Source organism: Heteronotia binoei, chromosome 8 (assembly GCF_032191835.1).
Source record: "Heteronotia binoei isolate CCM8104 ecotype False Entrance Well chromosome 8, APGP_CSIRO_Hbin_v1, whole genome shotgun sequence".
Classification (NCBI taxonomy): domain Eukaryota; kingdom Metazoa; phylum Chordata; class Lepidosauria; order Squamata; family Gekkonidae; genus Heteronotia; species Heteronotia binoei.
The window spans coordinates 17,753,137-17,825,225 of record NC_083230.1 but is presented as its reverse complement, the minus strand read 5'-3'; positions in this window follow the sequence as shown (position 1 = coordinate 17,825,225).

The following is a 72,089-nucleotide window of genomic DNA, read 5'->3' as shown; positions in this document are numbered from 1 at the left end:
TATACTGTAGATATGTCACTCTTAAGACCTAAATGTGCAACTAAGCAAACTAAGAGTCTAGTTATTTCTCTCACCTATGATAAATGGTCTAAATGGTGAGGAAGACTATTTACAAATATTGGAACCTTTCTTCCGATATCCCAAGTGTAATCAAATCCTCTGTTATGTTTTAAATGTTGAGGAAAAATTAAGGGATACACAAATATACAGTAGGTGTAATCAAATCCCAGGTGTAATCAAATCCTCTGTTATGTTTTAAATGTTGAGGAAAAATTAAGGGATACACAAATATACAGTAGGTTCAGAACTTCACCTTCAGAATCACTTCCAGCTTTAGGAGAAGAAACAATGAAGGGTTACTTTCTATGTGGACACTGTAGTGTTTGCCAGTGTAATCCCAGTTCCTCCCAGCAAGAGGGTTGCCAAGTCCAGTTCAAGAAATATCTGGGAACTTTGGGGGTGGATCCAGGAGAGTTTGGGGGTGGAGCCAGGAGACATTGGGGTGGAGCCAGGAGCAAGGTTGTGGCAAGCATAGCTGAAATCCAAAGGGAGTTCTGGCCATCACATTTAAAGGGACTGCACACCTTTTGAATGCCTTCCCTCCATTGGAAATAATGAAGGATACGGGCACCTTCATGCTGGGCTCATAGAATTGGACCCCCGGTCCAATCTTTTTGAAGGAGGGTGTTTTGAGGAGAGGCACTGGATGCTAAGCTGCAAATTTGATGCCTCTACCTCAAAGAAAAACTCCCCAAGAGCCCCAGATACCCACAGATCAATTCTCCGTTATACCCTATGGGAATCGGTCTCCATAGGAAATAATGGAGTGCCAAGCAGACATTTCCCCCCCCTCGCTTTCTGATGACCCTGAAGCAGGGGGAGGGCCTCCAAAACAGGGGATCCCCTGCCCCCCACCTGGGGATTGGCAACCCTTCCCCCAACCCAAGTTGAGGAAATAAATTATGGGACATAAATTTTAATGGGGGTGGGGGGGGTAGTTGACAACAAGGAAAGTTGTAGTACCTCCATCCCGCCTTCACTTCCTAACAGGAGGGATGCCTAGTAAACCAACAAAGAAAAAGAACATTAAAACACTCAAACATGATTCCCAGGTCCGCCAATCACCTATAACCAAACACAAGTAGAACTTAAACTAGAAGTAAGGTTTAATTTAATGAAGAGGGATGTGGAAACAAAGTGGGACGCACATATACAAACGCAAGTTTAGACAATATGGCTTAAAGCTGGAACCAAATACATGATTAGAGTCTTCTACTGTTTCTCAGAGGCCTTCTGAAAGTCTTTCATACGGTGGCTGTTCTTCAAGGTTTTTATTTTTTAAAAAAAGTTGCTGCAGATTTCTTGAGGCTTCTGCTCTCTTGAGGCTCTTTCTCAGGTCACTCGGTTCTCTGCCCTTGGCCCCAAATGGCTTCTGTCTCCTTTCTTTCTCCTCAGAACTCTTTTTTCCCAATTCTCCTACTTGTCAGGACTGTCCTTTACCTCAATACATGATTCTGTGGTTATCTACAGCAATCAAAATTGTTCCTATGAGGTGATTATGAGCACTTTATCAACACGCAGTTGTGTTAGCATTTTTGTTAACCTCGAGGTTTTTGGAAAGAAATGTGGTTGCATATGGAGCCAAGACTAGTCTGCACATATTTTTACACATCTCTTCATGTATAAACATTAATTATTACTAATGTATATACTTTATTTTTATTGAATTATGCATTAATTCAATTACAGGATATATAGAGAAGTTTGGAAGTCTTTTTTTTCCTGTTGAGGCAACTTGTTTCACAATATATAAGCTTCTAGGATCAGATTAATAACTGATTTAGTTTTTATTTTGAGTTAATCCATTAATAATAATCTATATGCATAACATATTTTATATTTTTTAAAAGTCTATTTTTTTTAGGTTTTAACATTTGGTACAGACTAGTCATGGCCTTTTGTTTATTATGCATTCTGGCTTTTTTTGGTGATGTTTTATCCCTGCGTATTTGTCATTTATTCCATGACCACTGAGGAAGACTATTTGGTCTTTTATTAATGCATTGTAAATAAAGGGGAATTGTATTTATATACCATATACACATTTTTTAAAAAAACTATTTCTTCATTTGAACTGTACATAAGTACTTCTGGATGTACATTGTTGTTGTTTTGTAATTCTGTCTCTGTGTGTGTGTGTGTAATCTATCAATGCCATTGGATTATAACTTGGCTTGTGAGCCCACAATAAATAAATTTCTGGATCCAGGCAATCCATATTTGGTACCTATATAAAACATGCCAAATGAGCAGCTTTATATAATTGCATTTATTTTGACAGGGCGGTCTGCTTCCCCCTTACCTGAGGTAGGGGGTGGGGAAGGCTAACCCTAGCAACAGGGAGCCAGGCAGACAGGAAGACTGTCTGCTGAGTGAGGGAAGTGACTTAGGGAGCAGCTGAAGCAAGTAGCCCAACACCAAACTTGCCCCACCCAGGGTGCGGTCACACTTACCATTAAATCCATCTTTAACGCGTCTTTAACATGTCTCTCTTATAATCCATTGCATCAATTCCCCGACTAGATAGCAGTCGGGTTCCCATGCTATCCCATGTTGATCCCATCAGAGCACTCCTCTTTTCAATAGACAGCAATCCGCATTAGCGCAGGTGCAGTGATGCGCGCTGTCGCTGTTTGGTTTCGGTAACAGGAAGTTGATTCAGCATTGCGGCGCAAGCGCGTTTGCACATCAGACGATTCACGAACGATGGCGCAGAAAATCCGCTCAGGAACCATTGTAAGTGTTCTGAGCTGGATTTAAAGCCGTATCAAAGTAATCCGCGATCAAGACGCATCAGCACGGGACTTGCACGAGCTAAACACCGTTTGCAGATGCTGACGTATGGACGGCCAGTGAAAATCCGACATGATTCCGGACTCCGCTAATGCCGGTAGTGGGATATAATGAATGTCTGACCTCACCCCCAGTGGTTTTCCAGGGCCAGAGGAGAGACATGCTGTGACAGGAATCCAGCCAGACACTGAAGGATATGCAGAGGCAGGCATTCCAAAGGATTCTGACCCCACTCTGTTCAGAGGTGAGCACAGGAAAGGCGGGGAGGTGTGGGGCAGCTGAAGGAAGAACACACACCACCCCAGCTGAATCAGGATGGCAGGAACACCCCCGTGGAGAGAGAAGTGGGATGGGACAGGCTTGGCTGGGGCAGAAGAGGGAAAGATAGGATTCCTCAGTCACTGGGAGGCATCGGAGAAGGGGGGAGGTGTGGGAAGAAGAAAGTGAAGAATAAAGGGTCCTTATTGCATGGGAAGCAAAGGAGGTGGAGCAATCTCCCTTTAAATGAAGGAGCTTCCCAGAGAGGAAGAAGGCTGAAGGGTTCCGAGTTGCAGGAGATGGCCAACCGGGGCAACAAAGCTGGTGAAAGCTTGAATACCTTCTAAATCCATTCTGAGGCTAAGGAAGACTCCCAGGAGGAGCTGAAAGCATGGCAGAGGAGAGGCCTCACGGGATTCATTTTTATTTTACTGTCTTGCAGGTTCATTTCACTTCATTTCTATTCAGTTAATTCTTATTCAAACAGGGAGGGGGGGACTCGGTTTCCTCACTTTGGATAGATGCTAATGTCCCAACAGGACACACCCTCCACAGAAGTTAATTTATTCAGCGGTGCCTTTGTATGGCCACTGCATTGCCCTGCTGAACCCACTTAATATGCCTCAGACTGCATGTCTCTTAATTGGGTTTTATGTTTATCCTAATCTGCCTGTCTACAATTAGGAGTGGCTCTCACCTACTGTGAACAGGTTGATTTACACTTACCTTTCCATGCAAGTTCTCTACTTTGAATTTCGTGTATGCATTGAGCGGCTTTGGATGAACACTCCTGCACATCTGATGATGTGAGCCCTGACTTACAAAAGCTTAGGCTGGAACAAATGCTATTAGTTTGGAAGATGCTGCTGGACTCTTCTTTCGTTTAATTGTTACCTGTATGGCTTGAAACTAATTTCCAAGTCAGCCTAAGGAATGGTAAAGTAACAGGCTGGAGAGGTCTCTGAGGTGGGTTTTGTGCACTCAGAGGCATGGATGACACCACTTTGTTACAACCGTAGGCAAATGATGATTGGATAGCCAGTTTTTGTCACTTTATGGACGCCCCAGTGGTAGTTACCTGCATCTTTTATGCATACATTCATAGGGAATACTACAATTCACTGCCACAAACTTTCAATGGAAAGCTCATCTGGATGTTCATAATGTTGATAATACACTTTGGGGTTAAATGCACTGAGCACTGTTGGGAGAACCCTAACTTTTCATTCAGATGTGTATTCACTGAAATATTCTGGGGATCTTCCTCACCATAAGCATATAAAAAGAAGAAGAAGATGAAGATATTGGATTTATATCCCGCCCTCCACTCCGAAGAGTCTCAGAGTGGCTCACAATCTCCTTTCCCTTCCTCCCCCACAACAGACACTCTGTGAGGTAGATGAAGATATTGGATTTATATCCCACCCTCCACTCAGAAGAGTCTCAGAGCGGCTCACAATCTCCTTTCCCTTCCTCCCCCACAAAAGACACCCTGTGAGGTAGATGAAGATATTGGATTTATATCCTGCCCTCCACTCAGAAGAGTCTCAGAGCGGCTCACAATCTCCTTTACCTTCCTCCCCCACAACAGACATCCTGTGAGGTGGGTGGGGCTGCAGAGGGCTCTCGCAGCTACTGCCCTTTCAAGCACAACCTCTGCCAGAGCTATGGCTGACCCAAGGCCATGCCAGCAGGTGCAAGTGGAGGAGTGGGGAATCAAACCCGGTTCTCCCAGATAAGAGTCGACACACTTAAACCATATAAAAAGCAAAATATACTCAAAATATTTATGGAGATCAAAAGCCAAACATAATAAAATAGCATTAGACCTAGAGCTAGCATTCCCAGATTTTGTCTTGAGCTCCTTTTTACACCTGATTTATGACTCTGAACAAAGATATTTATAGAGAAAATTTTGACAGACCTTTCACTCCAGTCTTTGCTAATAGACTCTGATGTATTACAATTAATAATGCATGCAGAGCTTTTTGGTGTTGTCATTTTTCCTTCCCCGTTAAGATACTGCTTTCAACTTTGCCTTCAATTTTTCTGATTAATTAAGCTTTCTTTGTCCCCTTATATCTACTACCCGATTCATTGTAACAGATGTTTCACTTTGGGGGTAATTAAACATATTTCTAACAAGGAAAACGATGAATTCCATTAGTCACATTCATATTTTACTGATCATTATGCTGAGTATTTGTATAATCTTCTAAAATCCCTTATATTTCTAAAGTAGAATGTTCGCCAAATTTATTGGGTTGTGGAATTTTCAGGCCATGTCCGACTAGAAAGGAATCTTTGGAATACTATGGGAAGCAAATAGTGAATGAAGTAAGAGTACTATAACCTTCATCTTGTCTGATAATATTAATAGAAATACATTTGAGATCAACAATTGACAGAGTAATTACAACAGATGACAGTAATTCATACATACTGTCAAGTGCTACCAGATTATTTCTAACCCAGGAAGGGGACTCTCAAGGCCAGTTAAGAAGCATAGGTGGTTTGCCATTGACTTCCTCTCCAGAGCCTTCCTTGGTAGTCTCCCCCCCACCCCTGCAAGTACCAACCCTACTTTCACAAGATCGGGTCATAACATGCTGCCTTTCCTCCCCAGAAATGTTTATAGGAATACACATTTAAATAGTTTTTCAAAACTTTTGAATGAACTTATTTTATTTATTCTGCTAGATTTATTTATATCACACTTTCCTTCCCATCATGGATCTGAAGCAGCTTACAATATTGTTCTCCCTCCTCCATTTTATCCTCACATCAGCCTTATGAGTAGAATAGGCTGAGTTTGATTGGCCCATGGTCATTCAGTAAGCTTTCATGGCAGAGTTGGGATTTAAACCTGCATCCCCCAGATCCAAGTCCAACCTTCCAACTACCACACCAAGCTGGCTTTCATCTTAACTATATTGGAAACTTTTAATTCCCCTAAAAAGATAACCACCATATATTTCTGGAGTGTTCAGAGTTTAGGAAAGCCATCCCAGTGGCATAGCTAGTTCTGTGAAGAATTGAAGAAGAATTGCAGATTTAGACCCTGCCTTTCTCTCTGAATCAGAGACTCAGAGCGGCTTACAATCTCCTTTAGGAAGATCAATGATTATTATGTGGTCCTTGCATAGGAGATTGCCAGGCCATGCTTGCCAATCAGCAGGAGGCTCAGGAGCAAGAACAAGAGAAGAAGAAGAAGATATTGGATTTATATCCTGCCCTCCACTCCGAAGAGTCTCAAAGCGGCTCAAAATCTCATTTCCCTTCCTCCCCCACAACAGACACCCTGTGAGGTGGGTGGGGCTGGAGAGGGCTCTCACAGCAGCTGCCCTTTCAAGGACAACCTCTGCGATAGCTATGGCTAACCCAAGGCCATTCCAGCAGGTGCAAGTGGAGGAGGGGGGAATCAAACTCGGTTCTCCCAGATAAGAGTCCACGCATTTAACCACTACACCAAACTGGTTCTAAATACTGATATAATTACACCTCAGATTTCATTTCATTTCATTTTATTAGATTTATATTCAGCCCTACCCCACCGAGGCGGGCTCAGGGTGGCTCACAACATAATAATTCTAGCAATAAGGTTTAAAAATTAAAATACAATAATAATTTACATAATTAAAAACAACCAGTATATCAATGTATCAATCAATATCAGTATGCTATCTTATTGTCTTCCTTCAGAATATTTCAATGCCGGTCAGTTATAAGCCAACCGGAAGAGGACTGTCTTACAGGCCCTGCGGAACTGTCCAAAGTCCCGCAGGGCCCTAACCTCTTCCGGTAGCTGGTTCCACCAGCAAGGGGCTGTGATTGAGAAGGCCCTGTCCCTAGTTGACTTCAGCCGGGCCTCCTTTGGCCCGGGGATTACAAGCAGATTTTGAGAGCCGGATCGCAGCACTCTCTGGGTAGCATATGGGAAGAGACGGTCCCTAAGGTTGGCAGGTCCTAGGCCATATAGGGCTTTAAAGGTAATAACCAGCACCTTGTACCGCACTCGGTAAATTATTGGCAGCCAGTGCAGTCCCCGGAGTCCCAGCTGAATGTGCTCCTGTTTTGCAACCCAGAACAATGAAACCGATAGACAATACAAAGCCTGAAGATGGACATTATTTAGTTAACAGCAAAACACCTATGTGCAGCTCTTCCTGTTCTAGCCCTGTATTTTAGAAACTGGAGAGCACACATGTAGGGAAATAAGTGATAAATAGGATTGCCAATCCCAAGTAGGGCATAAAGGTTACCACAAACCTCCACACAAACCAGCCTCGAAATTAATACACCTTAAATATCACTCATACCATTCAGTAATTATATAAATTATCAAAATTTAATTGGATCAATCACAAGGTTATAGAAGATATTAAGGAACAAGAGTCCACATCCACAGTCTTTTAAAAAAACAAATCAATGTCCAAGTAGTATAGATTACGTGGTACAGACAGAAATTCATAAGGTAGAGTCTTCAAACACGGAGCACTGCTTCTAACGTATTCCAATTGAACTTCAAAAAATCTTCCATGGAGAACCGTGCTTCATAAATTTTATCCTCTGTACAGCCAGGCACAGGAGATAAACGCAACGCGGCAGTACTCAGTCCATGTTTCGCTGATGCTTCTACGAGCTGTACAAAAATTAAAATATATAAACCCATACATAATTCACTATGCAAAGCACCATAAGGCTGCCTACCAAGCGGAAAAAAAATCACACCTTTCTAGGAGAAATATTAATCCAATTTCAGTGCTATCGCTTACAACAATGTCCATTCGGTATGGTCAATTTCCTAATCCGCAGAGTGAGGCATTACTTTTAAAGCCAGGTGCATGCAATTTAAAGTTCCTTAAAGAGATAGCAAATAGTACAACAGTGTTTCCTCCCAAAATACAACATTGATTCTCATTTTTAAGTTTTAGGTACCTCCACAGTTACTCATTCAATACAGAAACCAACAAAAACAAGTTACAAAGAGCTCACAGGATAGTTCCAAAAAAAGTTACAACAAGCAAGATGGTTACAAATAGCAAGAAAGATCACAGTCATTATTTAAACCTTTAGGTGTTAAGCTCTGTAGTAAAAATATCCACTTCATCTCACGTTTAAGTAGCCATTTAGTGACATCGACTCTACCCTGCAGTTTTAAAGGAAATTTCTCTATTACCAAAAATCTAAGAGAATTGGGGTCATGTTGAAGGTCCCTAAAATGATCCACGAGGGGAGCATCTGTCACTAAGTTTAATTCTAGATTTATGTTCTAAGACACGTGTCCGAATTGCACGCGTTGTGCTTCCTACGTAGATTTTGAGACATGGACACAATAAGATATAAGTACACTATTTAATTGAACAGGTAGTAGTATCCCGAAGAGATATTCTAAAACCTTTATCCGGATGTACAAATTCTCTCTGTTCTAAGACTAGAGAGCAAGCAGAACAAGTCCTGCATTTAAAGTGACCCCCGTTTTTCTGTTGTCTCCTGTATCGTGGTGGGAGAAATCAGATCTTACCAGGATGTCTCCCAAGTTGTTCATCCTTCTATAGCCAATTGTAGGGAATCTCTGACACCAAGGCAAGTCTTGAACCAAAATCCAAAATTTCTTAATGATATTCTGGATGGGGAAATGCGCACGCTCTGAAGAGAAACAGCCTCGGCTCGCCCCTCTTCGGACAAGAAAAGAGATTAGGACCGAAAGATAAGTAAATATTGAAGTTTTGGGGTCATAATATTTGGCAGTGAAGCTAGAGAGTCAAAGAAGTTAAAGGCGTGCTCAGAAGACAGCTAGCACTGAGAAAAAGGGAGTATTTTGGAAAACAGATAAGAACCGGAGGCAGTGATTAGCACCGTTAAAATGGCTGCCACTACAGTGAAACAGCTTTCCGAACAGATAGCACAGTTTCAAGCTTTAATGATGCAGTCTCAGAACAAAATAGAGGAGACTGTTGCTAAAATTAATAATGAAGTTAGCCAGATAAACAAGGATCTGCAAGATATTAGGCAGCTGGCCAACAAGGCTGATAAGGCAGCGTCAACAAATCGGAAGGAGATAGTTTATTTAAAGGAGCAGATTAAAAGCCTCTCTGACAGAGCAAGAAGGGCAAACCTTATCATTCATGGTATTTCAGAAGACATTGACTCACGACACTTGGAAGATGGGATAATAAATTGGCTCTCAGAACAGCAAACAGGTGTTATGATTAATGCTGACCAGGTCGAGAGAGTCCATAGGCTTAGGTCTAGAAGGTCAGGAGGATCTCCGAGACCAGTGATAGTCAAATTTACAAGAGAAAAAGTGCAGCAGCAAGTCTTTTTGGCTTTGAAGAAGAAGAGGGTGCTAGAATTTAAAGGGAAAAGGGTATATGTGAGACAAGACTTTTGCAGTGAAACACTGGAAGAAAAAAGACAAATGAAGCCATTTGCAGATAAACTCTTTCAGAACAAGATATTGTTTACATGGGCTTACCCAGCCACTATTGTGATCTACAAAGAAGGCAAAAGACTCACAGCAAGGAACCCAGCTGAAGCAAGGAAACTCTTGGAGAAGATGGGTCTGGACCCAGGAGAAACAGGAACTCAACCAGAGGAAGAGCTTAATGTCGATGAACCAGAGGAGGGGCCTTCTACACGTCAGGAGAAACGACAGAGGACGAGACTATAAGATGTTCAAGGAAAAGGAGGAACTCCAAAAAAAAAAAAGGGAAGTACCCCACAAATAAGAGGGAGGGAATATCACGGTCTTAAGTGAAGGAAGGAAATAATAAAAGATCCAGGAGGGGGGGGAGGTGTGCCCACCCGAAGGTATAGGGAGGGTGGAGAGATCAACCCAAAAGCGAGCCCTATACCAGAAGAGGGGAGGGGGGATGATGTGGAAGAGTGGGAGGAAAGGGTGTGGGAGGGGGGAAGGGAGAAAGGGGAGAGGCAGAATAGACTTTGTTATCCAGCCAGGGAAGGGAAGGGAGGTGAATGATTATGGCTAAAACTTTGAAAATGCTCTCACTGAATGTCAACGGACTAAGTTCAGACCTGAAAAGATATAGATTAACAAGAATGGCAAAACAACACAATATAGATATCGTGTATTTACAGGAAACACATAAGGCAAAGGATGATATTAAACCGTTGATTAAACACCCAGGATGGAAAGTATTGGCTGAAGCAAGAAGCAGAACTAAGACGAGAGGAGTTGCAATTTTAGTCCACACAAGGATCGATATTAGGATACTAGATCTCATTAGTGATAGGGAAGGGAGATATTTGTTTATCAAAGGTAGGTTTCAAAATAGAGTAATAACGCTTATAAATATATATGCCCCAAATACAGGACAGAGGAGATTTTTGAATAAAGTTATGCAAAAGGTTCAGAAATTCTCAGAGGGAGAAGTTATTATAGCAGGAGACTTTAACATAGATATGACCAAGGAGAAGGAGGCCAGGTGGAAAAGGAATTTGGTAGAAGCACATGAGGCCTTAGGCTTGGTTCCAAAGCCGACACATTTATCAAGTAGACACAAGACTGCTTCTTGTATAGATTATATATTTCTTAAAAAATCAAATAATTGGGAGTTGAGGAAAGTAACAACCCATCCAATATGGATCTCAGATCATGCTCCACTAAATATAGAACTGGTGATAAAAAACGAACAAATTAGAAGGACTTGGAGATTTAACAGTATGGTCTTATTAAAAAAAGAAAATAGACAATATATGGAAAATCAAGTAAAACAATATTTTAGAGAAAATAAGGAAACAGTGGCCACAAATATCTTGTGGGAAGCAGCAAAAGCAGTGTTAAGAGGTCATTGTATGATGAAGGAGAAAGAAATAAAAAAAGAATGGTATGCTAACAAGACACAGAAACTTCAGGAATTAGGCGCACTGCAGAGCAGTCAAGGTATTAGATTCTGCCCTGATAGGAAAAAAAAGATCGATGAAATTAGGAAACAATTGGACTTTATGGATTCGAGGGCATTATGGAAAAAACAAACCATGGTAAGAAATGAGTTTCAAAGAGATTCAATAAACTCCGTTAGGAGATTGGCTAATTATCTCAAGACTAGGAAAGAAAAGCAAAAGGTGGAAAGTATTAAGAGACAAGGAAAGGTCACGCAGAACCCGAGAGAAATTAGGCAAGTGTTTCAAGAATTCTACAAAGAGTTATACGCTAGGAGGGATATAACAGAACATATTGAAGAAAGTGGAGAAGTGTTGGGAGATACAGATAGAGAGAGTTTGGAGAAGGAAATAACAGTTCAAGAAATAGAGGAAGTTGTGAACAATTTAAAAGTGGGTAAATCCCCAGGGCCTGACGGCTTCACTGTGGATTTTTATAAGGAGATGAAGGAGTTACTGATCCCCGAACTACAACAAGTGTTTAATGCTATATTGAAGGGAGGGAAAGCTCCCGACTCTTGGAGAATGGCTGAAATAACCGTAATATTAAAACCCCAGAAGGATCCTCGGGAAGTGGGTTCATATAGACCAATAAGTTTACTTAACCAGGACTACAAACTTTTCGCTAAAGTTTTAGCAAATAGGTTAAGGAACATATTACCTCATATAATAAAAGAGGATCAATATGGCTTTGTAAAGAATAGGAGTATTGCACATCCTATAAGGAATATATTTAATGTGTTGTACCATAAACGTTCTGGGCAACTTGCTTTACTTAAATTAGATGTATACAAGGCATTTGACACGCTGTCCCATGAATTCTTATGGTCGATAATGAAGAAGTGTGGGATTGGCCCACTATTCTTAAAAGCCATTCAAGAGGTCTATAGGGAGGGGTCAGCAGTGGTAAGAGTAAACAATGAACATATGGATCAGCTCCCAATTGAGAGAGGTGTGAGGCAGGGGTGTCCACTTTCCCCATCCCTGTTTATAATGGCGATAGAGCAACTAGCAGAAAGGATTAGGAATTCAGGGAGAATAGAAGGCTGTAGAATAGGAAAGGAGGAAATAAAAATCAATTTATTTGCAGATGACATAATCATGACAATATCTAACCCGAAAGAAGCCATTAGGGAAACGAAAATTATTTTAGAAGATTTTGAAGCAGTATCAGGCTTAAGGATAAATATGGGAAAGTCTGAAATAATGTACTTTAATGTTGGTTTGGAAGAAAGGAAAGAGATTAATAGGATAACTAATATGGGGATGGGAGTTAAGAAATTTAAATATCTAGGGATAGAAATTTATAAAAATATTAACAGGATAGTGGAGGGAAATTATAATAAAATCTGGGAGAAAATAGAGAGGGATATGCAGCAGTGGGGGAAAAGGACGATGAGCCTGACCACTAGAATAAAGAGTGTATCGATGTTTTGGATGCCAAGGTTGTCGTACCTTTTTCAAACGATACCACTGGAGTTAGATAAGCAAAAAATGACTAACTGGAACACTAAAATAAGGGAATGGATATTTGGTAGTAGGAAACTTAGATTTCAAAAAAAAAATTGGCATACAATCATAAATCAGAACTTGGATGGGGAGTCCCAGATATAGTCAATTATTATGAAGCATTTCAGCTTAAAGCATTATTAGAAATAGAGAAGGAAGGGGACCAGAAATGGATAAGGTTTGAGAATGAAGCTAATAATGGGGTAGGAAAACATGGCATCTTTACGAACATGGGGGCGAAGGAACTTAATTTAAACATGGGACCAAGGAAAAATGGGCTAAATGTTTGGAAGAAATGGCAACCAAAATGGCTGAATCGGGTATCTAGATGGACGCCATTAGAAGTGTTGATGGAAGGAGACAAGGAGCATAGGTGGAGCGAACTACTTAAGGCTAAAGGATTTAGAAGGGTAGAAGATTTGTTAATACTAGATAAGTTAAAACCATTACATGAATTTCAAGAAGTCGTAGGAATACAATACTGGCTTAAGGCCACAGGATTGTATACTAAAGTTAAAAAGGAAGTGGAAAAGAGTAACTTAAATGAAGAAGAACCTATGGAAAAGTTTTATAAATTAATGGGTAAAACAAAAAAAGGATTAGCAGGCATCCTATACAGGAGCATGAATTTAGGTAACGAAGGAGCAATAAGCTACCTTCAACGGTCATGGAGTTTAGAAGGCCAAATAACGAAACGAACAGGGGAGAAGATAATGGAAGGTTTAAAAAAAGTTAAGATACATAAGGTTAGAGAAATGGAATTGAAATTTTTCACCAAATGGTATAGAACTCCGGCTACTTTAGCCAATATGTTTCCTGGGTTGAGTCCTAAGTGTTGGCCATGTAAGAAAGAAAAGGGATGGTATTCCCACATGTGGTGGGAGTGTCCTGAGGCCAAGAAACTATGGGATATGGTAGTGGGAATGATAAAGAAATTCTTTCAGGTAGAGCCGAGAATTAACTTTGAACTAATGCAGATGAGTTTATTAGGGAATGAAAAAACAGGGAAAAACAACCAACATTTACTAAAAGCAATGATATCAGCGGGTAAAGCAGTAATAGCGGCAGGATGGAAGGACAAAAGTAAATGGAAGGAAAGTACTAGGCATAACTACCTCTTTGATTTTGTCCAGTCAGATATAGCCGCTATAATGGTGCAAGAAGAATCATGGGAAGAAAGAAGATCAAGAATTAAAGAAAAGTGGCTGACGTATCTGAAATGGGCGAAGGAAGAAAAGAAAGTGGACATTCAGTGGAAGCTTCGAGTCCTTTGTCCCTGGCTGGAAGAAGAAAAGGATGCATAGACTAAGGGGGGTGGGTTGGGGGTAAATGTAAAATGGATATCAGAAACCATGTAGAGAAACGGATAATGTATTAATAATAAAAATATACATATTAAAAAAAATGATATTCTGGATGGAATAAGATAGAGTACTGAAAGGCACATGTCAAACTACCCGCAGCTCCCAACCTGTCATCGGCCAAGGCAGATTAAGAGTGCTCTCCATGAGGGGTGATTTACACTAGCCACCCAGCACAGGCAAGCAGACTCTCTCTCCCCTCCCAAGAAAACTCATGCTTTGCCTTTACAACCTCAGGGAGAGCATGAGGGGTTTTTTTTTGGGGGGGGGAGGGTCTGCTTGCCTGGGCTGGGTAGCTGGCTGTCCATGATATCACCCAACCATCAACTTCTGAAACTTCCCACTTCAGCAAGAAAAAGGCGGACAGCTCTAAGGCTTCGCTAGTTACAAAGATGGTACTCATGCAGCGGTTGCCGAACTTTCCAGGTTGGCCTACCGCCCTGTTCCCATAGAAGAAGAAGGATATCAAAGTAGGCTGGTCGTCCATGTTCCGGTGGAATGCCATGCCAGTCCTCCATGGCATCCATAAAAGCGGACTTGAGCCACTTAAATTTTTCCTTGCACTGCTGCGAGGTGCGATTGTGCCCCTTTGTTGCGAGGGTCTCGGCCACTTGTTGAAAAACTCTAGACGTGTGGATGGCATTACCCTTTCCCCTGCATTCATTCTATGCAGGGCAAAAAGCAGTCTTTTATCTCCTTATCCCTCCAATTGAATCCTTTCTTCGCGGTTTCCCCTTCCATGATGCTGACACTGGAGGGAAAAGTGGATGGAGCTGTGCATGCTCAAACGTAAAGCAAACCGATCACATGCTAACTCTATGGCCCGATTGTTAATTAACCGTAAATGAGGCTGATTTATGTGATTGCGGAAATGCATGAAGGCTTCGTCATTATTATTGCCTTGCTCAGGACCCGCGAATGCTTTATGCCATCGTTTATTCGCTTCTTGAATTCCTCCCTTTTATTTAGAAATAAAAATCTTAAAGTCACCATCCAAGCAGGACAGTTCATTGAATAGGTAAAAGTTTCTCATGCAGCACTGAAAATCAAGGATAAGAAAATACTTATAATTTTCCTACCAACATTAATTTCATAAGTTTCCTGCATCACTCAATGTTATCATTCATTCCCAAAGGTTCTTAAGCCTCACATCAGCGCTTCAACACCTCCCTCAGTCAGGACTTCCAGCATTCTAAAGAGCTCTCCATGCCATCACCCCACCAGCAACTTCTGAAACTTCCCACGTTAGCCTGAAAAAGGTGGACAGCACCAAGCCTTCATTTGCAATGTGATTTCGCTTAGCAAAGGAAAGGTCCCCTGTGCGAGAACCAGTTCCCCACTCTGGGGTGACATCGCTTTCACAACGTTTACACGGCAGAAGTTTTATGGGGTGGTTTGCCATTGCCTTCAAAAGTACTCTACGCTCCCCCCCTCCCCTGCCACCCGCAAACTGGGTACTCATTTTACCGACCGTGAAAGGATGGAAGGCTGAGTCAACCTTCAGCCGGCTACCTGAAAACCCAGCTTACACCGGTGATCGAACTCAGGTCGTGAGCATAGCTCATGCAGTAATGAAAATCCAGGCTAAGGGAATCCTTATCATTTTTTTTTTGTTTTAACAATTTATTAATAACATATGGTTACAGTAATTAATTGTCTCTTTTCTATACTAACCCATATGATATTTCAACCCCCCTTCCCCCAATATTTGACTTCCCCGAAGTTGTAAATTTAAATTCAATTATAAAGGTACCACTAACCAATCAAAGTTCAAAATTTTTCTTCTCTCATTACTACTAAAAAATTGTCCAATGACTTTTTATATTCCATTCTTTCTCCATATATCTTTTAAATTTCTTCCACTCCTTTTTGAATATATCTAGATCATAGTCTTTTAAAGTTTTAGTTAATTTGTCCATATCACTCCACGATAAAACTTTCACAATCCAGTCCCATTTCTCTGGTATTTTCCCCTGTTTCCACAGCTGCGCATACAATGTCCTAGCAGCTGAGAGCAAGTACCAAATTAAAGTCCTGTCTTCCTTTGGAAGTTTTTCTAATTGTAATCCAAGCAAAAAAGTCTCTGCAGTTTTCTTGAAGTCATAACCCAAAATTTTGGAGATTTCTTGTTGTATCATCTTCCAATACTCTTTCGCTTTTTCAGAAGTTCACCACATGTGAAAAAAAGAACCTTCGTGCTTTCTACATTTCCAACATCTATCCGACATCGTCTTACTCATCCTAGCCAGCTTTTCATCTTGAAACAGTTCTCTTTAATACTCTGACAGGTTGAAATCTTCATCGAGTTCTTCCAAAGGTGCTCCCACGTATCCATTTGTATTTCTCTATTCACATTGATTGCCCACTTGACCATGGAATCCTTATCATTTTTTGAAGGAAAAAATACGAGGCATGAGTTGTAGATGTGAAAACTCTAGCACCACTTGAACCACAGCAGTCATCAAACTGTTGTGACGACTTATTCCAATTATACAGAAGTGAATGCCCTATAATTTATTTTTAAGAAACTTTAGGCGGCGGATGTCCTTACCGTGACTAATATGGCATTGTTCATCCAATCATGAGCACTACAATAAAGAAGAGCTCCAGCCAAGTGAGCCTAGAGAAACAGGGACCCTATGCGGGCCTTGCTCTCCTGCTGCTCTCGTGTGCGCACTTCAACAACTCAAAGGCTCAGCAAACCACCTGCTACGTGAGAAACAGGGAACAGTTGGCATGGGTATTCTAGGGGTGAGGGAGGACTAGGGGGGCATCAGCAAGGACCTCGTGGTTTGTTTTGCACCTACACCCACTATTCAGTGGTCAAGGAAGGTGCACTATGGCATGATGATCCTGAAAAACCCTAGAATATACAAGTTTTGAAATTGCCCTATGTCCAATGGATCCACATTGCTGTCAGATGCCTTCTAGGTAATGCTCACAAACACTAAAGTCAGGAAACCCAATAACCGCCCAAATAAGCCCAACAAATCTAGGGACCACTATTTCTGGAAGCACTTCCTAATGTGGATCCAAGAATTTATTTGATGTAAACAGGACTAGTCGTTTACTTGATACCTTGTTTGTCAAGCACATTGTGATTTTGGAAATTATTTTGCCATCAGTCCCCCTCTGCATACTGGCATACAGCTCCATGCACGTGCAAACGTCTGGCGAGCATCCAAATTTGATGAGCAGCAGCCAACAGTGACAATGAAATTCAAAGAGCAGTCTGATTTAGGTAAGCCCGTTTGTGTGAGACCTTACCTGCTCGTGTGGTCCCAAATGCACCATTCTCTTTAGTAGCTCGAGCTCCATTGCCAATACCACCTCCACCACAATGCCTGCAACTGTTGAATGTGCAAGACCGAATAGATTACCAATCAAGTGGTAGTTGGTGGTGTTAGCAAACCACCACAGTGCAACTGCAACACATTCCTCAGCAGATATTGCTGCACGCATATCCGTGTCTGAGTTGTTCGTGAAGGACATCCACCAACCACTTGAAGTGGACCTGAGAAGTATGATTTTAAGAAATAGGTTATCAGCAAATGAAAGCAGTGTTTCTAAAGTGAATCAGAAAGTATGTAGGTAGGAGACCACAGAGCTTCTCCTCTGCAATATCCCTCAATAGGACATAATGAATGGGAGATTTTAATTACCTGGACATCTGTTGGAAGTCCAAATCTGCTTAAAATTAAAGGTCAAATATATTGCTGACTTGTCTTGCTGACAACTTCATTTCCCCAAAAGTGGAGATAGAAACAAGAGGATCTGCAATCTTGGACTTGATTCTCACAAACAGGGAAGAACTGGTTGATGAGATGGAAGTAGTGGGCACCCTGGGTAGTAGTGACCATGAAATTTTGAAATTTACAGTTTTGAGGAAGGGAAAATCTGTACATAGACAGACATACAGGTTGGACTTTACGAAAGCAAATTTTGACAAAGTTAGAGCAATGCTGGGTAAAACTGCATGGTCAGAAATACTTAAGGAAGTTAAAGAGGGGTAGGAGTTTCTTAAAAATGAAATATTGAAGGCACAATCACAGATGATTGATATGAGAAGAAAAAATCGGAGGAGCCTAAAGAAGCCAAAGTGGCTGTCAGACCTTGTAACTTACACTTAACTGTACCAAGAGTAGATGTGTTCCCTTGCCCTAACTAACTCCATTTTGTATGTTGCTACTAACTGTGAGAGTGAAGATCTGCATTTCAAACAGAAAGAGACAGTTGCTAACCGCAAGGGAGGAATTCCTCACTTGGCACCAACAAATGCCTTCAGCCTTTGAAGCTGGTATGCCCCAAGGTAACCAGCGGGGTTCCTTCCTTGGGAAAGAGATAAGGGAGTATGGGAACAGGCGACTGTCTCTCAGGGTGTGAGAATGGTTTTATTGTTTTGCTTTCATGTACTCTACAAAATACCAGGCACAGCCTTGGAATGTATCAAACTCAATCTGCTTCTATCCCAGACCACTAGTTCTCAAATAAATGGATTAATTTTGAAACAAAATGGTTTGTTTTCATTTGAAGTTCCAAAGTCTGACATTGGCTCCATAAACAGCTCTCTAAAGACTTGAGAAAGAAAAAAAAGACTCACTTAGGAAATGGAAGGAGGGTCTTATAACTAAGGATGAATAAGCAGTGCTTATAGAGAAAGAGTTAAGAAAGCTAAAGCTCAGTATGAGCTTAGGCTAGCGAGAGATGCTAAAAACAACAACAAAAAGGTTATTTTTCTTATGTACAAAGTAAGAAAAAGAACAAACACATAGTAGGCCCCTTGTGGGGAAAGGAAAGTTAAATTATAACAGGTGATGAAGAAAGGGCAGAACTGCTCAATTCCTACTTTTCCTCAGTCTTTTCTTGTGAGGGAAACAGTGCTCGACATGGCAAAAACAGGACATATGATGAGGGAAGGGAGCTGCAGCCTACGAACAGCATAGGTGTAGTACATAAGCAACTAGTTTCTTTAAATGAACCTAAGTCATCAGGGCCAGATGAACGGCACCCAAAGGTACTAAAAGTACTTGCATACATAATTTCTCTTGTCCCCATCCTCAAGAAGGAGGAAAAGGAGGATGTCTATACCTGAAAAAGTTTTGGAACAAATCATCAGTCAGTACTGGAACATTTAGAAAGGATAGCTGTGATTATTAAGAGCCAGCATGGGCTTCTCAAGAACAACTCATATCAGACTAACCTAATCTCCTTTTTTGAGAAAGTTACATCCAAAGATCACACCCAAAGAGTGCTTGTGAAGGGTTCCTCATCCTCTTGGAGAGTAGTGACAAGTGGAGGGCCTCAAGGATCTGACCTGGGATTTATTTTGTTCAACATCTTCATAAATGATTTGGATGAAGGAATAGAGGGCATGCTTATTAAATTTGCAGATGATACTAAATTGGGAGGGGTCACAAATACAGTTGCCCCAGGAGGTTGGACCAGAACCAACGGGTTGAAATTAAATCAGAAGTGTTTCCCGCTAAACATTAGGATGAACGTCCTGACAGAGTGGTTCCTCAGTAGAACAGGCTTTCTTGGAGGTGATGGGCTCTCCTTCCTTGGAGGTTTTTAAACAGAATCTAGATAGCCATCTAACAGCAATGCTGATTCTGTGAATTAAGCAGATCATGAGAAAGAAGGTGTGAAGGGTTGCATTAGGGGTTAGTTCTCGTGGCCCTTTCTTACATGGTTAGGGAAATGCTGATTGCTTTTTTTGGGTCAGCCGTTTTTCTCCAGGCCAGTTTGACCAAGGATCCTGGAGGTTTTTGCCATCTTCTGGGCATTGAGCAGGGGTCACTGGGAATGTATGTGTGTGGGGGAGGTATTTGTGCAGGGGGTTGAACCAGATGGTCCTGGAAGTCCCTTTCAACTCTACAAACATTGAACATATGAACATATGAAGCTGCCTTATACTGAATCAGACTCTTGGTCCATCAAAGTCAGTATTGTCTTCTCAGACCGGCAGCGGCTCTCCAGGGTCTCTCAAGCTGAGGTTTTTCACACCTATTTGCCTGGACCCTTTTTTGGAGATGCCAGGGATTGAACCTGGGACCTTCTGCTTCCCAAGCAGATGCTCTACCACTGAGTGACAATTTGCTTTGGCATAGACTCTGCGATTCACTGTGTGGTTGGCCAATGTGGTAGAGTGGTTAAAAATGCAGTATTGGGATTGGTGGAATAATCACCTGTTGGCCATAATGCTCAGCAGGTGACATTAAGTAATCACTTTTCCTCTGTCTCTCACATTGTTTGTGTGAGGGTAAAATGTAACATGCTTTCCCCCTGAAATTCATGGAGGGAATGTCAGATAAAAATTAGATGAATTACAAGATTTCAGTCATTTCAGTCAGCATAGCCACTAATAATTTTTGGCGGCACTATTTGGTAAGAAATTCTTCATTAAAGTAAGTGGCATCTCTTTTACAGCAAGCCAAGCCATTCACAGCTTAAAAGACCAAGGCAAGCCAGGACAAATGAACATATGAGCAACGGAATAAACATTCTTTGAGGGTGAATAGAAAGGTTCAATTCATAAAGAAAAAAAGTTATCAATACTCTCAAATATAGATGTGTGTGGCTGCAGTGGTGAATTGTATTTTTTGTTCAGTACTACCTTATTGCAGGCAGAAGGAAAAATCCATCCTGCTTTAGGCACTAACAGGTGACATCACAATATGACAACATTAGGTGTATAGTGTTATGACTAAGTAGTTAGCTTAATGGAGGCCAAAAAGCCTTGTGAATAATCTCAGCTCTGGTTAGGTGTCGTCTATTTAAATACTCCATAATGAATGTATACACTGTCTTGGATGCCATGGTAAAACTGTGCTAACAGAAACATGTTCTGTCAGGGACACTCCTTCACTGTGCTTCTCCTCCAGTGGCCCAGAATATCCTCCAGTACTGTTCCTGAGGGAGAAAGGAGTCCCAGGGACAGTATGAGGAGTGAGATGGTGTTCTGCAGGAGGGGGTTAATCAGCAAAAATCTTCCCTCTTCAGAAATTTCCTTTAAGGATCCATCCCACTGCCATTTTGCTACACTTCAGGATGGTGACTGTTGCTAACACTGAAGTCATGATTTGTTGCTGTACTCACACAATATCCTGCCACACTTACCTTCCCGAGTTTTGCGTTTAGTTGGTAGGCTGTGTTGTGGGAACACACAATTGTGGGCATTCATCGAATAAGAATTCAAGCAAGGGCCTTCTGGGTTGCCACTCCTACTTTGTGAAACTTGCTCCCCTGGTCTCTGCATCTGATCTACACACCAGAAGCCCTCAGGCACCAGTGTTGTTGCTTTTTTTTAACGCACAACGTTTTTAAAAATGGCTTTGTTACCCTGTTTTTTCTAGTTCACGACACAGGTATCTATTGCACTTTTGTACTTAAATTGTTGTAAGCGTTCACATTTTCCAAACGGAAAGGTGAAATATGAATAAATTACAAAAGTTTCGCCTTTCTAAATCATGCTCCTGATATCGCATGCTTTTTTGTGTGTGTGTGTCCATAGTACATCACAGAATAGGCTTTTAGTTAATTAGCAAAGAGCAAACTAGAACTTTTATCATGGCCCCCCCACCCAATAATTTAATATATTATGCCCATCACACAAATATTACATCAAAGGAATACAGTCAGACTGGGAGAGATGTAGTTGAGCCTATCATTTAACCTCTTAGATGAATAAAACATAAAAAAGGAAACCCTCCCATCATTTGAAATCAAATTCCATGTTCTTATTGAATGACTAGAAGGCTATTCTTAAATTCCCCAAAATGAACTTTCTTCAGCACCACATCAAAGAGTTTGGGTAGTGCATGAATCATTGATTCGCTCAGGGCATCCAAGCAAATAGTATTAAAAATGTACAAAGTAACTTTACTATATATCAAGTCTAATTAAAAGTATTCCCAGAATATCTCTAATCACCTTTAAAATGCTGATGTTCAATGCCAATACAGAGCTCCTCTCCCACAGCATTCCTAAACAGATAACGTAAGCATTTGTGTGTTTAAAAGTGTGTATCTGTAATATAGATCGGTATTTGACACACTTGGCATTGGAGAATGATCAGAAGGTTCTGGTGAGAATTACGGGATTTATAAAGAAATCCTATGCAAAGAAATCCACAGCAGTCAGTGGACTAAGAAAGGTGTAATTTAGGATTGTACTGTTTATTTAGGATATTTGAGGTGCAAATGACTTACGGATACATACTGGGCTTTTTTTGAGCAGGAACGCACAGTAATGCAGTTCCAGCTGGCTTGGCATCAGGGGGTGTAGCCTAATAGGCAAACAAACGTCTGCTGGGCTTTTTCTACAAAAAAAGTCCTATGCTAAATAATGGTGATGACAGGGTGTGTGGCCTAATATGAAAATGAGTTCCTGCTGAGGTTTTTCTACAAAAAAAAGGCCCTGGATACATATATATAAGAAGCTGCTTACACTGAGTCAGATCATAGGTCTATCATGGTGCTTGGCAATGGCTGTCTATATTATCAGGCAGAGGTCTTTCATATCACCTACTATCTGATCCTTTTAAATGGAGATACTGGGGACTGGCCCTGGGACTTTCTGCAGGCAAAATGGCAGTCTGTCACTAAACCACAGCTCTTTCTCATACCCTTGGATATTTAAAACATAGAGTAAATAAAATGGATGAGGGGAAAAAATAGAAATTTGATCCCAGCTGTCTATATAGGTATCTCTTCTTAGCGGAACAAAACTATCTTACTCATATAAGTGGCTTAAAATAATATAGGAGATCTCACTATTTTCGAATTTCACGTGTTACAGAAAGATGCACACGAGCCTGGAGATTACTTTTAGTTATTCAATCAGTAAATTCCAACATACTGTACAACTTTATTATTCTTTACAATGCTGTAGTTAAATGGGTAATGGAATGGGTTGAATCCATCAGCTTCTTTGCTCAATCTCACTCAATTTTCCCCCCTTGCTATAGCCCCTGTCCTGCATGGTATCTGTGTACGATGGCCCCATGATGTATGATGGCCCCTTACAGTGGTTAAAGGGGACCCTGTTCTATTTCACCATTCAGAAAACTGGCTGGATCCAATATACTGTCTTCTTAGTTTTAACAAAAAAATAAAATGAGGATCTTTAGGTCTCAGGAAAGGAGACGACAGAAAATGTACTGAAGCTGTATGTGTTAACTGAAATCCTGTTAGAGTTTGACTTCCTTCTTCTTAGGTGACAAGATTTTTTTTTTTTCCTTTTGCAACAAGCGCTGTTGAAAATCAAACGAGAAATCCCAGTGGGGATAATTAAGCCCCGAACATCTTGGCTTCAGATTTGGTTGGAAGCCTAGCACATTTGGATCTCAGTTCTTGTGCTTTGCAGAGGAATGCTCATATCAAATTCAAACACTATGGGCCAAGACTGAACTGAGAGAAGTATTGTAGCAGAGGGATTTTATTCTAAACTCTATTTATTGTCATTGAACTTCATGATTGTGGTTTGAAAGAAGTGCTTTTAAAGAAATTTCTGAATATGCAGCATTCAAATACAGTCAGTAGGAAACAGCAATGTTCTGCTAAAAATAAGACAAACCTCTTTATAAAAGATTTCTCTATGTTCTCTTATCTTTGCCCATTAGCTATGCCATTCCCAAAGAACTAGAAGACATGGCAAAGCAGCAGGAGTTGGGAGGGGATCTGTGGGGTGCTTCTGGTGGTGGATTGATGCCACTTCTAGGAAAAATACAGAAGTGATTTTATTCTTTTCTAGGAATCGCTAAAAACTCTATTGTAAAACCATCGGATTCTTGACAATCTCTGGAAATGACTGACACCACTTCTGGATTTTCCTTAGAAGCAACACCAAACTTTTCAAAGAATCAGTGCAGATGTTATGGTTTCAGTTTAAGTGACTCCTAGAGAGGACTTTCAGGTTTATTGGCAGTGGTTTATCATTTTTTTTCTCCCACTATCTGTGACAGTGCCGGCAGGTATCCTTGAAATCCTTGGCGAGTGCACAGCAACAAGCATCATTACCAGACATTTTACCAGGTAGCAGTGCTGTACTCTGGGTATTCAAAATCCTGCAAGTTTGGCAGCATTGGATATGGGACAACTGGCATGGGGGAGGAGGGAAAACACCCTGAGTGGCACTGGAAGGCTATACAGGAAGATGGGGTGGAAGGGTGGGGAAACATGTAGTACAACTAAATCAGTAACTGTTTCTGATCTTGATATGGGATTGTGTTTGGGTCCAGAAGTGGAATACCGCTCCTTCCTCAGAAGGGCCTCTGTGCCTGTTAGTCGAGAGAGATACTGTTTTCAGTAAGGACAGAGCTGTGGACATATGCTATGTCATCCCCCCTCCCAACCCCCTGAACTATAAAGGAACCTGGGAAGGCAAGGAAATAAGTGTAGCTTGGGGAGAGACTGCTTTCATCAAGGGCAGAGATGCTACCATTATCTACGACCCATGCCTGCCTTATGAATTAGTCTGTTGATGTCAGGTAAATATGAAATTCAAAGCACTCTAATAAATTATTAGGGTTTGTAGAATCTTTCGGGATCAAGTGCCGTGTTCTACTGGAGAAAGTTTTCCTTCCAGACATAAGAACATAAGAACATAAGAGAAGCCATGTTAGATCAGGCCAATGGCCCATCCAGTCCAACATTCTGTGTCACACAGCGGCCAAATATATATATATATATATATATATATATATATATATATATACATACACACACACACTGTGGCTAATAGCCACTGATGGACCTCTGCTCCATATTTTTATCTAACCCCTTCTTGAAGGTGGCTATGTTTGTGGACGCCACCACCTCCTGTGGCAGTGAATTCCACATGTTAATCACCCTTTGGGTGAAGAAGTACTTCCTTTTATCCGTTTTAACCTGTCTGCTCAGCAATTTCATCGAATGCCCACGAGTTCTTGTATTGTGAGAAAGGGAGAAAAGTACTTCTTTCTCTACTTTCTCCATCCCATGCATTATCTTGTAAACTTCTATCATGTCACCCCTCAGTCGACGTTTCTCCAAGCTAAAGAGCCCTAAGCGTTTCAACCTTTCTTCATAGGGAAGGTGTTCCAGCCCTTTAATCATTTTAGTTGCCCTTTTCTGAACTTTCTCCAATGCTATAATATCCTTTTTGAGGTGCGGCGACCAGAACTGCACACAGTACTCCAAATGAGACCGCACCATCGATTTATACAGAGGCATTATGATACTGGCTGATTTGTTTTCAATTCCCTTCCTAATAATTCCCAGCATGGCGTTGGCCTTTTTTATTGCAAACGCACACTGTCTTGACATTTTCAGTGAATTATCTACCATGACCCCAAGATCTCTCTCTTGGTCTGTCTCTGCCAGTTCACACCCCATCAACTTGTATTTGTAGCTGGGATTCTTGGCCCCAATGTGCATTACTTTGCACTTGGCCACATTGAACCGCATCTGCCACGTTGACGCCCACTCACCCAGCCTCAACAGATCCCTTTGGAGTTCCTCACAATCCTCTCTGGTTCTCACCACCCTGAACAATTTAGTGTCATCCGCAAATTTGGCCACTTCACTGCTCACTCCCAACTCTAAATCATTTATGAACAAGTTAAAGAGGATGGGACCCAGTACCGAGCCCTGCGGCACCCCACTGCTTACCGTCCTCCACTGCGAAGACTGCCCATTTATACTCACTCTCTGCTTCCTATTACTCAGCCAGTTTTTGATCCACAAGAGGACCTGTCCTTTTACTCCATGACTCTCAAGCTTTCTAAGGAGCCTTTGATGAGGAACTTTATCAAAAGCTTTCTGGAAGTCAAGGTAAACAACATCTATCGGGTCTCCTTTGTCCACATGTTTGTTCACCCCCTCAAAGAAATGTAACAGGTTAGTGAGGCAAGATCTTCCCTTGCAGAACCCATGCTGAGTCTTCCTCAATAACACGTGTTCATCAATGTGCCTACTCATTCTGTCCTTGATAATGGTTTCTACCAACTTTCCCGGTATTGAAGTCAGACTGACTGGCCTGTAATTTCCCGGATCTCCTCTGGAACCCTTTTTAAAGATGGGGGTGACATTTGCTACCTTCCAGTCCTCAGGAACGGAGGCAGATTTCAATGAAAGATTACAGATTTTTGTTAGAAGATCCACAAGTTCAACTTTGAGTTCTTTCAGAACTCTCGGATGTATGCCATCTGGACCCGGTGACTTATTAGTTTTTAATTTGTCTATTAGTTGTAGGACCTCCTCTTTTGTCACCTCAATCTGACTCAGGTCTTTCAACACCCCTTCCAATATTAGTGGTTCTGGGGCGGGCAAACACTTCTCATCTTCCACGGTGAAGACGGAGGCAAAAAATGCATTCAGCTTCTCAGCCATTTCCCCATCCTCCTTCAGTAATCCTTTTACCCCATGGTCATCCAAGGGCCCCACTGCTTCCCTGGCTGGTTTCCTACTTCTAATATATTTGAAGAAATTTTTATTGTTGGTCTTTATGTTTTTTGCAATATGCTCCTCATAGTCCCTTTTTGCCTGCCTGATCACAGTCTTGCATTTGATTTGCCACTGCCTGTGTTCCCTTTTATTAATCTCACTTGGACTGGTTTTCCACCGCTTAAAGGAGTCCTTCTTACCTTTTACAGCTTCCATTACTTTGTTTGTTAACCATGCTGGCCTCTTCTTATACCTGTTTGTGCCTTTCCTAACTTGTGGTATGTATTTTATCTGAGCTTCTAGGATTATAGTTTTAAATAGTCTCCAAGCTTCCCCAAGGGTTTTGACCGTATTTACCTTTCCTTTCAGTTTCCTCCTCACATGCCTCCTCATCTCAGAGAATTTACCCCTTTTAAAGTTAAATGTGGTTGTGGCGGTCTTTTTGGGCAACTCCCTATTTATACAAATGGTGAAATCAATAACATTATGGTCACTGTTCCCAAGCGGCACAATCACTTTTACGTCTCTCACCAAGTCTTGGGCATTACTTAGGACCAGATCCAGGATCGCCCCACCCCTGGTAGGTTCTGAGACCATCTGCTCCATAGCACAGTCATTGAGAGCATCAAGAAACTCAATCTCTTTCTCTCGACCAGAACACATATTGACCCAATCAATCTGCGGGTAGTTAAAATCACCTATTACGACACAGTTTTTACGTTTAGCCGCTATCTTTAATCCCTCCATCATATTATAATCGTCCTCTCTCTTTTGATTTGGTGGGCGGTAACAAACTCCCATAGTTAAATTTCCTTTTGGGCCCTCTATTTCAACCCAAAGCATTTCTAAAAGGGAATCTAATTCTCTGACCTCAGTCTTACTGGACCGTATATCCTCTCTGACGTACAGAGCCACCCCACCTCCAACCCTTCCCTCCCTATCCTTCCGATATAACTTATATCCAGGAATCACCGTGTCCCACTGATTCTCCTCATTCCACCAAGTTTCTGAAATTCCCACAATGTCTATGTTTTCTCCCAACACTAAACATTCCAATTCACCAATTTTACTTCGGACACTTCTAGCATTTGCATACAAACATTTATAATTTCCCAAGCAAGCAGACGTTTCGTTCTCAGCTGCGGAGAACATCCTCAGTGGCGTTGCAGCCGGAGCAGGCGCTCAGACCTTCTTGGCTGCTGTGCATTGAGTGGGGCCAGGGCTGCTGGAGAGCTGCTATTTGAAGGCTGGAGGGGGTGTGATGAAAGGGCAATTGGTTTGTGGATGTGCCCATTGTTTGGTGGGGCTTCCTGGAAGGGTAGTGATAAGGAAACTGGCTGTTGAATGTGACCATTGTTCTGTGTTAATTGCTGGGAAGGTTGGAAGGGGTTTGAAGATAAGGAAGATGGTTGTTGACTGTGCTGATTGTTCTGTGGAATTTGCTGGTTGTTCTGAGACTTTCTGCAATTTATAGTCTGTAGGGTGTTTTGCAGAGCTGGGTACCAAGATTGGTGGATGAAAATGCCTTCTTCCTTTCTGTAAAAATTGTGCTGGTGTTTGTAAATCTCAATAGCTTCTCTGTTCAGGCGAGTATGATAATGTGAGACCGTAGAAAGGACTTCAGTTCTTTCAAAGTGGATGACGTGGTCTCCTTCTGCGTTGGCACTACCCAACGCAGTATCAACACCCGTCTCACCGAACACAAGAGACACTGTCGCTTGTTTCAGCCAGAAAAATCAGCTGTAGCTGAACATGCACTTCAAGAAGGAGACCTCTTCTTAATTCGCTTCCAAGCCTTTAAAAGTAGAAACATTTCCTCGGATTTTCCCCCTCCTCTCCCCTGGCAAACTAACTGGTCTGTTCTTATTGGTCAGTTTCACACTAGGCATGTTTTTTGAAATAGGAGTTTAGGAAAGTAATTGCCTTTGTCTGGTTCATTTGCAAGAACATCAATACCATTTTCGCACACAGCTTACCTCGCAGTCACAATCCTGTTCCCTCTGCAGCGTCCAGTCGGATTTCCCACCATCTGCGCCGGAATTACAGGAAGTGCCGCGGCTTTTGCTTAGCAAACGTAAACCGCTAAAACCCAGTTTACGTTTGCTACGCAGAAGCTGCAGCACTTCCTGTAACTCCGGCGCAGATGGTGGGAAATCCGACCAGATGTTGCGTAGGGAACAGGATTGTGACTGCGAGGTAAGCTGTGTGCGAAAATGGTACAAGTTAGCTTGGTTGGTTAAGCTGCTGAGTTATTGAATGAAAGTTTGATTCATCTTTGGGGCAATTTTGTATTTGAAAAAAAAGAAAAGGTTTCTTTTTAAATTGGCTCTGACCACAAACTTTTCAAACATGAGAATAATGCTGTGGAACGTACTTTGTGGTGGCAGCAGCAGCCTCTTCCCCTTATATAATTTCATTTCTAAATAACAATGGGGGGACGCAAGCTGCAAAACACTTGTCATCTCCCCTCCCCCCTCTCTCACTAAATTCTTAAAGCAGTGTCTGCCAGTGTGCTTTTTTCTCCACCAAACTCCTTGACTACTGATGTGGGGGGGGCAGTAATGGCGATCCCACAGTAAATTCAGCTGGAAGATTCTCCTATTTCAAAAGGCATGCCCAGTGTGAAACTAACCAATCAGGAGAAACCAATCCCAGAACATTACTCAGGTTTTCTCATTGGTATGTAGAATGTATACACTGCATTTCTCAAAAGAAATCAGAGAGAGAGAAAAAAGATGTAGAATGCAGGCACAACATTTGAAGTAAACCCCAACTGGCTTGGCTTCAGTGAAAATCAGAAGTAAGCTGCGAATGCAGAATGGACTGATGTTTTCCTCATTGCTACAGAGGGAAAAGCTGCACCAACTGAACTCCTGTGGGAAATCTCTGGATGAGATTTATGGATGAATCCTGGGGATCATGGTGTTTGGAGATTTTATTTATTTACAAAATGTATATCCTGTCTTTCTGCCCTTACAAGGGCCACCAAGATGTGTAACAATTTAAAACATACATGATAAAATCCATTATAAAACCATTAAAATAACCCTCCCTCCCAAACATACCTCATTAAACACCTTTTAAAAGAGTTTTAAAACAGAGGGACGGTGGCTCAGTGGCAGAGCATCTGCTTGGGAAGCAGAAGGTCCCAGGTTCAATCCCTGGCATCTCCAATAAAATAGGCGTGAAAAACCTCAGCTTGAGACCCTGGAGAGCTGTTGCCAGTCTGAATAGACAATACTGACTTTGATGGACCGAGGTTCTGATTCAGTATAAGGCCGCTTCATATATGTACACATAAAACAATTAAAATACATACAAAATATGGTTGTGGCTGAAACACTCTTTGGCTTTAAATAATTTTTTAAAAATATTTGTAATGTACTGAAGTTTTGTTAATTTATCATATGTAACCCAGTAGTATTCATTCTGTTATTAGGCCATTTGTCAGTCTTCTTGGTAACCTGGTATGCCAAATGAAACAGAAAAGGCTTCACCCACTGGCAGAAGATGACAACAGAAGGGAACAAACTCTCCCTTGGGGAGAGAGTTCCAGGTTGCCATTCTCCTAACCTCAGAGGGTGGGGGCACCCAAAGCATGGCTTCTGAAGATGACTGTAATAGCCAGGCAGGTACATTAGGGATTAGGCAGTCCTTCAGGTACACTGGTCCCAAACTATATAGAACTTTGATAGCAGGGTATAATGCCATTGAGTCTTTTTTCCAAAGTAGCCATTTTCTTCAGGGAAACTCATCTCTGTCATGAAGATCAGTTGTAATTCCAAGAGAACTCCAGGATCCACCTGGTGGTTAGCATCTTGCTCACTGTGTAGATGTCAAGGTACAGGAAGCCTGCTAGGGGGAGAAAAACAAAGATCAGGCAATCTTATGAATGTCATATCTTAGAAAGCATCATAATGTCCTTGCTGCGAAGGAAAGATCACTTTAAATTTTCAGAATATCCTTGCTATAAAGGAAAGCTCCTTTTAATCTGGAGTTGTCTCTCTAGTAGCGAAGATTCAGATGTTTCGTCCAAAGGAGCCATCAGCTGTGGCTTTCCTCTATGTGTAATAATCATAGGCAGGGTGGAATGCTTCCAAATATGGAGAAGCAAACACTTTACCTAAACTTGCCCAGACACTTTAAATCACATCATAAGGACAAAATGGTTCAGATCCATTTTGCCTATTGTCAGTTGGGTAAAAATACTCTTATTAGCATAATCTGTCTGTCATTCGTAATTTTCTGGAGAGCCAGTTTGGTGTAGTGGTTAAGTGTGCGGACTCTTATCTGGGAGAACCGGGTTTGATTCCCCACTCCTCCACTTGCACCTGCTAGCATGGCCTTGGGCCAGCCATAGCTCTGGCAGAGGTTGTCCTTGAAAGGGCAGCTGCTGTGAGAGCCCTCTCCAGCCCCACCCATCTCACAGGGTGTCTGTTGTGGGGGAGGAAGGTAAAGGAGATTGTGAGCCGCTCTGAGACTCTTCGGAGTGGAGGGTGGGATATAAATCCAATATCTTCTTCTTCTTCTTCTTCTTCTTCTTCTTCTTCTTCTTCTTCTTCTTCTTCTTCTTCTTCTTCTTCATCTTCTTCTTCTTCTTCATCCCTTCATAGTTCTAAAGGTATTACGCTTTTAAATCATTATGGTAAGATACTTGTACGATGGTAGGACACATCACTAATGTTCAGTCTTCAAACCTTTACCAGGGAACTGCTGAATTCCGTTGTGTTCTCCAACCTGAGTCAATAATGGGAGTAAATGCAAGTCTTGGAATTTCTTGCATTTTAAAAATTTTCTAGAAATTAAGGGTAAGGGGTTAGAGGGAGTAAGAAATTACAGTTACAAATCTGTCTTAATTCGCATGTAGTATACTTTCATAGAATACAAGTCTGCATCTAATATACGATACTTTCTTAGAATATATAAGTTATCACATATTATTTCTTAGTTTTAGATCAACAGCATTTTGATACATTTATATTGTAAGTCTTCTTGTTAAAGTACCTATTCAGGTTCCCATTTCCAACAAAGGCAGTCTTATAATGAAAAATACAGGAGAAAGGAGATATAAATTCACACCAAAGAATCTTAAGAGTCTGGAGTATCTAGCCAAGTACAGAATTTCAACCAGTATTTTCTTGCTTCTTCCTTAGATTTCCCAGCCAGCAACTGGGGTAAGTAGTCCAGCTCAGCTGTTTCCAAAATTTCCCCCACCAAGTTCATTCTTGTGGGAGTCTCCTGAAGCTTCCATCTCTGTGTCAGAAGAATCCTGGCTGCTGTTTTAACATGCGCTAACAAATGTCTCATCTATTTGGAGTGGTCCTCAGGAAATATATTTAATAAAAAATAGTTCTGCTATGAATTGAATCTGTATCTTCATAATCTTCTGTGATAGTTCATGAACCATTTCCCAATAGTCTTTCACCATCTCACATGTCCACCACATCTGATAAAAGGAACCCACCTGTTTAGTACATTTCCAACATTTGTTAGACATATTAATATACATCTTACACAATTTCTGTGGAGTTATGTACCATCTATAAAATATCTTATACAGATTTTCTTTAAAGGTTACTGACTTAGTTAGTTTAATGTTGAATTTCCACAGCCTCTTCCATTCTTCTAACATGATATTATGTCCCAAGTTTTTCTCCCATTGGACCGTACAATCTTATACTACCTCATCTTGCATCTTCATCTGTAATAAGTATGCATATAGTTTAGAGATTAGCTTTTCTTGAGGACCTAGAATGATTTTATCAAATGGATATTGCTCTGTGTTAAAGCCTGTTATCTTGTCTTTGGCATACCTGGATTCAACTTGCATTCTCAGCCACCAACTCATTTTAATGTCCATGTTTTCTAGCTCTTCTCTGGTTTTCTAGCTCTTCTCTGGAGAGCCAGTTTGGTGTAGTGGAGAGCCAGTTTGGTGTAGTGGTTAAGTGTGCGGACTCTTATCTGGGAGAACTGGGTTTGATTCCCCACTCCTCCACTTGCACCTGCTTGCATGGCCTTGGGTCAGCCATAGCCCTGGCAGAGGTTGTCCTTGAAAGGGCAGCTGCTGTGAGAGCCCTCTCAGCCCCACCCACCTCACAGGGTGTCTGTTGTGGGGGAGGAAGGTAAAGGAGACTGTGAGCCGCTCTGAGACTCTTTGGAGTGGAGGGTGGGATATAAATCCAATATCTTCATCTACCTCACAGGGTGTCTGTTGTGGGGGAGGAAGGTAAAGGAGATTGTGAGCCGCTCTGAGACTCTTCGGAGTGGAGGGCGGGATATAAATCCAATATCTTCTTCATCTTCTTCTTCTTCTTTTCAGTTGATTATCTTTTTCCAGCAGATCATTATATCTGTAACTCTGATTAGGTTTTAAAAGATTTGGAGGAGTGAATGCTTCCACTGGGGATACCCATCTTGGAATTTTCTGGTCAATTCTCGTTTTTAACCACGGCCATGTGTGGTACAAAGATTTCCGGAGCCAATGATTCTTAAAATAAGAATATCCTTCAAGTCTTTGATACCATAAATACACATGCCAACCCAAATTAAGATCGTGTCCCTCTAGCAGCAATTGTCTCTTATCATTCAATAGTATCCAGTCTCTTACCCACAGGAGCACAGAAGCTTTATAATGCAATTGCCAATCTGGAAGGCCCATACCTGCTCTCAATTTAGAGTAAGTCTTGGAATTTCTGCTTGGTTTTCTGCTAAATTAATAAAGAAATCAAAACGTATGAATTAAGGGGCAAATCAGGCACCCTTTGCAGTGCTGTAAACGGACCGTGATCTAAAACATTTGTTCAGCATTCTCTTCTGTTAACAACATTAGATTCAGATCATTGGCTCATATTACCTGGAGACAGAAAGAAAATTGGTTGAACTAATTAGGAAATTTGCAATACAGGTAATGCATGTTTAAGGCTGCAGAACACATAATAGAAACTGACCCGCATAACTGATATACAATCTATGTGTACCGTAGTCTCCTTTTGAAAAATGTATCTCGAACCGCCAAACAGACATTTAATCGAAGTCTTCCTTGTAGATGTATTCCATTTATTATGCAATAATCTGAACATGCTTTCTCAGTCAATCCCTGCATCATTTTGTAGAATGTGACTAGAATTGCGGGGGGCGGGGAGCAGTTGTATGTATTTATTTAAAATTCACAACTAGTAAAATATTAACAATGCAGTCTTAAACTTTTAAATTCACTGCTGCCAATGGGGTTGCCCACTCTCTGCAGTGTTGGTGCATCTTTCCAAGGAGAATCCCTCAAGATCCAGCCCCACCCCCCAGTTGAAGAAGAAGAAGAAGAAGATATTGGATTTATATCCTGCCCTCCACTCCGAAGAGTCTCATAGCGGCTCACAATCTCCTTTACCTTCCTCCCCCACAACAGAAACCCTGTGAGGTGGGTGGGGCTGGAGAGGGCTCCCACAGCAGCTGCCCTTTCAAGGATAACCCCTGCCAGAGCTATGGCTGACCCAAGGCCATGCCAGCAGGTGCAAGTGGAGGAGTGGGGAATCAAACCCAGTTCTCCCAGATAAGAGACCACACACTTAACCACTACACCAAACTGGCTCTCAGTTTAAGGTTTAATTATACCACAAGTCAATGAGCAGAGTGGCTGCCGCTCCTTTCCCAGCCCCGACCACACTCTACTTCTCTAGCAAGCCTATGCACTGGCCGCATTGGCTGGAGGGGAGGAGAAGGTCCAGGCCAGGAGCTTGCAAGTGCTGCCAGAGTTTGCCCTGCAGACACCCCTGCTATGGGAGTTCTTGGGTGTGACCCCTGAGGGCTGTGAGCAACATGAGAAGGCACTAGGCTTGGCACATTGCAGTGCGATGCGGGGGGGGGGGGGGAAGCTGGAGCATGGTGTGCAAGGCAGCAGAGCCTCAGGAGCGCAGTACCTGCCCACTCACAAGTTTGTCACTTGCAAATTTTGTTCACCACTTGGTTGGTGGCACCAAGCCTAGTCCAGGCCCTGCCTGCCTGCTTGGGGTGTGCATGTGTCTGGCTTCTCAGGGAATGTTCCGGGCAGGCTTCTCTCCATCTCTGATGAAGCATGTGGACATGACTGGTGACAGGATCCCTGGGATCTTGTGCCAGCGGTGTTTCAGGCTCCTGCTGCTAGTCATGGCAGTGGCCAGGCTGTGCGGAAGTGTTATGTACTGGACTTTATGTTTGGCAGGAAGCTTTTGTGCATGCCCGGGCAGCCATGGCAAATGCTAGAGGCTCTTGATTGATTTGAACATGAAGCAGTAATGAGCCAATGAGCAGTCTTGGCGTGAAACTTGACTGTCATGATTGGGCATGGGATTTGGGGTGTGTGTGTGTGTTTCTTTTGTATGTATATAAGTGGGGTTGCAGCCCTGCCATTTTGTCTTAGTCTCTCTCGGCTTGACTTCGCGAACGAAGATTTAAGAAGGGTGCAGTAGTCCACGTCTGCTGCAGGCTTGCTGGTGGCTGACAAGAGTATGCCAAAACATGGAAGTCTCTCAGGATGAACCCGGATGTCTTAGTATGTCTTAGTATGTCTTAGTATGTAGTTACTAATAAAGCATGTTCCTGATTTAACTCCAATGCATTGAACCCAGCATGGCGACGAAGGTGGGATCCTGTTGAGTCAGCCTATTGCTCAGCCGCGCCGCATGCACCGCACACTGAGCTCTAGTGCCCCACACTCAACTCATAACGCATCGTGGCTGGGATCACGGCTGTTGCTCCAGGACAGCATCTGCCAGAGTTCAACCCCGCTCACCCCGACCTGTGGAAAACCTGGGTAGATCAGCTGAAATACTATGTGCTCTTTCACAAGATGGAAGAGGAGGCGGACAAGAAATCGCTCCTGCTCAGCGCTTGTGGCATTGTTACCTTGAAACTGGTAAAGCGCCTCATCACTCTGACCTCCCTTGAAGCTGCCATGTATGAGGGCCTGATCCAGGCACTCACCAATGATTTTGTGCCACAAGCGACCTGCCTGGCACACTGCCTAGAGTTTTACACCTGGCCACAGAAGCCCGCTGAGTTAACCGCTGACTACCTTTCAGAGTTGTGTGGCCTTGGCCTAAACTGTGAGTTCCAGAATCTAGACAAGGTACTTCCGAATAGGTTCATGGTGGGGATCCAGGATGACAAATTTTGCCACAAGCTCATCATTTAGGATGACCTCATCCTGACAAAGGTGCTCCGACAGGCCAACACATTTGAGCAGTCATGCAGAGACCGCCCCGTGACCGCAGCGCACCAGGTCACTGCATCTTCTGCCTCCTAGGCATTGGATGAGGAAGAGACTCACCAGATCTGATGGCCTCCTTGCTGCGAGAGCTGATCAGCAAAGCCTGCAGACCCTACAGCCCAGGTGACTTGCACCAGTTGTGGAGACTTGCACGAGAGCTGCATCTGCCCATTCTGGAATGCCACGTGTCAGAACTTCAGTAAGATGGGCCACATCACCCAAGCTGCTGAGCCAAGGGAAATTGAAGATTAGGGTTGCCAAGTCCAGTTCAAGAAATATCTGGGGACTTTGGGGGTGGAGCCAGGAGACTTTGGGGGTGGAGCCAGGAGACATTAGGGGTGGAGCCAAGATCAAGGCTGTGACAAGCATAATTGAACTCCAAAGGGAGTTCTGGCCATCACATTTAAAGGGACAGCACACCTTTTCAATTCCTTCCTTCCATAGGAAATAATGAAGGATAGGGGCACCTTCTTTTGGGGCTCATAGAATTGGACCCCTCTGGTCCAAACTTTTTGAAACTTGGGGGGTATTTTGGGGAGAGGCATTAGATGCTATGCTGAAAATTTGGTGCCTTTACCCCCCAAAACAGCCCCCCCAGAGCCCCAGATACCCGCAGATCAATTCTCCATTATTTCCTATGGGAATAAATCTCCATAGGGAATAATAGAGTTCCCAGCAGACATTTCCCTCCCCTCCCCCCGCTTTCTGACCACCCTGAAGCGGGGGGAGGGTCTCCAAACCAGGGGACCCCCTGCCCCCGCCTGGGGATTGGCAACCCCATTGAAGATGCCTAGCAATCCACCAGGAAGCGGCAGAGCTGCACACCACCTCCTTAGACCACCTGCAAGTACTGTGTTTGCCCTAAGACGCCCCAGACAAAAGTAAAGTTACAGTATTGATTGATGGGGCACCCTGCTTAATGGAAATAGACTCTGGGGCCTCTACATACATAATTTTGGAGGAAACCCTTTAAAACTGTGCCCCACGGAAGGTCCTCTGTTATAGCCAGCCGGGTTCATCCTGAGAGACTTCCGTGTTTTGGCATGGGAATTGGGTCTCTCTGTGCGCGTTTCGTTTGCATGTATTTAAGTGGGGTCGTGGCCCTGCCATTTTTGTCTTAGTATGTAGTTACCAATAAAGCATGTTCCTGATTGAACTCCAATGCATCAAACCCAGCATTTAACAGGAAGGGTCTCTGGAGACAAAAAAACCCCAGCAGCATTTCAGATCCAGCAGATCGGCTCCCTCGAATTGGTGCCTGATGTTCCCATCACTCTCTTACAGCCCCCTCACCTTTCTCATGAACCGAGCGCTGAACCTTCTGCCAGCCCATCCACCCCCAACTGGGCTTCCAATGGAGTCAGGGCAGACTTGAGAGATAAGGAGCAGGGGGGCTCCACGGGGTGCAGGGCTAGGCATTTGGTGGGACCTGAGCAGAATCAGAGAAAGGCCTCCCTTGGCATGTGGAGCTCCAATCAAACTAGAAGGTTCCACACAAACGCATGGAGAAGTAGAAAGCTTACGTTGAGGGTGGGCAGATGGGCGGGAGCTCCTTTGCAGCCCTCCCGTTTCCAGGCAGTATCTCCTCCCCACTTTTCACTCTCAGGGTGCCTTTTCTTTGCCTACCCTCTTTCAGACAGTAGTTGGGCAATGCATGCCTTTTGTTGTCAGGTGACTGCTAACTATAAAGCAAAACAGCAGTGCAAGAAGAATAGAAGGGAAATGCGGCAGGCTCGTAATTCAGTTCTGGTTAATAAAGCACAGAGGATGCAAGCCAGATTCCCTCCTGTGGAACAGATCTGTGGTTTTCCTGCAAACTCAAGTCAGATGCATAACAGCAGCCTCTCTACCCCACTCTTCCATGTACTTTCTTTCTTTGTGTTGGGTACACAAACAGGGCTGTCAGAAGAATTCTCTTGAGACCCCCTCCTCAGGCCATAGAGCAAGGCACTAGCTAGGCTAGTGAGTAGGGTTGCCAATCCCCAGGTGGGGGCAGGGGATCCCCCTGTTTGGAGGCCCTCCTCCCGCTTCAGGGTCGCCAGAAAGCGGGGGGAGGGGAGGGAAATGTCTGCTGGGAACTCTGTTATTCCCTATGGAGATTTATTCCCATAGAAAATAATGGAGAATTGATCCGTGGGTATATGGGGCTCTGGGGGGGGCTGTTTTTTGAGGTAGAGGCACCAAATTTTCAGTACAGTACCTAGTGCCTCTCCCCAAAATATCCCCCAAGTTTCAAAACGATTGGACCAGGGGGTCCAATTCTATGAGCCCCCCCAAAAGGTGCCCCTATCCTTCATTATTTCCTATGGAAGGAAGGCATTGAAAAGGTGTGCCGTCCCTTTAAATGTGATGGCCAGAACTCCCTTTGGAGTTCCATGATGCTTGTCACAGCCTTGATCTTGGCTCCACCCCTAATGTCTCCTGGCTCCACCCCCAAAGTCTCCTGGCTCCACCCCCAAAGTCCCCAGATATTTCTTAACTTGGACTTGGCAACCCTACTAGTGAGCTCCAAGTAAAAGCAATAATTCCTAGTAACCTGCTTCAGAAATGCAAAGCCGAGCGATCTTTTGGTGCAAATCTATTGGTAAAAAAAAATGGTAAAAAAAACCCCAAACAAAAACACCCAACCCTGTCTCACCCTCAGCTACCCAGATTTTAAGGCAGACAGTGGATTTGTGGTTTTGTGCTTTTTCATTTCCCCCACAATTCACGTTTTTGAAAAATGGTTATCGGTGCAGCGGGGAGGGGGAGAGACATCAGAAATTAGGCAGGCTCTTATCTTGATGCAAGGAAGGGTTAAAGCTTACCATTGGGGCTGACTGAGGAAGACAGGCAGGGACCTATAGCAACCTCTGCCTTCCACCCTTCTCAGTTCATTCAGTTATTCTTCCAGATGCCACAGCGTGTGGCTCCTTACTTTCTATTTGTCTAATAGTCCCAATTTTCTGCTAAAGTTGTGGCCTACTTTCCCTCCAGGTGATTCATTTCTCTCCCCCTGCCGTCCCCCATTCCCTCTCCTTGTGTGGGCAACAGTGGTTTCTTCCTGTTGGATCTAGCTATTGACCTTGTGCAAAGTATAATAGGATGCACGAAATGAAAAATTGCTGCCAGAACTAGTGAATAAGGAGGTTATTAATTTCTCTTAATATATGCCGTTTTCATTACCCTAAATAAAAATACCATGCATGCATCAAAGGGGAGTCAGACTCTGCAGATGCTGCGACAAAAACGTTGTGCTTTGAACCTTCTGATGTAGATTCATACAATTAGACAGGACCAGCTCTCTATCAAGTGGTAGTGCCGAAACACACCAGCCAAGCAAAAAGTTAACATACAAGATTCAAAGTACATAACATAGCTTTACCACAGAATGGTGTTGTGCAAATGGCTTCAGATGATTATAGCAAGGGAGCCAAAAATCCATGTTCTATACAGAGAAGGCAGGTTGCAAGGTCAAAAGTGGGTCACAGTAACTTTAATTTGGTACTTGCTCTCAGCTGCTAGGATGTTGTATGCGCAGTTGTGGAAGCAAGAAAAAATACCAGAGAAATGGGACTGGATTATAAAAGTTATGTCATGGAGTGAAATGGACAAATGAACAAGAATATTAAGAGACTATGATTTAGAACTTTTTAAGTTGGAGTGGAAGAAGTTCAGAAGATACGTAGAAAAAGAGTGGAAAATAAGGGGACACTGGACAACCTTTGATAATGATTAAGTTTTTAAAATAAGAGTATAACTTTTGGTTCTTTAATAGTTAAGGGTACCTTTAATATTTGTTTTTCCTTAAGTAAATAACACTGGCGGGGGTCAAGTAACGGGGGGAGGGGTGGGGGAAAAGAAAGATATGGGGTAGATAATTTTTTCTTTTTTAAGTTGTAAGATATAGATATAGTTTTGCTACCATATGTTACTAATAAAATTGTTTATAACTAAAAAAAAAAGGTCACAATAAACTGTGGCAGTCTGACTCACCAGATGGCTGAGCATAGTAATACCCATTCAGTTTCCTGAGTACGTTAAATTGTTGGCTTCGATGGGATATGGCCAGGATGAGAAGATAGTAAAAGCAGGAAGTTGCCAGGCCCCATACCCATTAAATGCCTATCAATTGATACCTGGTGCCACCATCTTGTCTCTTGTGGCGCAGGAATTTGCCAATCTGGAGGCTATGTACACGCCTGCCTAATGCTATCTCTCTTGTTCATGACTGCTCCAGGTCCTGCACCAACAGAGAGGGGGGCTGTACTGAGAACATGTGATAGTACAAGCAGTTCTGGAACTGTTCCTATGTCCAACACTAGGGATGAGCACAACCAATTCAGATGCAAAAGACTGAGCTGAACTTTGCCCAGTTGGAGGTTCACAAGCTGTGGGTTGGGAATCACAGCTTGGAAGCTGTCCAGAAAAGAAAACCCACCCAGAAACTTGCACACAAAAAAGCTCATCTGAGTGGTCTTCTGCTGCCCTGGAAATGCCAATATGGACCTTCCCAAGCTTGACAGGCAATAAGCAATGGAGCTACACATGTCTTTGTTTGCGTCAGGTCTTTGGGAGTTTCGGGGTGTTAATGAAATAGCCTTGCTGGTGGGTTGGGAATTGCAGCAACAGTTTCCAGCTACAGTACATACAGCCACACGTGAATCAGTCAGGGGCCTGGGAGAATTGTTTCCCTGGGTTTCTGTGTTGCAATTCCTTTTTTTCCTGTTTGTTTCTCTTCAGCAAAGGGTATTACTGCTTTTCATTCCCTCCACCCAATTCTCCTTGGGTTGTCTGTGCCTGGATTGCTTCAGAGGGATTGCTTTGGGTTCCTTCATTCCTCTCCATCTCAAATCCCACCCCCGGGTTTTCCGCCAAAATTGTTGTACAGTCATTGCCTTGGCTTTGCTTCCTTCTACTGCATCTCTAACAACCACCCCACCACTTTCTGGGGGATATACTAAAAGCAATGGCAAGATTGCCCATTGGAAACAATGATAGAGTCTTGAAGGCCCGTTGGAAATAAAAGGGAGCCAGGAAGGCCAACTGACTTGCATGAGCTCCATTTAAATGCATTACAGCGCAAGAAGAGTGCCAAAGAAAATGCAGAATGGGTTTTCAATTAAGGCCTCTGGGCCAAAATAGCCTACTATAGAACTGGAATGACAGGCCCCAGAATGGAATGACAACCCCTGGAAGTAGCAAAAATGTTTTGGGACTGGAATGACAGGTTCCACGTCCTGCAGCAGTCATTTTGTATCTGCACCAACCACCCTGTCTCAGAATTACAAAGCTCCTGCAGGCTCAATAAATGTTGGCGACCCCTAAGCTAGAGTACAGGATGAGATTTTTCACAGAGAGACTACGGAGGGAATGTTCTGCAGTCAGCGGTCAACAAAGTAGGCAAAGGTGGGCAAGGAATTCAGGCAGGATATGACATGTAATGGGAACGTGGAGATCAGGAAGGTGGCAGAACTGGACACTGAAACTGGAAGGGGGACAAAGGCAAGATTTATACTTGAGAACAGAGGCGGTGGCTCACCTCAACCTCATGAATTTATAAGGAAACTGAGGAGCTGACAGGCAGGGTAATTATGGAGGTGGTGCTGATGTGGCGATAACTGCACACCTGCCAGAATATTAATTAAAACTTGCAGTATAATTCCACTCTACAGTTTATGATTCCAGTTCCAGAACAATGACACTGCTCCCAGGACTTGTCATTCCACTCTGGGGGTGGTTATTCCAGTCCCAGAATACTTATTTTGTTCCTAGGGACTGTCATTCCAGCTCCCCATCTCATTCTGAACTGTCTTTTCCATACAGAGGCAAGGTACAGACTTCTGCGGAACCATCTAATGCTAGTTAAATCTTTAAATCAGGCCCAAGTCATTTACTTCCTCTTAGGGGATGGGAGTGATCAACTTTCTCTGGATCTTGCTAAGTTTCTATATGTTACCGACCTTGACAGGAAGAAATTTAATGCTGTTTGTATTTGAAAGAAGATGCCCTTAGTTAAGTGTTGCCTACGTCAGATAATTTTATTACTATTTTGTTGGTTGTACATAGTTTTATATTGTTATGTTATATTTTAGCTTGGTGTTGTGTTGTACTGTTATTGATGAGTTGTGTTGTTGTTGTTGATTGGCCTAGAGCCGCAATAAACTGACTGACTGACTGACTGACTGTCATTCCAGTCCCATAGCACTTCCGTTACTCCCATGGGCTGTCATTCCATTCTGGAGCCTGTCATTCCAGTCACAGAACACATTTCCAACCCCAAGGGACCGTCATTCCACTTTGGGATCTGTCATTACAGTCCCAGAACACATCTGCTACCCCTAGGGGTTATCATTCCACTCTGGGGGTTGCCCGTATCTATATATAGATCTGAAAATACCTGGTTGTTGTTTTTTTTAAGTTGCACATCTTCAACAACTTTAAGGCTCAGTTCACATAAAAAGGGACTGCTGATTGCCTTATTATGGTACAGGATTAGGCAGGTATGCCTCCTCTAAAGTATGGCCTGAGTATGCTACACCAGGGTGGGGGGCATGGCTAAGTTGTAGAGCCTCTGCTTTATATGCTGAAGGTTCCATCAAGTACTAGGTGATGAGAAAGACTTCCACCTGAGACTTTGGAAAGTGGCTGCCAGGCGGAATAAATGATACTGATAAACCGATGGTCTGACTCAGCATTAGGCATTTTGTGTGCTCATCTAGATTTGGTCCAACGGTACCTTAGAGATCAACAAGATGTTCAGGGTATAGGCTTTGAAGACTCAAAACTCCCTTCATCATATATCGGATGAAAGGAGCGTTGACTCTCCAAAGCTTATTCCCTGAAAACCTTGTTGGTCTCCAAGGTGCTGCTGGGCTTGAAGCTAGTTGTAGTACTGCAGACCAACATGGCCGCCCCCTTTGTGTGTTCATGTACAGTTGGGTCTGCTGGCCTGATTCCTTCCCCTCTGTAAGATAGACAGCATGGTGTAGTGGTTAAAATTCTTTGACTAGTATCTGGGACACCCAGGTTTGAATCCTCAGTTATGCCACAGAAGCCTGCTGATTGATCAGGGTTCTACTCTCTCAGCCTAACCTATATGGCCTGAGACCTGCCTACCTGAAGGACCGTCTCTCCCCACATGTTCCCCAGAGAGTACTGAGGTCGGGAACCCAAAATCTTCTCGCTATCCCTGGGCCAAAAGAAGCCCGCCTAAAATCTACTAGGGACAGGGCCTTCTCCGTTATGGCCCCTACATGGTGGAACCAGCTGCCGGAGGAGGTGAGGGCCCTGCGGGACCTTATTCAGTTCCGCAGGGCCTGTAAGACAACCCTCTTCCGGCTAGCTTACACCTAGCTTACATCTAACTGATATGGGAAATTAAATGTAGCTTTACCAGATCCCTGCTATACATACTGTTGTACTGTTTAATGTTTTAAATGTTTATCTATTTAAATGCTAGTTTAATTTTATGTTTGACTATCTGTTGTGAGCCGCCCTGAGCCACCTTTGTGGGAAGGGCGGGATATAAATCATAAATAAATAAAATAAAATAAAATAAATACCTCACAGGGTTATTATGAGGGTAAAATGGAGGAGAGGAGAATAATGCTAGCCGTTTTGGGTTCCGTTGGGGAGAAGGGTGGGATTCAAATGAAAACAAACAAACAAACAAATAAAAAGTGAAGAGGGCTGATTTCACAGTGTTCGTGTTTTATATGATTTCAGGACTGATGAAGGAGTCCATTCTGCAACAGGAAGAGAATCAAGATATATGGATATGTATTTTCGATTTTCTTTTAATTTTCAAGCAGGCTGTTTTCATCTCAGCTATTCTCTTTAATTTCCTGTTACGGTTTCTTTCCTTTGACACTTTTATGTTGTTTTTAGGTCAAGTACCTTTTTTGTACATTATGCACAACCGGTGAAAAGCCAGACATCATTTTAATAGTAATTGAATCGTTCTTTTGTTCCATGAACAGATTTGAATATTCAAGAGAAATAGCCAAGATCCATTTTTACTTTTAATTGGCCTGCTATCAAAGCGTTTTTTTTTTTCCCCTTTGCCTTTCCTTTTCTTAACAGCTGAGATTTAGCTGAGGTTACTGTGTAGGAAAACAGCATTTGAGGGTGTGTGGATGTGTACAGTTTGTGGGAGAGGAGTTTCTGCAAGTGTGGTTTCTGTTGAGTAAGTGTGGTTTCTGTTTGTCTCTGTTGCTTGGGTATAATTTGATTCGCTGTGATTTGATTACCTGCTGGCCCTGCCCTCTGCTGGTTGAGGCTTCTGTTGTGTAAGGCTCCTCCTCAGCCGAGGTGGAAACCTTTGGCATGAACTGAAGAGCAGCACACTCTTCTCTTAGCCTGGAGGTCTGGCCTGGGGAAGGTGAAGATTTCATGGATAAACACATGAAGTCCTCTTGAGAGAGCAACAGGAGGAGGAGGAAAAGGTACCTCAATGGATGGAGGAGCACCCAACACAGGAGGAGGGTGCATGGGAAAAGGTAACTGACAGAAGCAGGACACTCAGGAGACATTATGAGCCTCTGTTGCTAAGAAATTGGTTCCGGGATCTTCCCTTAGGTATTGATTCTGGACCACGGGAACGCAGGCAACTTTCCCAGCCTTCACAAATTTCTCAGGCCCCCATGGATCAGAGGACTTGAGGTTCTGTTCCCCAGTATAGGAGAAGGTGTATGCTGGTAGTTTGGAATTCCCTAAAGTGTGCTGAGCAGATTTGTCATCTTGAGAGGCATGCTGTCTACCGGGGTCGTTTTGAAGAAAAATAAGTGGTGAAGCTCATCCAGGGATTGTTATGCAGCTGCACCTACTATTCAATGGACAAGGAGGTGGAACTCTCAGAAGGAGGAGGCGGAACTCTCACTCCTGTGAGCTCCCACTGAATCCGAGGCCTGCTGTCCACTGGGCATGCACTTGCAGAACATGACTGAGTGGGTAGAAAGACTCATCAAGCCCACAAATCATTACCCTTTCTTGGTGATCTGAGAATGTATTAAAAGAGGCTATGTGGCTCTGGGCAAGAAGGTGAAGAACTGGGAAGTCAGGTTCTTCCTGTCAAAGATCGTGGCTTAGGAAGGGAAAGAAGAATATTGCAAATAAATGACTGGCTACGAAGGTGATGCCATCAGGAAAGATTTGGCTTTTTGGACATGGATTCCCCTTTTGAAATGAAGCTCTTCTATCAGGAGATGGTTTGCACCTCACAAGGGTAGGAAAAATGTGTTTGGTAAGAACCTTCCAAACCTAATGAGGGCTTTAAACTAAATTCTATGGGGGAGCAAGACAAAAATTCAAAGTCTAATATGATGCCTATAACTGGAGATAGGGATGCTAAAGTTTTGTGGGGAGTGGCTCGTGTGCTACGTAAAATTAACTCACAGGTAAGTACAGAAATGAAAACCTCTTGGTGCATTACACATGGATTCCAGTGTCCCTACAGTTCCCAGGTGGCGGGTGCTTTTTCAGCAGCTTGCTGGTCCGGAGAGCGCTCAAAGGCCGGCATAGGAACGCTGGCCTCTGTGCGGCTTTTCCTGATGATCAGCTGATGGGCAGGGGGCCTTGAAAGAGCCCCAAAAGCTGGTGTTTCATCGGATGGGAGGGAGGGGAGCAAGGGCCACCAGAGTGGCAGGGAGATCGGGGCCGCAAGAGCAGTGGCGATGGAGAGAGTGGGGGCCGTGAGATGCATGGGAGGAGCAGGGTTGCCAGGAGGGGCCATACAGGTCAAAGGTTTTTTTTTTTTAATGTGGAGGCCAGCCCCCCCCCCCCCGGCTACCGGCCTGTTTCCAATGCAGGAGCACTTAACCACTCTTACGACAACAATGACCATTCTCACCAACCATCTCTGCCACTGCCACAAGTCTCCTGCCCTCTCCAACAGGGCCCAGGAGATGTCACCCACACTGCCATACAAAAGTGTCTGGAAGCCACCGGCACTCATGGAAGTCTGCCATGGTCTCCCGACCACCAAGCCAGGCAGAGGACTTGGATGTGACATTCCTACCATCGTATCAGTTTGACGCCTCTTCCTGGAAAAGTTTTAGAACAAATCATCAGTCAGTCAGTCAGTCAGTCCTGGAACATTTAGCATGGGTTTCTCAAGAACAAATCATGTCATAATAAACTGATCTCCTTTTTTGAGAAAGTTACTACCTTGCTGGATCAGGGGGATGCTGTAGGCATAGTTTGCCTTTATTTCAGTAAGGTTTCTGGCAAGATACCACATATTCTTGTTGACAAGTTGGCAGAATGTGGTCTGGATCCTGTTACTATTAGGTGGATCTCTGGTTGACAGATCACACCCAAAGAGTGCTTGTGAATGGTTCCTTATCCTCTTGGAGAGTAGTGACAAATGGAGGGCCTCAGAGGCCAGACCTGGGACTTGTTTTGTTCAACATCTTCATAAATGATTTGGATGAAGGAATAGAGGGCATGCTTATTAAATTTGCAGATGATACTAAATTGGGAGACGTTGCAAATACAGTAGAACACAGAGACAGGACACAGGATGATCTTGACAAACTAATAAACTGGGCTAAAACCAATAACATGAATTTTAACAGGGATGAATGTAAAGTTCTGCATTTAGGTAGGAAAAATCCAATGCATCATTATAGGATGAGGGAGACTTGTCTTGGCAGTAGTATGTGCAAAAAGGTTTAGAGTTCTTAGTGGACCATACACTGAACATGAGTCAGCAGTGCGTTGCAGTAACTGAAAAGGCAAATGTGATTTTGAGCTCTATCAACAGTATAGTGTCCAGATCACACAAAGTGATGGTATTGCTTTACTCTGCTCTTGTTAGACCTCAGCTAGAGTATTGGATTGAGTTTTGGGCACCACATTTTAAGAAGGACAAGCTGGAACATGTCACATGTCCAGAGGAGGGCAAAGAAGATGATGAGGGGTTAGGGGACCAGGTCCTATGAGGAAAGGCTGAAGGAACTGGGTATGTTTAGCCTGGAAAGGAGATGACTGAGAGGTGATATGATCACCACCTCCAAGTACTTGAAGGGCTGTCATATAGAGGATGGTGCAGAGTTGTTTTCTGTTGCCCCAGAAGGTTGGACCAGAAATTCAATCAGAATGATAGATTATAGTTTTAAAAGTGTTGTTTTTGTTGATTTTTCACTATCCTTGTTGTTATCTGCAAATAGTATTTTTTTTAAAACCATTTAGTAAATAAATTTTTAAAAAGTGTTTCTGGCTAAACATTAAGAACTTCCTGACGGAGTGGTTCCTTGGTGGAACAGGCTTTCTTGGAGGTGGTGGGCCTTGGAGGTTTTTAAACAGAGGCTAGAGTGGTAAAACTGCAGTACTGCAGTCTGAGCTCCCTTCTCACGACCTGAGTTCGATCCCGGACGAAGCTGGGTTCAGGTAGCCGGCTCGAGGTTTTACTCAGTCTTCCATCCTTCTGAGGTCGGTAAAATGAGTACCCAGTTTGCTGGGGGGGGGGGGAAGTGTAGATGACTGGGGAAGGCAATGGCAAACCACCCCATAAAAAGTCTGCCGTGAAAACGTGAAAGCAACATCACCCCAGAGTCGGAAATGACTGGTGCTTGCACAGGGGACTACCTTTACCTTTAAATGGCCATCTGACTGCAATGACTGATAATGAGAAGGAGGGCAGGAAGGGTTACATCATTGCTTAGTTCTCATGGCCCCTCTTATATGTTCAGGAAAACGCTGATTGCCGCTTTGGGGGCAGGAATCAGTTTCTCTTCTGGCCTGTTTTGCTAGCGATCCTGATTTGGTAGAGGTTATTTATGTATTTATTTATTTTGCCATCTTCTGGTCTTGAAGTAGGGGTCATTGGGCAGTGTGTGTGGGGGGGAGGTCCTCATTAAGTTTCTGCATTGTGCTGGTCGTTGAACTAGATGACTCTAGAGTTCACTTCCAACTCTTTGATTCTATGGATCTGTGGTTCTAACAACGTTGTTATTTTAGTCATATTTTATTTTGGCCTTTATTATTTCCTCGCCTATCGTTTTGAAGCGTGCGGTATACACGCATGGGCTTGAATTAACTACCCTTTTACAGCAGTATCTGAATAATGGGCTACAGACGCACGTATCAGATTGTGTATTGTATCTTTATGGTGGTAAAGGAATAGCAGGAGAGTAAAATGAGCAGTGGGACTCCTCATGATTGGTGCACCAAATAACACCATCCAGTTAGCATTTATTGAAGCATCCATTGCATATAGGTTTACAGAGATGCACATCCAGGGCAGGGTTATTCAATTTGGTTTTTTTAGTTGGGAACACAAGCACACATTCAGACAATATTCACAGGAACCATCATCATCGTTACCAAACAGTACTACAGAAGAGAACATTTGTTGATAAATGTACTTTACAAAATATGCAGGTTCAGATTAGGAAAAGCATTAAATTCTAGAATGAGGCCTGTTGTGAGAAAAAATACAACGGGCTCTAGAAAGGGGATCCGGTTGAGTTCCCCGCACCCTTGCTTTGTTTCCACCTACCCACCCAAGTGAAGACATTCACTTCACACAACAATGAATCTAAAATATTATGTTTGAATATCAGACTGCATAAAATTTGTAAACAAAATACAATTTCACATATATATATTGATGGACTTCCAATAACCACAATATCTATACACATTTCAGCCCCTATGGGTCTTCCTCAGTGGTCAATATATAAAATGTTACAAAGACACACATCCAGGAATAAAAAGGATAACAGGCTATGCGTTGATTCTTATATGATGTGTGGTTACTTAAAAGTAAGCCATAGCCGGATTATCATGAAAACTTCACACACACATCAGAATATTCACTTTTATGGTTCTCTGGTGCAGAGTATCTGATATCGCTAGATGTGAGGTACCGCCATCAGAAGTTGTTTTCTAGAAAGATGAATTGTGTTATAGGTAGCTTCACCCTCTATAACAATAATCCTGGATGCCTCCTTAAAATGTATTGGGTTCAAAGCATGAGGGCGCCCAAGAGATAGTGAGTTCAGCTCTTTATTCAGTGACTCAGCATAGTGAGATAGGAACAGAACTGTCTGCCACGACCAACGGCCCTGCTTATATGCATGCAAACCTCCCCACCCAAAAACCCATTACCATCATCCCATTACACACAACTATAGGTTAATAGCTGGCCTAACGTCATCAAAGAAGGGCTGGACCCCGGGGATACCTTTTAAGAGAGAGTCCATTAAGTTTTGGAAGATCCCCGGGGCCACACTGACCCCAAACTGCATTCCCTTAACCTTGAATGCCCCCCTGTGTGTAACAATCGTTTGCGTCTCGGCGGTGACTTCATCGACTGGCAGTTGTTGGTTTGCCTGTGCCAGATCCAATTTGCCAAAGATTTTCGTGCCAGCAAGGGAAGCTAGAACATGGCTGACCACCGGCACTGGGTAGACATGGTCTTGTAGCACCTTGTTTAGTCTACACTTGTAGTCCACACAGCTGCGAACATCTTCATTAGGCTTTAAGGGGGTGACAATAGGGGTTTCCCAGGTTGCGTTGGGCACTGGTTCAAACACCCATTGGGCCACTAGGCAGTCTAGTTCCACCTCAATTTTAGATTTGAGTGTGGAAGGGACACCCCTGGCCTTCGTTCTGATCGGCCGCACTTGGGGGTCTAGCTCTAGGAGCACTGGTGGCCCTTTGTAACAGTCCAAGGTACCATCAAAGATGGACGGAAATTCATTGCAAGCCCTCCCCAAGACTGTGGGGGTTAAGCTATGCACTCCCATTACTTCAAACCCCAAAGGCGCGAACCATGCCAGACCAGCAAACTTGTGCGTTGGCCACCCACCACCACCAAGTCCAAAAGTCTGTCAACATTTCTGTACTGCACCTGGAACTTTCCCCACCCCCTTATTTCTACATTGTTCTGTGAAAAGTCTCTGAGGATGAACTCATGGGTCGGAGGCGAGGCCATCCATCGGGACAGATTTTCCTGAGGGTCTCCTCCAAAATAATTGAAATGGAGGATCCTGTGTCCAATTCCATCAAGCAAGGGGCTCCCTCTAACTTAACAGTCAGCTTAATTTTATCTGGGGTGTCCAAGGGCAGATTAAGTACCTGTAGTGGTTGGAATGACGTAGTGTGGAGCTCCATCTCGTTCGTTCACTCCTGGTGCGCAGTTGGCAGCGGCGATGCATTGTGCGGTGCTGGATGCAAAGTGCAGCAATGCACGGTGAGGTGCCAATGGCCAGGGCTCCTCACTCACCAGGATCCCATCCTCATCGCCAGTAAAATGTACTGGGTTTAAAGCATGAGGGCGCCTGCTTATGTGCATGCAAACGGCCCTGCTTATGTGCATGCAAACCTCTCCACCCAAAAGCCCATTACCATAATCCCATTACACACAACTATAGGTTAATAGTTGGCCTAACGATCCCTGATGGGCCTCCTTCCTGAATCCAGGTGTCTATTGTTTTAGGGTCTCAAGCTCAGCCAAGTCTTTGCTGGCCCTAAGGCCAAACTCCAGTTCCAATACATAACACTCCTAGAGGCCCAGGTTGTGAATATTGCTAGGCTGGTGTCTTTCCACCTATGCCAATCACACCAATTAGCTCCCTTCCTGTTGCACCCTGAACTAGCCACTGTAATTCATGCAGTGGTCACTGCCAAGCTACACTACTGTAACTCACTCTATGCTGACCTGCCCTTGAAACTGACCTGGAAGCTCCAACAAGGGCTGGATTAACAATTAGGCGAAGTAAGCACTGGCCTATGGGTCCCCATGCCTTTAGGGGTCCCGGGCTGACTCCCCCCCCCCCATTTCCCCCCTGCTTGCTGCCCTTGGAGCCTGCACACACAGCCAGCAACTAAGCCACTCTTTGCCCAACTTGCCTGGTGTGGCTGCTGGCATCGTCTCCACAGCTTTGTTAAAGGGGCTTTTGAGAAGGTGCCTGCAGGCTGCAGCGGGGACTGTGGGGGCTCCAACTCTGAGATAATTTGCTAGGGGACCCCCAAGATTTTGACTGCCTAGGGGCCTGCACAGGGCTTATTCTGGCACTGGCTTCATCTAACCCAAAATGCAGCAGCACAAGTCCTGAGAGGAATGCCATGGATGGCACATATACAACCTGTGCTTTGCCAGCTACACTGGCTCTCCTTGGAGTACTGATATTGATCTTTAAGGCCTTGAGAGGTCTGGAACCTGCATACCTTCAGGACTGCCTCCTTTGGTATGTCCCCAGGAGAACATTACACTCCACTGAGAACAACCTACTGGTGATCTCTGGCCCCAAAATATCTGGTTGTCCTTGACCAGAGCCAGGGCTTTTTTGGACCTGGCTCTGAAATGGTGGAACTCTCCGCCAAATAACACCAGGGCCCTGTGCAATTCCACAGGGTCTATAGGGCAGAGATGTTCTGGTAGGCTTTTGGCTGAGGATAGCAACAGTTTCCATCATGGATGGCATCCTCCTTTTCCTCCATCTTTTTTGCTTTGGTCTCTTCTTTGGGGATATAAATCCAGGAGAGCCAGTTTGGTGTCGTGGTTAAGTGTGTGGACTCTTATCTGGGAGAACTGGGTTTGATTCCCTACTCCTCCACTTGCAGCTGCTGGAATGGCCTTGGGTCAGCCATAGCTCTGGCAGAGGTTGTCCTTGAAAGGGCAGCTGCGGTGAGAGCCCTCTCCAGCCCCACCCACCTCACAGGGTGTCTGTTGTGGGGGAGGAAGGTAGAGGAGATTGTGAGCCTCTCTGAGACTCTTTGGAGCGGAGGGCGGGATATAAATCCAATATCTTCCTCTACCTCACAGGGTGTCTGTTGTGGGGGAGGAAGGTAAAGGAGATTGTGAGCCGCTCTGAGACTCTTTGAAGTGGAGGGCAGGATATAAATCCAATATTTTCTTCTTCTTCTTCTTTGACCAGTCTTTGAGATGGCAACGTAGTCCAGAGCAGGGTCAAGAATAAATTAATGATGTCATCTTGAAACTATTTAAGAATATCAGAAAGATCGTTGTAGTAATTTTATTGATTTTAATAATGTTATATTGATTTAAAAAAAAAAAAACTTGCGTTGTAGATCACCCAGAGCCTTGCGCACTCAAGGATTAGGTGATTCACAAATTTAATATATCAATGAAATGAATCAATATATAGTCCATCATGCATGCCCCACAAAGCCTGGAATGAACTTTCCCAGATTTGGAAGGGATTGCTGGTTGAGGGGGAAGTGAGCAACATCCATGACCATTCCACTGAAGCAGGGCTGAAATAAAGATATATTAAATAAGGTAAATTGAAGGCCATTACTTAGGCACAAGGGCAAGAAAGCAAAAGGGCAAAGAGATTTTAAAGCGCTTGCTAGGTGTCTCTGAAATAATCCTTCAAGACTGCGAAAGTAGGGAAAGAGGAGGTTAATCTTTGACCCACTGGCTCACCGCAACTGCCGAAAAGAGCAACTAGAAGCTCGCTGGAATAAGCATTGAGTCATATACCTTGGACAATCTTGGGATCAGGTCAAAGGGGCAAATGTGTTTTTTTATGAAGGATATTGCTGCAAGAGTGTTAGCAACATCAATGCCATGTATGGAAAGACCCTCCCTGTCTCCTCCTTGTTCCTTTAGTAATATGACGCTCGTAATGATGTATAGGATGTGGGGTTGTCCTTTCCTGTAATTGGGCAGGTGTTTACTGGAAATGATTGTCTGTGACTATAAAACTGTAGACCTTCCTGCAATCGGGGCTCCCAGATGTGTTCAGACATGAGTCTGGTCTGGGGCCCGTGTACACGTTAAATAAACCGCTGTTTCTTCCTGATTTTGCCTGTGGCCTTGTTTCTGCCTGACCACCAGCAGCTAAGGTTGCTGCTACACCACCATTGAGTTTCTGGATTTAATATGTTAGAACTGAATTAGATCTGTGGCTGAGATTCAAAATGCAAACTGAATTGTTAGAGCCCAGGAGGATTTTTTTTATAATAATAATACATTTTTATTTATACTCCGCCCTCCCTGCTGAAGCAGGCTCAGGGCGGCTTACAGGACATGGTGGGTCACACCATGATGTAACAATAAATACAACATAACCATTAAAATACATTTCTTAAACCAGCAATTAGATTAAAATTTAAAATTTAAATTACAGTATAAATTAATGGTGCTACATTCTTAATATACGTGTAAACATAGCTTATTGATGCGATGGTTCCACCTTAATATGCCAGCTGGAAAAAGGACGGTTTTGCAAGCCCTATGGAACTGCTTAAGGTCCCGCAGGGCCCGCACCTCCTCTGGCAGCTGGTTCCACCATTGGGGTGCTGTTATCGAGAAGGCCCGCTCCCTTGTTACTTTCAGTTTGGCCTCCTTTGGCCTGGGGATTTTCAGTAGATTTTGTGAACTAGATCTCAGTGCTCTCTGGGGAGCATATGGAGAGAGACGGTCCCTAAGGTAGGCAGGTCCTCGGCCATATAGGGCTTTAAAGGTAATAACCAGCACCTTGTAACGGACTCGGTGTACAATTGGCAGCCAGTGCAGCTCGCGCAGCCTAGGCCGCACATGTTCGCACCTAGGTAGACCCACTAGCAGCCTGGCTGCCATGTTCTGCACTAGCTGGAGTTTCCAAGTTCAGTACAAGCCCCATGTAGAGGGCATTACAGTAGTCTAGTCTCGAGGTGACCGTTGCATGGATCACTGTTGCCAGGTTACCGCGCTCCAGGAAGGGAGACAACTGCCTCGCCCGTCTAAGGTGGAAGAAGGCAGACGTAGCAGTGGCTGCTATCTGGCCCTCCATTGTCAGGGAAGACTCCAGTAGCACTCCCAGGCTCCTGACCCTGCACACCAGTACCAGCGGCGCACCGTCAAAAACCGGCAAGGGGATTTCCCCACCCTTCTTAAAGGTTGTATTTGGATCTTTGAACTTTTTTTTTTTTAATTATGATGCTAGGATCTGCTTGCATGGGAACATTGTGCGTGCATCAAACCTCCACATCAGTTCTTGAAGTCAGAGAAGCTGAAAGGAAGGGTATTTACGATTCATGATGACAGCTTTGGAAACAGAAACTTTGCAAAAGATTCTGGGGTGCCCAGTGCAATATGTCCATTTGGATTGTCAGTTCAGTCTTTTTTACCAAACACGCCAAATGTATTTTCAAAAACCAACCAGACTATTGCCGTTTAGCTTTCAACTTACTCGCTTCTGGGAGATGACAAAAATCTGGCTAATGCTGCTCTAATGCACAATTCATTGTTTCATTTATGTTAATCTCTAAGCAATGTGGCTATCTCCCTTCCTTCCCCCATTTTTAAAGTCATAACAATGAACATTATTTATTCCTAAAGGCGTGTTAATGATTTTTACAAGCATGTTGGATATAGCAACTGTTAGTGAGCCAGAATGCTTGATGCCAGAGTTAATCCTGCATAACGCCAAAGCATTACCCGTTCCATTGGAAATGATTATCTACACACACACAAAAAAGGGAAAATACATAAAATGATATATAAGGTCACCATGACAGACAAGAAGCAATGCCAGAATATCCTTGCTGGCAAAGAGCCTTCTTGGCTTGTTTGCTTATATAGGGACTGAGCTGGGGAAGAGCCAAACCCTTCGCTTGAGCCAGGCATATGACTTTCTTGGCTTGCCTGCCTTGGAAGTACAGCTGGTATGGCAAAAACAAACAAAAAACAACAACTTTTGGCCATTTTAAAAATTTTCTATGACTTTGCAAGATGTGGCCACCAAGGACAGAATTATTTGAGGCATCTGACATGCCCATTCTTCAGCCGCAGCAAAATATTTTCACTGAATTAGAAGGATGGGTACTTTCCTAAACTGTGAAACCACACCCCCCCCCCCGCTAACTCCTACTGAAACATTTCCTCAGATATGCTCTTTTCATGTATGATAGACAGACAGACATGTCTCGAACTGGGGGAATCCATAGACTAAGCGAGAAGCTGCAGCTGTGTAAGAAAGAGTCACCACATTTTTTTTAGTGGCTGACAAGGAAGGCTTTTCTACTACTACCCTCACATGTGATCTGTAGCAATCTACTGCGAAGCAAGGAGTCAAGTGAGGCCATGGCGACAGGGTGGCTTCCGGTCTATGGCGGGCTGAGAAGGACGCGTCTACTCCCTGCTCCGGTAAAGTTTAAAGCTTTCTCCAGCTGCACTGCCCGAAAAGAAAACATTGAACTTTTTTGCTCACAGTTTACAAGTGATGAATTGCTTAAGTGCCTAGTTGCGCTTATTTGGTGATTTATAGCCGCCTGGCAACCTGTTTAAGTTGCGAGCTGTTAAATTTCCTCTGGTGCTTCTGTGCTCCTGTGTTCTGAGCTGGCCGTTTGTGCTGTTTGACTCGTCCTTGTTGGAGTTAAGACCCAGTGAGGTGGCTGTTTCTGTTTCTGTTTCTGTTCTTGGTTTTGAGAAGAACCTGGAAAGAACTTGGAAAGGTGGCGTCTGGAACTAGGAGCGCAGCCAGAATGGGGAAAAACAACAAAGATAAGCCTGGGGAGGCGGCTGAAGCTCCTTCTGCTACACTTGACTCATTAGCGGCCATGTTAGAAACTATGCGGCAAGAACTCAAGCCTTTGAAAGATATACCAGTCTATATTACACAGCTTCGAGCTGATATCAGAGAGCTAAAAATTGAACTTTCTGCCATGCAAGAAAAATTCCAGTCAGTGAGTGCTAAATGCATTGAAGTGGAGGAAAGACTTGCCACCTACGAGACATCATGCAATGAAAAAATTGCCTCATTAACTAGTCGGGTGGATCAATTTGACTCTGCACTGAGGCGCCGTTCTCTCAAGGTACTCGGGTTGATTGGTGTGGAGGCAAGAACCAACGCCGAGTGGGTAGACTTCATGGATCTTTTTTTCAGGCAAGTCTTCAAGTTGGACCAAGCATACCCCTTGGACATTGAAAAAGTAAATAGATTCTTCTCCCCCCATCGTGAGGGGGAGGGAATACAAGTTATTTCAGTCCAATTTCTCAAAATTGCAACCCGAGACGATATTTTGGCTAAGTTTCGACAGTATACTGCTAAGGAGCCTCTGTGCTGGGGGGCAAATGAACGGAAAATTATGATCTTTCCTGATTATGCAAAACATATTGTGGAGGCCAGGAAAAGATTCAAACTAGCGAAGGACATGGCCCGTCAGTTGCGACTGGAATATTATCTGGGCTTCCCAGCAGTCCTATCAATCACACATGCAGAAGAGACTAGGCGCTTCTCCAGTCCTAAAAAAGCAGAAAAGTACCTGCAACAGATTAAGGACCAGTCTTAACATGTCCTTAGTCTAATGAGAGTATTAATTCATTTATTAATCTATTAATTATTTGAGTTTCTGAGTCTCTAGGGATTTGTTATTAAGTGTAAAAACTGTTATATGTATATATATGTGGAGGGCAAATGAATTAAATTAATTAAGCATTTAAGTTGCCGGTTGGGTAAAAGAAAATGGGTATTTATGAAAGCAGATTTCTAATTTAAAATGGAGTGTGGCAGATCTAGTAGCGGGGAAATATATATATATATGGTGTGAACTGTTTTTTCTGTGTATGAGTTGGGCAGCAAAAAACAGCTAAACAGCTGGAGGTTTTATAGATACTTCTCTAAGGGGGTAGGGAGTGGCAGAGATCCCGGAAGCACCCCATATAATCGGAAGTCCTTGGGAGTATCACAGGGGTGGGTCAGGGGTGGGGGGGAAAAACACACATGTATTAAACAAAATGAAATTGATAGGCTTAAACACTATATGGTTAGCTTTAAGTTCTAGAAATGGACAGAAACAAGAAAGAAGGCACTCATCTAATATTATAATCTATGGTATATACAAGATTAAGTTGAAAGTATTGTTTCTTTGTTTACATGTTTCATAATTAAGAATAAGGGTGATTTAAGATGGTAAAGATTCTAACGGTTAATATACATGGCGCTAGGACTACAAAAAAGAGAATGTTGCTCTGGCAAAAGTGTAAGTCCATGGGTGTAGGGATAATATTTATTCAAGAAACCCATACCTTAAGTTCGGAATGTAGTTGGTTCTGTCAGGAGAAAGGAACTCAGGTTTTTTCCACCGATTATAATATTAATTCACGTGGTGTGGCAATTCTAATACGCAAGATTGCTAATGTGTCAGTTCAACAAGTCATCTCAGATCCAGAAGGAAGATATATTGTGTTGCATACTCATATGTATGGAAAAAAGGTTTTATTGATTTCAATATATGGTTCAAACCGTGATCAACCTGCTGTTCTTCATAAAATAGGAGAAAGTATCCAGAATATGGAGTGGGATGACATTGTTTTTGGTGGTGACTTCAACGTAACTATGGACCCGCTTCTGGATAGGAGCGACGCTAATATAAATAGACTCCCACTAGTTAGAGCAGTGTTGGGTGGCTATATGAAGGATTTGAGGTTGACTGATATATGGAGATTGTTACATCCTACACTCAGGGAATACACATTTTATTCAAGGGTTCATAACTTGATGTCTAGACTTGATTTCTTCTTGTTATCTCCCGATTTAATTTCAAAGGTGAATACTTGCGAGATAATCCATTCAACAATCTCTGACCACAATATGGTCCTGTTAGATATTCACTTGGCTCTTCAAGAAAAACCAAAAACAGCTTGGTGCTTTAATGCTACTTTGTTAGCGGATGACACATTTGTATCACAAATGCGAAGAGAAATCAATGAGTTCTTTGAGATAAATGAAGGCTCGTCATCTTCTAGATCTATAGAATGGGAAGCATTTAAAGCAGTGATCCGTGGGAAAGTTATTGCCTATACTGCACATAAAAAAAGAACAAGCGAAGAGCGGCTTGTATCTCTGGAGAATGAGTTAACTCAGGCTTGGACAATAATGTATCAAACCCCAAAGGTGCTATCCTATAAATTGATTCAAAATTTGAATTATCAAATTAATTTATTAAAATATCATACACTTGAGCAAATCATGTACAAATCTCGTCATCAGCACTGGGAGTCAGGTGATAGAATAGGAAGAATATTATCAAATAAATTAAAAAGGGAAAAAGCTGATAAAAAAATCATCGCGATTAAAAATAGACAGAATAAGATCTGCATAGATTCACAGGAGATTGTTAACTCTTTCTTTGAGTTCTATCAACAATTATATAATATCCCACAGATAGCAGAAGAGTCACAAATATCTAGCTTTCTGAAATGGGTAGAACTAAGTAAATTAAATAGTGAACAAAAAGTGGATCTTGCGCAAAAAATAACTAGTCTAGAGATTAAGGTCGCAATTGATTCTTTAAAACGCCGTACAGCCCCTGGCCCAGATGGTTTTATATCTGAATGGTACCTTGAATTTCAGGATGTGCTGATTCCTAAGTTACATCAGTTATATAACTCTTGGTATCAAAATGACTCTATACCAGAAGTAATGAATGAGTCTTTGATAATCGTGATCCCGAAACCCAATAAAGATCGGTTGGAATGTACTAGTTACAGACCAATTTCTCTAATTAATCTTGATATAAAAATCTTAGCAATAATTTTGGCTAATCGGGTTAAGAGAGTAGCGGGGTCTTTGATACACAAAGACCAAACAGGATTTATGTACGGCAGAAATGGGCAGGACAATATCCGGTTGGCATTAGACATAATTGATCTGCAAAGAGATTCTATGGAAAACTCAGCGCTAATCTCTTTGGATGCTGAAAAAGCGTTCGATTCAATCCATAAGAACTTTATTTTTTCGGTTTTATCACATTTGAATTTTCCTCAATCATTGATAAAATGGATTAAATTACTATATCATAATCCATCATCCCGATTAAAAATTAATGATAATTTATCACCTCCTATTCGATTAAATCGCGGTGTGAGACAGGGGTGTCCTCTCTCACCTCTTATTTTCAATTTGTGTATTGAACCCTTAGCGGCTGCCATTAGAAAATCTAAGGACGTCATAGGGATTAAATTTAAGAGTTTGGAATATAAACTTGCTTTATACGCAGATGATCTATTGCTGTTTGTGTCGAACCCTGAGCATTCTATCCCAGCTGTAATGACAATAATTGACAATTTCGGCAAGTTAGCTGGGTATAAAATAAACTGGTCTAAATCTGAGCTGATGCCATTAGGGCGTGGAAGTTTAGATTATAGCTCTTTCCAGTTAGCAGTTACAACAGGGCAGGTGAAATATTTAGGCCTTTATTTGCCCAACGATCTATCGCAGCTAGTTAAGATTAATTTAGATAGGGTATTAAACAATATAACGACAGATCTAGAAAGGTGGAAGGGCTTGACCCTGTCATTATGGGGGAAAATTAATACTTTAAAAATGTGCATATTTCCAAAATTAATTTATATTTTGAGAGGCATTCCTATTCTAATCCCTAAGAAATGGTTCAATAAAATCGATGGGATCTTATCTAAGTTTATTTGGGGCTCCAGTCGACCTAAGATCTCTATGCTTAAGCTTCAGAGAGAGGTGAAGGCAGGTGGTTTTGGGGTTCCGAACCTGTTATTATATCACAGAGCCCTTTTATTAGCTGCAGTTAAATGGTGGAATCTTGTCAGCTTGGATAACGCACCGACCTGGGCATCGCTTGAGGGCGCAATGATATTTCCATTGGAGGGATGCTATGCACTAGGTTCGACGTTCTCTGTGATAAAACATCCACTGAGATCAATTACTTCAGCTAGAAAAGTATGGGAGCTGACACTGAAACTGGTTAACGCTGACCCTTTCTCGCATGAAAAAGCCTCTTTGTGGGGCAATCCTTTAATTAAGATAGGCAATAAGCCGGTTTTTTGGCTTCGGTGGATGCACGCCGGTATTGTTTCTTTGGATCAGTTAAAAAATCAAGAGGATGAGTTTATTGCACACTATGAACTTCCAACTCAAATAACATCTTTACCATTATATCAGTGGAATTTTATGCAAATGAAACAAGCCTTGCGAACTGTGTTCGGGCCTGATGCGTTGGCGGCATCACAGTGCCCGCCATTGTTTGGTCAACTGTCTGAGGCATTTGAGCAGAAGAAATCCAATTTAGTGTTGTATAATATACTGAAGGAGATTACAATACCCGACCTATCTGCACTAAATCAAAAATGGAATCTAGAGGTTCAATGTCACGTGAATTTGGACCAATGGGAAGATTGTTGTAATAAAATTAGGAAGTCCACTCTGGACACCAGGTTGATAATTATACAACAGAAAGTATTGCATAGAGTTTATTGGACCCCACTTCGTATGTTTAAGAGAGCAATGCTATCCTCAGCAGAGTGTTGGAGATGTAAGAGCAGAGAGGCGAATCTCACACATATGCTATTTAACTGTGAGGTGATTCAGAATTTTTGGCAACAGGTGTTATTGAAAATAAAGGATACAATTAAACGTCAACTACCATGGCAAGATAGTCACTTAATACTAAACTTTTTTCCGAAAGAATGGAAATTAAAGAAGGGGCAAAAATTATGGTTAGGAAGGGCTCTGTTGATAGCAAAACGCCAAATTCTTAAACATTGGAAACAAAATGATGTAATTCCAATTCTTCTTTGGGAAGATGACTTATTGAAACTTGCAGCTTTTGAAAAAATATCGTTTTCTGGTCGTAGACAAATGTGTCGTTTTAATGAGATTTGGAGTCCATTTATGCAAATGATGAATGTTTAGCTGATTTGATTTGATATCGTTGTAAACTGTATTGCTTTACTTTTCTTGTATTCACTATATGAAAGTTAGGTTGATGTTCTTCTTTCTGATATCTATTAATGTTTAACTTGAGTAACTATTGTAATTTTATGCACTGGGGTTTCACATGTGGGGGTTTTAAAACAAAAATAAAAATAATAAAAAAAAAAAGTGAGGCCATGGCATCACTCTTAAATCCTCATTGAAAGCCTTCTCATTGAAAGGTAAAGGAGATTGTGAGCCGCTCTGAGACTCTTCAGAGTGGAGGGTGGGATATAAATCCAATATCTTCTTCTCCTGGCTAGAGACCAGAAGTGAGCCAGGGGTATGTGAGGTTTGCCATAGTACCTTTACAAAGGTCTAGGAACAGGGCTTTTTTGTAGCAGGAACTCCTTTGCATATTAGGCCACACACCCCTGATGTAACCAATCCTCCTGGAGCTTACGGGGCTCTTAGTACAGGGCCTACTGTAAGCTCCAAGAGGACTGGCTACATCAGGGGTGTGTGGTCTAATATGTAAAGGAGTTCCAGCTACATAAAAAAGCCTTGACCAAGATGAAGGTGTGAGAAAATCCAAGCCATTCTCTTCAGGCTGCGTTTAAGAGGTGGAACAGAAAGAGGTGGAACTAGGGAACAGCAAACTCAGCCTTCTCATTTCTGAAACCATTGTTGGGCCCATCAAATAAGATGGCAGGCGGGCCAATCAAAGGAGGGATGAGCCATGGCAACTCCCTTTCTCCCACAATGTACCTTGTGTTGGCATGGTTTCTGCTGCTCTGTGGCTGCCATATGAACTGCATTTGTGCAAGTGTAAAACTTTCCATCCATAGGAAGGTCACTGTGATTGTGGTTAGTTGGTAAGAGGGTTACCACGTGCGTAGTATCAGCAGAAACACCCACCAGATGGGTGAAAGAGGTGGTACATACATAGCCAGTCCTGCATGGCTGAAACAGCAACCACTGGGAACAAAGGATGAGTGCACCAAAATAAGACCCATATTTTGATAGGATGACCTACTGATTGTTATCCAATGTTCTACTGAAATCACTGACTCTTACTCCAATTAACTGCATAAGATGGGGGGAGGCACTACAACCTGAAGCTGGCCAGTAGCCATTACCCACAGCTGGCTATCCATTTGCTCCTAATTTATCATTTTAACTTCTTTAAATCCAACAAAGAGATTTTGGAAACATGCCTCCCAAGCAAGATAAGAAGGGGAAACAGAAGGCTAAATCAAAAGCTGACCCAGGAAATTCTAATATTCCATGAGATACTGCGCTTACAACAAACTTTCTTTTAGAAGCTTTGGCTAAAAAATGACAAGAACTAAGATGTGATACAGTGGAAATGCTAAAGGCTACATTTCAATGTATGGATGGAATAGAAGAGCAATTTAAGCAAATCGAACAGCTGACAATGTCCTAAAGAAGGTAACTGCTCTTGAGAAGCAAATTAGCTCTAAAACTCCTGATTTATGGGCTACAGAATGTATTCTCTCCCTGGACTATCAGCACCCATGAACTGCATTTGAAATTCAAGTAGGCTTCCCAACCCTCCTGCCCTGGCGGGGGACCCCAGGATTTACAGCCTCTTCCCCCGCTCTCCAAAAAAACGGAATCGGGGGGAGGGGGGAAACGGTGCCAAGGAGCGTGGCAAGCCGCCCCATCTTGGAGGAGCAGCTAAGGTGAACTGGAGAAGAGGTGGCAGCAGCACAGCGGCATCGCCCGCTCTACTCCGCCTCTGAGGTGAAATCAGAGAAGGGGAGGGTGGAGGGAAGGAAGGCATTTAAAAAGGTGTGCAGTCCCTTGAAATGCGATGGCCAAAACTCCCATTGGGGTTCAGTGATGCTTGTCACACCCTTGCTCCTAGCTCCACCCCAGTGTCTCCTGGCTCCACCCCCAAAGTTTCCTGGCTCCACCCCCAAAGTCCCCAGAGATTTCTTGAATTGGACTTGGCAACCCTAAATTCAAGGGATTTAAACCTAACACTAAAGCAGGAATGGAACTGAATATTTTCATAGCAAATTGGCTGGTGAATGTTTTAAATCTGGAGGAGGAGTTGCTCCTTTGATTCAAAAGGCTTATCACGTGGGCAGACAATGAGAGGAATCAGCAAATGCTCCAGCATATTATTGAGACATTGTAGTCTTCAAGGACCACAGAACCAGACAACAGATATTAACACAAGCTAGAGAAGGAAATGGTTTGGAATATCGGGACTCGAAGTTACAAGTCTTCCCTGGTCTCCCACCAGAGTTCTTGAAGATCAGAAAGGAATTGAAACTGACTATGGCTAAACTCTGTGAATTAGGCTTTAAATATCATTGGCTTCATATGGGGAAATTCTGTGTGAAACATAGACAGGTGATTTATACAGCTTTTGACAACACCTCTGGCAAACTGTTGTTGGCCGCCTTAAGCATATCACAATTGGAGCCATGGGAGAAGACAGCCAATAGAAGAAAACCAAGGTCACCTTGCACACCTTTTAAAGCAACTTGAGTTTGTCTGTCTGAGGATCATAAAGAACTTGAAGAATGTATAGACTCTCTTTAAACAATACGTCTCTGTCTGCATCTTCTCTTTTGTGGTTTACCTTTAGTTATATTATGAGCAGGGCAACCAGGAACAGTGAGGAATGCGGGTATGTGCTCTCCCTGTTATCAGTCCTTGGGCAAAAGGCCAAGCCTTTTGGCCCTTGCAGCCTCCCTTGGACTGAACTCAGGAAGACTAGATTAAGATGTAGAGCGATTGAACAATGAACCTGAGAATTTTTGATATGTTATGTCATATTTTGTAGTTATTGTACAATATTTGATTATAGAAAAGTTTTGTTTATAGCTACAAACATAATATACTATTAGCAAGAAGATAGAAAAGCTGAAGGAATAAAAGAACTACAGATAACCTTGAGTAATGTTATAAATAGTATGTGCGTGTATCATAGATATAATAAAAGCCTAATGCGTTGGCTCATCCCTCGATTTTTATTGAAAGTTGTGGCAACCACAGGAGTGGCCTTGCACTCTGTCTATCACCACTCCCCCCTGTCATTGGGTAGCATCTCTGTGACCCGCCTTTTGCCAGCCCTGTCAGGCCAGAACCTCACCAGTCAGCCTCTGATGTCTGAGGGAGACAGTTCTCCTGGAACCTTACTGCTCACTGTTGCCTCTCCTCAGTCCATCCCCCCCCCACACCCCCAAACAATGCTGCCACTGTTTTACTGCCCCCAGCTAACACTCCCTGCCAAAGCTGCACTCGCCCAGTACACACACACACCCTGCCCCTACTGTTCAGGAGGTGAAGTATATATATTCTATTTATAAATATGCCAGAAACTCCTCCTTATGGGGCAATATTCCGCTTCTTCATTTACAGCACAGTACGTGGTTGAAGCCAGTGTGAACTAATATCATGTGGCAGACATACTTGCTTAAGTATCATTAAACATCATTTAATAACTATATACACTGAAGCAGGCTCTGACAGAAAACAGCTAAATCTCTTCAATGGACAGAAAAGGAATGTTCCAACACAGCAGGGGGAGGGGGAAGTTCAGCACCAGAGAAACAAACTCTGTATATTCTATACTCTCTATACTCTTTATACTCAAGTCCCCTTTCCGCCTGCAAATAGTCTTCACTCTTTCTATTCAAATTAGGCGACAGTGGGCTTCTTGCTGTAAGAAGCAGGAAGTCATTTGAAGGCTCCCTTTCGCTCCCCCCCCCCACCTGCAAGAGGGAAGGGGTGAAAGACAGGCTTCTAATGGCTGCCTACCTTCCTGCTTGCTTGCCTGTCTTCCTGTCATTTCTCTGTCTCCCTGTCTTCCTTTCCCTTTATTTTATTCCATTCTTCCAAACTTTTACATAACTCTCACTTTATTCATTGCTCTCATTCGTCTTCTCTCCCCACACGTCTCTCCCCACACGTTCCCCAGAGAGTACTACGTTCCGGCTCACAAAATCTGCTGGTAGTCCCTGGGCCAAAGGAGGCCCGCCTAAAATCCACCAGGGATCGGGCCTTCTCAACAGCGGCACCTTACTGGTGGAACCAGCTGCCGGAGGAGGTGCGGGCCCTGCGGGACCTAGGGCAGTTCCGCAGGGCCTGCAAGACAGCCCTCTTCCGGCAGGCCTATAACACCTAACTGATACTTTGGATGGAACAAAATGCTCCTATAGACCGCTGGCTTTATTTTATCTTGTTTTATTAACTATGCTTTTATTGTATCTGTAAATGTTTAAATGGAATTGTATGAATCATTATGTTGTGAGCCGCCCTGAGACACTTCGGTGAGAAGGGCGGGATATAAGTCCATTAAATAATAAATAAATAAATAAATAAATTCTCTGTCTGTCTGTCTTTGGTTGTTTCTACACTTGGCAGAAGATCCTCTCTCAGTGCTCATTTAAAAAGGATCATCTACATTGCATATCATCTTCGCTTCTCTCTTGCTTTGCATTTTCCAATGTTAGAGAATTTGCACGCAACAGAAGAGCAGAAGGAGAGGGACAGGCAAACACAGGAATTAATAGACAAGAGAGATAACTGTATTCCATGGTAGAATATATTTACCAGGATAGTATCCAATATTCAGAGTCGTTGCCAGGCCAAGGTCATACACAGTAATCAGTACACACTTCAGGAGATAACAGTATACACCAGTAAGTAATACACAGCATGATCCAAGCACAGTAGCATAGGATCCAACACCAGCAGTGTTCGCTGCCACCCAGACAGTGAGTCTCACAGTACCCACAATCCTTACAGGCAGACAGAGCAAGCTCACTGAGCTTCCCTAAATACACGTACCTATCATGCAAGCTCACCAGAGGTTGCATCAGCTCTGTGAGTCAGCACAAAGCCTAATTACAGGTGAGGTCATTCCACCTTACCTCAGTAACAGGTAACAGCTGGACCATGATGCAGCATGACTCAGCATGACATTGCAGAAACAACATCTACTATTACTAAGATGGAGTCAGTCAGCCATTTTAGGACTGAGTTCCAACACTCTACGCTCAGTTTGTTGAATGGGCATTGAAAACGATTTCATCCAGGAATTGTCCATCACTTCACAAGAGTACTCTTAAACAGGAGTTTTTCTGATCATCCAGGTCATAATTGTAGAGCTTTCCCTTCAAATTTTCAAAGTCCTCCCCAAAGATCCATCCCACATTTAATTGTTGGCTTACAAGAACACTGATTCAGGAAGTAGCTAGGTGCACTGCTCAGAGGTGTGTTGGCATGTGCTCTCCTCTGAGCAGGGCTTCCCTTGCAAGGAAAGCCCAGCTCAGGGGAGAACATGCCCCACCCAGCTGCTCTTGCCTTCAAGGTGAAAGCAGCCAGGTGGGGCATTGGCACAGCTTCTTCGAGCCAGGCTTCCCTCACAAGGTGCACACAACCAGACCCAAAGCAAAGCACATTTTGGGTGGTTGGGAGTGTGTGTGTGTGACAGCAGCACCTTGACTGGGGTTTCAACACCCCCCAACTATGACTGGGCAATCTTGAGAGACAGCTGAATCGAACCTCTAGCCTCTGGGAGGGATGAGAGTCTGCAGGCTTTCTTCCTTCTCCGCAAAAGATGAGGAGCAAATTTTTAACTGTGGAAACATTTTGAATGATGTGAGTTTGTAGTAGGTGGATTCAGTGCTCACTAGGTCATTTAGTCAGATCACTACCTCATACTTACATGGTGACTGTCTGTCTATCTATCTATCTCCTGGTGATGACAAAGATTATCCATAAAAGTTTTTCAGAAATACAGGAGACCCTTCTAATCTTTTGTGGTGTCATTTTTGAGTGATGATATTGAAACAATCAAAATAATCTCTGTGTTCATCTGTGTTCATGTCCCTTCAAATGTAGCTTACACATATCAGATGAAGACAGAAATTCTAGGATGTTCTCCATCACTTCTTTAGTTTAAAAAGTACTAAAACACTGAAGCTTGCAAGGTCAAACTTGTTATTGGGGAGAGAGGGAGCACTGTGACTCCGATAACCTTCCTTATTGCACTCCTTGCTTGCTTTCCGTTTGTTTCCACTGGCTTCAGCAGCGTTTGAATATCAAAAGTACGGGCGCAATTGAAAGACATGCAACTGGCAAAAAATTCTACAGTAAAGAAAAACAGCATTGCAGTCGCAATGTTATTTCTAACATTGATAAAAGCTGCCCATCTTTCCTAGTCCCCAGAGATTACGATCTATTACGCTAACTACACTGTGCAGTCTCCAGCTGCCTTTGCCGTATGAGAAGAAATATTCTGAATCGATACTCAGTGGCAATGGTCGCTCCAGAGACACCGTGTCCATGAAAATTCAGGTTTTCTGAATGCAGCTTTAACCCGTCGCATAAAATCTGTTTAAGTAACTATCCGAACAAGGTAGCACCTTGTAATGAATTATTATTTATGCTCCCAAACAGATGATAAGGTCACAGCTGTCCATTCCCAGTGAGGGGGAAATGACGATTTACTTTTACAGCCAGGGATCTTCTCTTCCAATATTACTATAAAATACTGAAATAATCAGGCAACCCACTGTTGCTTTTCACCAGCACCGTAAATGTACATCAATGTGCTGGAAGAGGTGAAACTAGGATATTGTTGAATTAGCAGGACTATAACTATTTCAGGAGCAAATACAGAATAATGCTCGCAGGAGTTAAATCATAGCACAGCGCATGATGTGTCTGTTCACTGCGAACCCAATTCGCATAGATTTACCGGAGCATAAAGGAGTCCCTGTGTTGAACTGTGTTGTGGGCTTTACATGTAACGACAAAGCTTTGCTACATAACAAATTGATTTTGCCCAGCAAGTACAGCTTCATAGAAGTCAGAGCTCCATCCTATTCTGAGAAGACAGGATACACTGCAGCATCTCGTTGGTGATGCAAACATAACCTTGCAGGAATTAAAGCTGGGTTGTAGGCTTATAGCCATATTATAAGGCTGCCAACCTCAGTATCTAAGCCACCTCTCTGAAATGTCTTAGTCCCCATAAGGGGATGCCAGAAGTCACCATGACTTCCAGGCACACAAGCACACACACACAAATGTTAGCCCTGTACCCCTTCTTCAACTACTCTGAACCATTAAGGACTGTAATCATCTGGCTGTTATGCTAAACCAACTATGGACATTTCTCTCTTATGGACCAATCAGCAGTGTACCAGGTCAGGCCCCAGCTTGTTTCCTGTCTGTGCCTGCTATTCTGTGAATTGCCTATGTCTGTAACATCGAGAGAACATTGGACTGTGCTTCATCGGCAAGCTGCTCAGCTTTGCAGAACAGCAACTGCAATCCTGTCTTTAAGAAGATGATTCCAGAAGCAGCCCTGAGTGACGCCATGTTCCTAAGACAGCACTATCCCTGCAAACTACTATGCAGAGAAGGTTTCTTTTGCATGTATCACATTCCAGAGTCCTGCCAATGCTTTGGAAATGCAGATTCAAAGGCATAGCTGTCAACAATGGACTGCTGTAACATCCTCTTCTTTAAACAAAAGAATCCTCTTGTCACCCATCAAGGCTAACCTCCAGCTCAATAGAACATCATTGAAAAAGACCTCCTGTCATCAGCCACATCCTGCAACCCATCTCCTCTCTTTTATTTCCCATTGTTCCCATCTGAGGTGTTACAATAGTGAATATTTGGCCCAAAATTGACCACTCCAGTTTCTTTGTGTAAAAGATGGCCTGTACTCCATGGACCATCATCACCTATCAAATTCTTTTGTTCCATCTCCTAGGAACCATCACTGGGTTGGTGTAACTCATCATGAGACCCTGCCTCAGTATATAGAATTGGCTATAAAAAGGCCAGCTTTTTTACCAGTCAGGTATGTCTCTGATGGTACTCCTACCTTGCTGCCAGAGCCACCCCCAAATTCTGATCAGTTTTGGGTCCCTTATTGCAGGTGACACTGGTTGTCTCTTGCTATCCCCTTCCATCCTTGTCTTTGCTGAGGAATTGTCTTTCTTCCATCATCAGCCCATCATCGATTTTCCTGTTCATGCAAATGTCTCTATCAATTTCCTACCTATTTTTCCCAGACCTGTATGTGTGCTGAATACTAGTGTTTTCATGTGTGCCTGAGTGTTTTCTAATGAAAAAATCTATTTTAGTTTTAAAATTTCCTCAATATTTAAAGGGGCTCCTATGGAGGACTGACTCCTGTATACACAGGTTATTGCTACCATACCAGTTTGCCATCTTTACCCCCCTAATTAAATTTCCCCCGCACCTCTCTTGAGGACAATTTGGCTAACACTACTAAAAATAATCAAAATGTTGCCAACCTCCACATTGGTCCTGAAATTCTCCCAGAATTACAGCTGATCTCCAGACTACAGAAATCAGTTCCCCTGGGCAAAATGCCAGCTTCAGAGGGCAGATTCTATGGCACCACATCCCTGCTGAGCTCTCTTCCCTTGCAAACCCTGCCCTCCCTAGGCTCTACCCTCAAGTTTTTTAGGAATTTCCAAGCCCAGAACTGACAATCCTAAGCCACAGGTTCTTTGAGAAGAGGTGAGAGACATCATGCCAGCTAAATAACTTATACCCTGTTGTGACAGACTGCAAGGCTTTTAGCTAAGCAGTAAGGAATCAAAAGAGCTGCTAGGCCACATGGCTAAGAGCTGTGAAGTCACACTGCTTAGAATTTTCAGGAATTTTGGAGGGAAAGGCAGTAAGACAGTTGAAAGGGTCAATCAGGGTGTTCAGACCTAGAGAGAAGATCTGTGAAGAAACAGCCAGTTTGAGGGGAAACTCTTGCTAGTTTTTTGCTAGTTTTTTTTTAATTCTGCTGATAACCTCTGGAGAGAGATGATAGTTAAATAAAATGACCCTCAAAAAAAAAAGCTCCTTGGTGTTAAAAGAGTCACATACACTTCTCAGAGAAAGCTTTTACCCGGTTGAGAAAAGACTAGGAGTCTGAAAAGGCTTGCCAAAGGGTCTGGGAAGAAGAAGAAGAAGAAGAAGAAGAAGAAGAAGAAGAAGAAGATATTGGATTTATATCCCGCCCTCCACTCCGAAGAGTCTCAGAGCAGCTCACAATCTCCTTTATCTTCCTCCCCCACAACAAACACCCTGTGAGGTGGGCGGGGCTGGAGAGGGCTCTCACAGCAGCTGCCCTTTCAAGGACAACCTCTGCCAGAGCTATGGCTGACCCAAGGCCATTCCAGCAGGTGCAAGTGGAGGAGTGGGGAATCAAATCCGGTTCTCCCAGATAAGAGTCCGCACACTTAACCACTACACCAAACTGGCTCTCCTATGAGACAGACGGTCTCATAGGTCAGGCAAAACTGAGGTAATTCTCATAGTATACAGAGATTACCTGGAAGTCTACACTAAGAGAGTCTTAGGAACAACAAGAGATATTAGCAGAAGAAGTGGAATAACTTTGTGTGTTCTCAGAACCACCAACAAAGGAACTGCATAAACTATGCCAGTATAACATCGCTTAGAGTAAATTAAAGTGAAGCACCTTGAACTAAAACAAAAGACTGTCCTGTGTAAATATCCCAACCCCGCCTGTGTTTGTGTGAATGAAGATTTATTCTGTTTGCTGTTCAAAACTGTGGTGCCTGAAAATGGGTTTAGTATATGTAATGAGATAAACAGCCAATATCCCTTATTTGAGTATATCAATCAAAAATATTACTCTAATACACTATTCTAATAGAGAAATACATTTGAATACTGTGAATATATAGCTATACTCAGTTAGCATATGTAATGAGATAAAAAAACCCCCCCAATATCCCTGCTCAGTCCTGGGGAGGTGTTTGTTCCAAGTTTCATAATAATTTGTAATTCAGCAATTTCTCTCTCAATTCTATTCTTGAAGTTCCTTTTTAAAAACAGCTACTTTGAGGTTACCCATTGAATGTTCTGGAAAGTTAAAGTGCTCTCCCACAGGTTTCTCAGTTTTGTAATTTCTGATGTCAGATTTGTGTCCATTTATCAGTTGACATAGGGCTTGTCCTGTTTGCCCTATGTAGAGAACTGAAGGGCATTGTGGGCATTTAATGGCATACATAATGTTAGAAGATGAACAAGTGAATGAGCCTGAGATGGTGTAGTTAACGCTGTTAGGTCCTGTGATTGTGTTGTCTGGGTGTATGTGGCGGCAAAGTTGGCACTTGGGTTCATTGCAAGTTCTGGTACCGGTGCCCATGCTCAGATGAGATGTTGTATTTCTGTGGGTGAGGAGTTGTTTGAGATTATGGAGCTGTCTGTGTGCAAGAAAAGATTTACCCCCAGTACTTGTGAAAGAGAGCTGTCACTAGCCAATAGAGGTTGTAAGCAGTGTTCCCTCTAAGATGAATTAGCATGAGCTAGCTCACGGATTATTAGCCTCCAGCTCACACATTTTTGTCTTAGTTCAGGAAGGAAAACACCAGAGCACACTAATTTAGCTCACAACATTAATGCCAGTAGCTCACAAAGCCGAATTTTTGCTTACAAGACTCTACAGCTTAGAGGGAACATTGGTTGTAAGTTGCGTTGATGATACTTTGAACTGTTTTCAGTTGAGAATTGTGTGTGACCATAAGTGGTGTTCTGTTATTGTCTCTTTTGGGTCTGTTTTGTAACATGTTTTCTCTGGGTATCATTCTGGCTTTGTTAATCTGTTTCCTGACTTCATTAGGTGGGTACTTTAGTTCCAAAAAGGTTTGTTGTAGATCCCTGAGGTTAGAGTCTCTGTCAGTAGGATTGGAGCAAATGTGGCTGTAGTGTAGAACCTGGCTATATACAATGGATTGTTTAGAATGTTTGTGATAGTAGCTGGAGGCATGTAGGTATGTTTGTCAGTCAGTAGGTTTCTGGTATAAGGTAGTGTCTATGTGTCCATTCTGTATTTTTACAGTGGTGTCCAGAAAATGTATTTCTTGCATTGACTGGTTCATTGTCAGGTTGATGATAGGGTGAAAGTAATTGAATGTCTGATGGAATGTATCCAGAGCTTCTTTACCATGTGTCCAGACAATAAAAATGTCATCAGTGTAACACAGATATAAGAAAGGTATGCCAGTCACTCACAAAGTATTTTTTTTTCTCACAAGGCTCCATAGCTTAGACAGAGTATTGGTGTTAAGGCAGCCTTTAAAAAAATAACCTCTAAGTTTTGCAGCAGTTCTGTTTACACAGGTCACACATTCCCCTTCTCATAACTTTGACATACATGACAAATCCATAATTGTATTGATTATTTGATAAAGCATTCTCTAGGGTTGCCAACTTCAAGTTGAGAAATTTCCAGAGATTTTAAGGGTGGAGTTTGGGGGGTGGGAATGGTTTCAAGAGGGGAGACACCTCATCCAGATATAACACCACATATTCCACCCTCTAAAGCATTCATTTTCTCCAGGGGAACTGATTTCTACAGTCTGTAATTCTGGAAAATCTCCAGTTCCTACCTGGAGGCTGGCAACCCTAACAGTGTGCAGAACATGTAACTTAATGTGAAATATTGACTGGGGACAGAAACACAGATTAATTTTTGGACGTTATTTATTTGAGAAATTTATATCTCACCTCTACCATCTCTCAAAAAGACTTCTACAACATTCACAAAAAATACCATCTTGAAGAATGTAACAATAACAACCAACACCACTGAAAGATCTTTTAAAAACCTATCCTTACCAACACAGTCAAAATACTAAGTCTTAGCAGGAAGAGATTCACAACTTCCTCCCATTCTAGGCAACTAGCTGTTGGAGAGTCCATTGCTCACAATATATCCCACACGAGTTCCTGGGGTACGTAGCAGTGCATATTTGATTAGTGAATGTGAAGAATTCTTATAATGCAAAACTGATTTTATTTTAATCAAAGGGTCACATTAATGTTAAAAGCGTTTTTTACTGACTTTTTGAGATGCAAGGCGTCCTTTTGTAAAAAC